At 32.2% G+C, this 72,089-nt stretch overlaps 4 protein-coding genes across 8 annotated transcripts; 2 read left to right on the forward strand and 2 right to left on the reverse strand.

The window, feature by feature from the left end:
* Positions 1-23,443: 23,443 nt before the first annotated feature.
* On the forward strand, positions 23,444-27,794 carry LOC107411464 (SNF1-related protein kinase regulatory subunit beta-3). Its single transcript, XM_048468912.2, has 4 exons — positions 23,444-23,738; positions 23,970-24,105; positions 27,095-27,183; positions 27,257-27,794. The coding sequence occupies exons 3-4, from the start codon at positions 27,157-27,159 to the stop codon at positions 27,581-27,583; spliced, it is 354 nt and encodes a 117-aa protein (XP_048324869.2). The 5' UTR covers positions 23,444-23,738; positions 23,970-24,105; positions 27,095-27,156; the 3' UTR covers positions 27,584-27,794.
* Positions 27,795-32,751: 4,957 nt separating this feature from the next.
* On the forward strand, positions 32,752-35,226 carry LOC107411468 (high affinity nitrate transporter 2.4). The gene is made up of 3 exons (XM_016019056.4): positions 32,752-33,596; positions 34,125-34,240; positions 34,354-35,226. The coding sequence occupies exons 1-3, from the start codon at positions 32,787-32,789 to the stop codon at positions 35,018-35,020; spliced, it is 1,593 nt and encodes a 530-aa protein (XP_015874542.1). The 5' UTR covers positions 32,752-32,786; the 3' UTR covers positions 35,021-35,226.
* Positions 35,227-41,156: 5,930 nt separating this feature from the next.
* LOC112490774 (uncharacterized) lies at positions 41,157-45,555 on the reverse strand. Of its 5 annotated transcripts, XR_007239352.2 has the most exons (7): positions 45,398-45,537; positions 45,128-45,202; positions 44,421-44,475; positions 42,808-42,959; positions 41,861-42,009; positions 41,568-41,760; positions 41,157-41,301 (listed from the first exon to the last, which is right to left on the reverse strand). XR_007239352.2 is itself a non-coding variant. In XM_048469217.2 (6 exons), exons 2-6 carry the CDS (start codon positions 45,173-45,175, stop codon positions 41,770-41,772), a joined length of 411 nt encoding a protein of 136 aa, XP_048325174.1. In that variant the 5' UTR covers positions 45,176-45,202; positions 45,398-45,542; the 3' UTR covers positions 41,417-41,769. The 5 variants fall into 5 exon arrangements, 4 of the variants coding, with proteins under 4 accessions (XP_048325174.1, XP_048325171.1, XP_048325172.2 ...); XM_048469217.2 differs by lacking the exon at positions 41,157-41,301 and having other exon boundaries at positions 41,417-41,776; positions 45,398-45,542; XM_048469214.2 differs by lacking the exon at positions 41,157-41,301 and having other exon boundaries at positions 41,417-41,760; positions 45,398-45,536.
* Positions 45,556-50,678: 5,123 nt separating this feature from the next.
* LOC107411456 (cell division cycle protein 48 homolog) lies at positions 50,679-56,471 on the reverse strand. Its single transcript, XM_048468260.2, has 9 exons — positions 56,212-56,471; positions 55,925-56,090; positions 54,666-54,894; positions 53,737-54,503; positions 53,099-53,320; positions 52,922-52,993; positions 52,545-52,826; positions 52,071-52,430; positions 50,679-51,187 (listed from the first exon to the last, which is right to left on the reverse strand). Exons 1-9 carry the CDS (start codon positions 56,238-56,240, stop codon positions 50,894-50,896), a joined length of 2,421 nt encoding a protein of 806 aa, XP_048324217.1. The 5' UTR covers positions 56,241-56,471; the 3' UTR covers positions 50,679-50,893.
* Between the last annotated feature and the right edge of the window lie 15,618 nt (positions 56,472-72,089).

Below are 72,089 nucleotides of genomic sequence, written 5' to 3' on the forward strand. Positions count from 1 at the left end.
ATAGCCACCCCGTAACATGATTTTTGAAGAATAGCACAAATTTTTTTTTTTAAAAGTAGCCACCTTGGGACAAAAATACCCTCGATAAAATTGAAAATTACACAAAATGTTTTTTTTACCCTTTCCTTCTTCCTCTACACAGCCGTTCATGTAAGGGTTTCTCTAACAGGCCACTCTTTGCATCTCATCTCCTCTCACTCTCATTTTTTTGTATTTTCTTATATCTGAAACTAAACTCAGGTAAAAATTTTATCTTTTTTCTTATCAGATGAGAGTAAGGAAATATGTGTTTTTTTTTTTTTCTCTTTCTCTTTTTTCTTGTATTTTTTGTTAGTTTTGGAATTTTTAAGCTTTTTATTTAATATGGGTATGCAAGAAATTAATTTATGAGCTGTTACATGTGATTTTAAAGATACTTAGGTGGCATATGGTTTGAAAATGGGAAAAAATTTATGTAAAATTGAAAAATTACGAAAAACAGTAAAAACGAAGAAAATTTGGCGAAAAAGATGAACTACTATTTTCCTCCAGTTTGTCAGTTTTCGCAAGTTTCCGCTAATTTTTTGCCAATTTTCCGCCAATTTTCCGCTAGTTTTCCAACAGTAGGAAAAAGCTATATTTGGCCAAAAAAAAAAAAAAAAAAAAACAGAACCAACTTTTTTAATACAGTTAATATGTTTGTCTAGTATTATTCAAAATTTTATATATTTATTGATTTAGTTTAATGTTATTCATTTAATTTTGTAGTAAAATGGAAGATGATGATATTGTAATTGTGGTTTTATACAATGGAACATTAGTACAAAATGATGATGGTAATTGGGAACATCGAAATGGTAAAAATATAATGGTTCGGCAAGAGATGCACAAAATCAGACTTAGAGGATGAGATTTTAAATTCTATTGAGATAGATCGAAATGAATATTTGCTAAAGCTAAAATGGATATATGGACGATGTGCAGAAAAGATGGATCCTACAGAAATATGCTGTGATAGAGATGTGAAATGCTTTCTTCAAGAAGTGAGGAATGGAGGGATGACAATGACGCGGCCTCTATTGTATGTTGAGGTGATTTCGAAAGTTGAACATGTATGTAGAAATGTTCATCAAACAGCCTTTGCTTCGGATAGTGGGAGTAATCTTCTGATGTGATTCCGCCCGAGCCCGCTCCACCGATAACCCGTTGGGGTGCTGACTCGACACGGATGAAGACTAGGCCAATCACAAGAGCTCAAATTAAGAAATTTAAGGGCAACCTGGGAGTATTTATATAGAGGGTAATCAATCTCAACAGAGCATGTCCATACTTGAAGATACAAAGCCCATTCTAAGCATCCAAGTGGTGGAAGCCGATACGGACCCGGGTGACTGTTTTGGTACATTTTTGGAGTCCGAGAAGCATGAAATGGTTCCAATGCTTTATGGGTTCAATACATATGCCTAAGAGGTCATGGAATCAAGTTAAAGCAGCCTCAAATGCAATCAAAAAGGGCTTGTACGGACAGCCTCAACAATTTGGCTGAATTTGCTGTATTGCTTGCTGGCTGTACTGTATTTTACTGTATTAGCCTTTTCTTATTTTTCCAAGCATGGGCAACGTGTGGGACTTCATATTCAGCTTATTTTGTATCCCACAAATCATCTAGAAGCTGATTTGAAGCTCAAAGAGGTCAAAGATTGATCAAAGTCAACTTGATCAAAAAGGCTAGCATTTTTAGTTTCCTAATTTGTTTTTACTTTTTGTTTTGGGAAACTACCATTACTTTTTGGCTTTTATTTATTTATTTTCTGGAAAAATAACTTTAGGAAGGTTTTTATTTTATTCTTTCCATTGTAAATTAATTAATTCCTAATTTAATATAAAGGAATTACTTAATCAAACTTAGATTAGGAAAGGAAGTATAGTTTCGGCCAACTAGGTTTCTTTATGTGTGGTGGCTGGTTTTCTTTATGTTCTAGGATTTTATTTCGTGGCTTTGTAGCCTATTTAAAGGCTTATTTTTCAAGATGAATACAACATTGATTTGATTAAAAAAATACTTGTGAGATTAATTATCTCTTTGTTCTTTATGAACACCTAAAACACCATTAGAGAATTGGTTGTTTTAGCTTGACTTATCAATAGGTTTTCCATCCCCTATTGTGGCGTCTACATTATACCAAGGTTTCTAACCACAGGTTGGTTAGGGGTTAAGGTCCATTCCATTAGAACTTGAACTTAATTAAGATCCGGGCTAATATAATACGGATTTAGGAGCAGGTCGTCCTAGGTTCATATTATAATACTGCTCCTAAACTCGTATTATATTAGCCCGGATCTTAATTAAGTTCAAGTTCTAATGGAATGGACCTCAACCCCTAACCAACCTGTGGTTAGAAAGCTTGGTATAATGTAGACGCCACAATAGGGGATGGAAAACCTATTGATAAGTCAAGCTAAAACAACCAATTCTCTAATGGTGTTTTAGGTGTTCACAAAGAACAAAGAGATAATTAATCTCACAAGTATTTTTTTAATCAAATCAATGTTGTATTCATCTTGAAAAATAAGCCTTTAAATAGGCTACAAAGCCACGAAATAAAATCATAGAACATAAAGAAAACCAGCCACCACACATAAAGAAACCTAGTTGGCCGAAACTATACTTCCTTTCCTAATCTAAGTTTGATTAATTAATTCCTTTATATTAAATTAGGAATTAATTAATTTACAATGGAAAGAATAAAATAAAAACCTTCCTAAAGTTATTTTTCCAGAAAATAAATAAATAAAAGCCAAAAAGTAATGGTAGTTTCCCAAAACAAAAAGTAAAAACAAATTAGGAAACTAAAAATGCTAGCCTTTTTGATCAAGTTGACTTTGATCAATCTTTGACCTCTTTGAGCTTCAAATCAGCTTCTAGATGATTTTTGGGATACAAAATAAGCTGAATATGAAGTCCCACACGTTGCCCATGCTTGGAAAAATAAGAAAAGGCTAATACAGTAAAATACAGTAAAGCCAGCAAGTAATACAGCAAATTCGGCCAAATTGTTGAGGCTGTCCGTACAAGCCCTTTTTGATTGCATTTGAGGCTGCTTTAACTTGATTCCATGACCTCTTAGGCATATGTATTGCACCCATAAAGCATTGGAACCATTTCATGCTTTCCGGACTCCAAAAATGTACCAAAACAGTCACCCGGGTCCGTATCGGCTTCCACCACTTGGATGCTTAGAATGGGCTTTGTATCTTCAAGTATGGACATGCTCTGTTGAGATTGATTACCCTCTGTATAAATACTCCCAGGTTGCCCTTAAATTTCTTAATTTGAGCTCTTGTGATCGGCCTAGTCTTCATCCGTGTCGAGTCAGCACCCCAACGGGTTATCGGTGGAGCGGGCTCGGGCGGAATCACATCATCTTCATTCTTTTTCTTGTCCTCCAATTGGCGTTCGTCTACCACAAGTTTCCGGTACTGAACCTATTCAGGCTATATCTCAGGAAATTATGGTTCAAGAAACTCAGTTTAGAGATCAAGTTGATGTTCGTGGGGCCTAGACATCATTTAACATCCACGAAGGAGTTGATGTTGGAGGTGACTATGCTGAACGATTTCCTAACGATGAGGAGTATGAGCAGTTGCATAATATTGATCATGATGAGAATTACAATGCAGCAGGGGATGATGTTGATCATAATGATGTAGATTTTGATCATGAGTTGCCAGACAATGATACTGATATGCATCCTGAAATGAACAATGAAGGAGTTAATGATGTTAGGGTTCATCATGCTACAAGTGACTACATATCATCGAGCAACCAAAGTGGTTCTATGGCCATATTTTCATCAAAGTTCACTGGCTGTGAGAGCATAGTAGTTGGACAATTATTTTGCAACAAACGTGACTTACAGAATAAACTGAGTATCTATTGCATGCGAGAAAATAAGGAGTTTAAGGTGACATGGTCAACTACACAATGGTATGAGGTTGTATGCTTGGAAAATACTTATAAATGGCGACTACATGCAATCACATTTAAAAATGGAGAAATATTTGTTGTGAGAATTTTTGATAATGTACACAGTTGCTCGTTAGATATCGTGCATCGAGAACATAAGCAGGCCAATAACCGGGTTATCGGGCAATGTATCAAATCTAAATATGAAGGTATTGCACATGTTTACAAACCCAAAGAAATTCAACATGATTTCTTGCAGAAATATGGGGTGAATATAAGCTATAACAAAGCATGGAGAGGTAAAGAGTATGCACTTAACAGTGTTAGGGGATTTCCAGAGGAGAATTTTGCTAAGTTACCTGCCTACTGTTATAAGTTAGTGTCGAAGAACCCTGGCACTGTTACACGTATCAAAACAGACGATAATAACAATTTTGTATATTTCTTTATGGCGATTAGAGCAAACATTAGGGGATTTAAATCCCACATAAGACCCATGTTGGCTGTTGATGCAAGTACATTGAAAGGGAAATACAAAGGGTACATGTATATTACATCGGGCATGGATGGCAATAAGCAAATATATCCTTTGGCTTTCGGCATTGGTGATGGAGAGAACGAATAAGTATATACATGGTTTTTCCAAAACCTTAAGGATGCCTTTGAAGATTTTTCGGATTTGGTGTTTGTGAGTGATAGACACCCCGCTATTGAAAGGGCATTACGCAAAGTTTTTCTCAATGCATACCATGCGTTGTGCATGTACCATATAAGCAGAAATATTAAAGCAAATGGATGTGCGAAAGATGAATCAATAATATAATGTTTCATACTTGTAGCTAGTGCATCTTTGGTTGAAGATTTTGAGTTTTATATGGGGCAAATTGAGACAAAAAACAATAGGGCTGCCCAGTATATTCGATCATGTGACCCTACAAGGTGGGCACATTCTCTTTGTCTATGTAGAAGGTACACTATCATGACCACCAATATTGCAGAAACCTTGAATGGCATTTTGCTAGATGCTAGAGAGATGCCAATAGTAGCATTAATAAAGCACATATGGGATTTACTGCAAAGGTGGTTATATGAGCGACGTACTACAGGTGCAAAATTGACAAAGCCTGTGACTGATCATATGGAAGAGCAACTCAAACTACAAAATTTGGAGTCCATCGGACTATGCGTGAAAGCCATTAATATGCATGAATTTCTTGTGGAAGGTGGAAGTTTGAGGGGTACAGTTAATCTCCAATAAAAAACATGCTCATGTAAAGTCTTCGATCTTGATCAATATCCTTGTGATCATTGTATTGCCGCTTGCAGAGACTGCAAAATTGCTCCTTATGCATGTGTTCTCATTACTACACTGCGGATGCATATCGTACAGCTTATGCTGAGTCCATTTACCCTTTGTTAGATGAAAAACAGTGGCATGTCCCGGATGATGTGGCAAGTCGTATTGTTCTTCCACCAAGATGGACACCAGGTGAGCCGGTAGGCCTAGGATGCAATGCATACCATCCGAAGGTGAAGATGTTATTAGACGTAGATGTAACCGATGCGGTGGTGTTGGACATTATAGGTAGAGATGTACAAATCCATTATCTTATGCTTCGAATTAGAAAGTTTTAATTTAGTGTTGTGGTTTAATATGTTTTGATAATTATTTCATATATTGGATATAATATTTTCTACTCCACGGTTGAAGATTTATTAGCAATCTTTTTTCTTTTTTTTTGAATTTAATCCCAAATGAAAATAGGCTTTCTGGAGTTGATTTTAAATCTTTAGTATACATCTCATTTTATGAAATATCCAAATGATTTTGAAAAGAAAATCAAATATATATCATTTTTTCGTTTCTTTAAAATGGTTATTGATTTTAAATGTCAATACATTTTTTGTTAATTCCATCTTTATCTTATATAATATTTGTCTCCACTCTCAATTTTTTTACCCCACTATTAACTTAAATAATCTATTAGAAATTGATTTCCAAGTGGAGAAAATTAGTTTCTGATAGAAGTAAAAATTATTCAATGATTTCGCTTGGAGGAAATTTTTTCCAACAGGAGGAAAACGATTTCCGCTTGGAGGAAAAATTTTCCGCTTGGCGGAAAATTATCCAGAGGCTTCAATTGATCTCCATATGGGATTTCCAACTGGAGGAAAAGTTTTCCACCTAGAGGAAATATTTTCCGACAAGCGGAAAAGTTTTTAGAATTTGTAATTGAGCTCGTAAGTCGTTTGTGCATAATGGAATTCTAATAAATAAACATGGCACATTTTTTATAAGATCAATTAATTATCCTTACATCAATAACACATCGTTATCTTTGTTAAATGAACATTATAAGCCACCATTATCTTTACATTTAAAAGTCTAATATAATAAAGAATATGCATCTATAAACATGACAAAAGGAAAGAAAAATGCATCACCACCCAGCTCATATGCTTAGTTATTTGTTGTAAGCCTCATATGTATACTTCCTCCTAAAGAACTCTATGTTATCTTATGTGAATATCACTGGTAATCTAGCATGTAAAAACTCGATGGTCTTGAGTGTAAACATGCCATAGTCACCACTACAAAAAAACAATTATTATAACATATATTAGTATTATTAGAACCATATTCAATAATTAATATTTATTCAACAAACATGTACGTATTAAGGGGCTTTACCCGTTACTTTGCTGAGGGGAATTTTGTGCCAATTCATATGTAAACTCATCAATGGAGTCTACAAGATCCGTCCGCTGCTCATAAAAGGATTTCAGTTATTTAGTTGCGCTTATTTAGTAGAATCAACAACTGTCAATACATTACAGGATTTCAGTTAGCACAACAAATAAAGGAAGGCACATGAATAAATGAATAGTTAACATTACACAATTTGGACATGTATATTGTACATGATTTACGCATTTCCATGGCTTCAAGTCCTTCATTCAAATCCCTAATACATATTCTTGCATTACATATGAGAATTGGAACTTAGATGGATTGGCGAGGAACTTTCCATAACACTGCTCAATGTATACCTAGAACAAAGTAAATTATTAGTTACCCAAAATCACAATAGCCACATATAGGACACCTGGCCTTTAAAACTTCTTTACTTGGAGAAAAATGTTTTCCGACAGGAGAAAAATGCTTTCCACTTGGAGGAAAAATTTTTCGACAAGCAGAAAATTATCCAGAAGCTTGAATTGAGCTACATATAAGGGGTTTGTGAAAAATGGAATTATAATAAATATGCCACATTTTGTAGACGGTTAATTAGATATCTTTACACCAAAATCCATCATTATCTTTGATAAATGAACATCAAAATAATCCACACTATCTTTACATGTAAAATGCTAATATAAGAAAAACAATGCATCTATAAACATAATGAAAATAACAACAACAAAGAAGTAAAAATGATATTATGCTGTTCATGAATCATCAATCTAAACTCATATGCTTAGTTCTTTGTTGTAACCCTCATAAACATACTTCCTCCTAAAGAACAATTTATTATCTTGTGTGAAACTCAATGGTAATTTAGCATATAAAAACTCCATGGACTTGAGCACAAAAATGAACAATAATATAATTACAACCATATTCAATAGTTAAAATTTATGCAATAAACATGTAAGTGTTAAGGGGCTTTACCTATTGGTTTGCTGAGGGCAACTTTTTGCCAATGCACAAATAAACTCATCAACGGACTCTACAAAATCCGTCTGCTCTTTGTAGAAGTATGCAACCCGCAATAAATAAGGCAACATAACATAGGCATGTGGCATTGCTTCCTAAGGATAATATATGGTTGTAACACATATTAAACATTATGGTTTCACATTCAAACCTCCCATTAAAATTCAACAAAAATGCAGCTTTTTATTATAGATAATTTCACATTCTAATCATGCAAGATAAACATTGTCGTCACACTGACAAAGGTTCAAACAAAAAGTTTTACAATGTTAACAACCTAGAAAAGTATAAACTACATATTCATCTTCAGTATCAATTTTTAAGATAGTCGCACGATATTTCTTTTTATATCTATATGTTTAGCAAAATTTTCAGAATGCTTTCAACAAAATTTGAGAAAAGAAAAATGTTGATGGTAAAATAATATAGTTATTGCAGTACAAAGTTGTACTTAACTCTCTCATGAAACATTGATGAAAAAAAAAAACATAAAATATGACCCAAAAAAAAAACTAAATATAGGCTTTGCAGCATATTGTTTGAATTTATTTAGCATAATAAATAAGGCATTAATTATAATTAACAATGACTTCTTCCTCTTACTTGACCAATCTATCAGTTTGAATGTTGATCATTTTCCATTTTAATCAGCAAATATATACCACCTCTAGTATCATCTGGGATTCTTTTTGGGCTCATAGCTACAGTCACCAAATTAAATAAGAAAATAGAAATTATATCTTATCAGTGCAAAGTGAGGCCAAACAATAAATCTTTTTTTTTTTTTAAATATATCTCATGTCAACTAAATCCAACAGAAATGCAATTTTTGGATATACTAAAAGCAGAAGGCTTGTCATCCAGTGAATTATAACATAAAATACTCACTGAATTTTTGCAATTATATTTTTTTTAAAAAAATTAGAGGTTTTACTTTAAAAATTAAAATTAAAATGTTTCCAAATGATAAGATTGGAATTTTACAAATTGAAATTGAAAATTTGATAAATATTCAATTGTTTTTTCTGTTTTCATAAGCTAGGGAATATTTGCACTCCGATTTCTCTCGTGTACTATAGGCCATGTATGCTAAATCTGAAGACGAAATTCACTTCTATTGTTAACGACAAAAGCATGATCTGGTCAAAATTAACAAAGACCAATAGGAGATAAAAAAATCAAAACATATATAACAAGCAATTTAGATTTAAAATAATGGTTAATTAATCTTATTTTTTATACATCCCCTGATCGATTACAATCACAAATTGCATTAAACATTACTTAATTGGGTTCTCTGTCTGCTGTAAATAATCATTCCATTGAACTTTACTCAAAAAATTATTGCAGAACTTTTGTCTTTGATCAGAACCAAAGTAAAAAATGTAAGCTTCATATTCATCCCCAATTAACACTTAAAAAATCTAAAAAATGAAAAGAATAGAAGAAGGTATTAAAAAAAATAGAAAAGAAAAATACTATCCTACTGCAGGAAGAGTACACAATGCAGACAAATCGGCCCCAATTAGCCCTTTTCAATACACATACTCAGTCGAAAGAAAATAAAATAAAATCTTTTAGCACTTTGACAATATTATTCTCAAAATCAAATAAACTATTAAAAAAGCAAAATAATGAATTTGCAATAAAAAAAATTTAAAATCTATTAAAAAACGAAATGAAAGAGTTAGAAATTACAAAATTCAATAGGCAAAAAAGAAAGACAAGCAAATCATAATTTACCATTTCAATCTCCATTTTTTTTTTCTTGAGGCTCTGTCTCTCCCTCTATCAGTAATATTTTCTGCATCTGATTAAGGCCCAGCAGATCAGCAACTATGGTGAAAGAAAATGAATAAAAGAAACATGGTGAATGAAGACCGACCACCTTTTAATCGCTATCCTGTGTTTACTCCTTGGTAGTTTTCTATGGTTTTTGATTTTTTGAAGCTGCTTTTCCTTTTCCTCCATTGTCTTTATGGTCTTTTAGGGATGAAAGGGGCTGGTGGCTGAAGAAGAATGGGGAGGTTTCAGAAAAACCTTTTTGCAAATATAAAAAAAAAAAAAAAAAAAAACAAAAAGCCTTTTAATTTTATTGTTTATCAATTTGGTCAGTAAAGGCATTTTGGTATGAAAATGTAAAATGATGGTTATTATTCAATAAAATTAAAGTTTTTATTATTTATCAATTTTAGAATTTTAGGGTGGTTATTTTTCAAAAAAAACCCATCTAATTAAGCTTTTTTTAACTTTGCGATTCAACCAAATTGGGCCATTCCGCCATCAGATTTTGTAATGGATTTTTTCGATAAATAGCCACTTTACAATTCCATTTTAGAAAAATAGCAAATTTTTTTATTTTTTTAAAAACTAACCAATATTTTACTCGTTTGGACTAAAGTAGCTAGGGCATTTCAAAAATTACCATCCCGGCCACCATTTTCACCGACATTCGTCTCCCATTCGCCGGCATCGTCCTCGTCCATTGTTGTGTCGGCAAGAGCCGTTCGATTGAGAGCTACCAGAGACAGAAGAATGCTCCTCTGTCCATAGAATGTTTTTTTTACTTTCCCTTTGAAAATGTTTGAAAACGCAGCTAGGGCATTTCAAAAATTACCATCCCGGCCACCATTTTCACCGACATTCGTCTCCCATTCGCCGGCATCGTCCTCACCCATTGTTGTGTCGGCAGGAGCCGTTCGATTGAGAGCTACCAGAGACAGAAGAATGCTCCTCTGTCCATAGAATGTTTGCATATGGTAAAAGTCCAATAAACTATTTAGTGGTTTTGTGGACACTTCGGTTTGAAAATTTTGGATAAGATGAAGATGAACTGTTAATGATTTTCTATGTATGCTTTAAACATGCCAATAGTGTATTGGAGCATTTTGGTGAAATGAAACTTGAAAAATTTGCTTGTCTTGCTGATTTATTCTATGGTCAGCTTATTTGCAAATTTTATGTGGGTTTGGATGAGACATGCTATCTTACTTCTGTGTAGGGTTTAAAAAAACCTTTTTATTTTGAGATTCAAATTGGGACTGCATAATTAGAATTTTGTATGGCTTTGTTCCAATGCCTTGGGCTGACAAAGTTAAATGGGTTGCAGTGATGTGGAAAATTGACCCCTAATTTATCGCTACAAGTTATCTTCTTGATGATAGAAGTTGTGTACTTTGTCTTCTTGTTATCAATTCCTTTTCAGTTGTAAATTTCTCTTACTACGTAATTTTAGGTATCTAAATGCATGCAGCCATATGATTGTTAATGTCCTTTGGAAATCTTTCCACATTGGCTATCATTATTTGGTATGTAAACTTTATGCCAGTTAATGCTTGCGGTGTTATGTCTGTTGTATCTTTTCTTTCCTCTGCATTTCCTGGGTGTTTTTGGGGTAAAAGGGAATCATCTTCCTCCTTGTTCTGAGTATTATATATCACCTCCTTTCTTTTCTTTACTTAAATAAAATGATTGGTATTTGTTTGTTCAAACTTATGAATGGACTCCTGTTTGGTATTCTTTCAGAACAATCTTGATGAACTTTTCATGCTCATGCACTTCCTTGATGCTGGGAAGGTTAGTATCTTAAACATCTAATGCAATGGCAGATATTTTAAGTTACCTTAAAATGGGTATCAAAGTTGATGTTTATAAATTCCCACATTTAGTAATTGATATTTATGCCTTGCAGTTTGGAAGTCTGGAGGAGTTTCAGGAAGAATTTAAGGATATCAATCAAGAGGAGCAGATATCTAGACTTCATAAAATGTTGGCGCCCCATCTTCTCAGAAGTATCAATCTTAGACCTTTTTCAAATGCAAATTTTTTTCTTCAGTTAATTTTTAGGTTTTATTTAATTACTGTTTGGTATTTTAGTTGTCTTGATTAGTTTATTCTTTGTGTTGGCTTTGTTTCTTGAATTCCATTGTTGTTTATAACTTCTTTTATTATTCTTATGATGTCTGAAGTCTGAACTTGTTTCCAAATTTTGGAAGAAATGGTTTTGAAAATTTTCCCTGTACAGTCTTTGAATTTTGTGATCTCTTTTAAGTTGGTAAAAGAATAATAGATCCCTTATATAAATTTTTTCGTGTCTTGGCATAAAACTTGGTACTCAAATTTACTTAACCAATCTATGCCTGCGTGATTTTTTAGCACTGACATTTTTTGTTGAAGGGTTATTTTATTTTACTTGGACACAGCTATTCTCAGTTCTTCAATTCTTGTTTTGTTTTTCCCTGGTTCCTTTGTCTCTGCATTTATTCAGTGGACTAAATCTGCATTGTATGTGCATACAGGTCCCATTTGGGACCCATTCATGCATTCTGGAGGGTTTCAATGCCAATTGCTGGAAATGTAGTTTGGGGTCTATGATTTGACTGGAAAACTATCTTGATTGTTGTTACCATCGATTTATGTGAAATTGAGATTTTTCCTTTTTTGAAATCCTATGTGAAAGTGAGGTTGATGATTATGAATTTAATGACAGTGCTTATCTTATAAATATTCGTTCTTTTTATTAGCATGGATCACTGTATGTGCTGACCAGATTACATCTTTCCACTTTATTAGCTTATTAACTACCATTATTTGAGCATGCAACACAAATAAATGTTCCTATTACTTGAACAATTTTGGTTGATTTGTGTTGAGAATTTGAACTTCAATCAAATTAGTTATGATCATTGTTGCAGTCAAGTTTTGATGGAGTCTCTCATTTCTAAGTTCATTGTACATGTCATGGTTTTTAAAGGTGTAGAAGCTAGATGATATTTTGAAAATCAATCTCCTTTCACTTTCAAGTTTGAGAGAAGAAAAAAAATTATTGCTTCCATTTTGTTGGTACATTGAAATCGCATACCACATCTCATGCAATGATGGGCTAATATCTTTGCTGATATGGAGTGTTTTGACTTGAGTGAATTGATTAGGCAACTAGAACATAGATTTTAACTGGAGTGTTAGTTGTTTTTCTTGGTTTTCATGTTGAGATCTGGCTTATGACTGGTTAGACATACCTAATTGTATGGATTATATTTGTTTAAAAGGGTTTATGCTTCTTGTGGTTTTTTTCTGTTGGTGGAAAATTTCCAAATTTCTCATATGCTCTTGTTCATATGCACATCTTACACATATAATATGCTAAATTTGATTGCTGCATGGTTACTAATATTGATTTTCTATTTCTTTCAGCATTGGAGGAGCAACTAATGGACTGAGCAGAAATTTGAAGCACAAAATTTGCGATCGTGGAGTTACAAGTGCAAGCTGATAAAATTACACATACACTCACAGAGATAGATAAAGAGAGAGAGAGATATATATAAATAGATAGAGAAGCATTGGAGGTGGTTTGTCCCCCATTAATGTAAGTTGCTTCTCTGTACAACATAGAAAATATTTTGCAAACTAATTTCGCTTTAATGTAACGAACTTATCTGAAAACCTTTAGTTGTGCTGTATTGAATGGGTTTTACAATTTTGAACCTTGTCATTATGCGCTATGCTTATAATATTGTGTTATTTGGTGTGATAGAAATGTTTGTGTTGCATGGTTAGAATGTGAAATGTGAAATTAAAACTATTATGAAGTTGTGTTTTTGTTTGAATTTAATGGGAGGTTTGAATGTGAAACCATAATATATCTATGGGTTATCCTTAGGAAGCAATATATAATGTACACTACTAATGTATAATGTATTATGCGCTGGTTTGAAAATATTATTTAGCCATTTTCATTATATTGTTGCACAAATCCCATTAGGTGTATGTTATTTTGGTTCTGGAAAATTTTCCAACCCGAGGAAAATATTTCCTCTTTTTTTTCTTCTGGCGGGAATTTTTTTACTCCTAAAGGAAAAAATTTCCTCCAGGCGGAAAATGTTTTCCTCCTGGAGGAAATGTTTTCCTCCAGGCGGAAAACCTTTTCCTCCAGGCGGAAAAATTGTCCTTCAGGCTTTTCTCGTGTCGGAAAAAATGTTTCCTCCATCTGTTATGTTTTGTTGTATTTGATTTGCAGATAAATGGATTCAGATTACCAATGAAGGTTTTGGGACTCGGAGATATCGAGGGCAAAGGTTAATTGTAGATCGAACTTCTGGAAAGCCGTGTCGGATATTAAGTTCAAGCTGACTCCAGCCCAAATAAAGCAGTTTGAGGATAGCTGTTTTGGCCACTTTTTGAAGGCCAACGAGATACAATTTAGTGGCCACATCGTCAACAGCATGCTATATAGGCAATGTGTTTGCGACGACAAGGACTCTATGGTATTCAATTTTGGAGGGTGTGGTGCTAGATTTACACAGAGAGACTTCACCATAATTACAGGTCTACGGTTTGGTTACGAACCCAATAGGCAGGTTAACATCTCTACTCGTATTAGTGACACGTATTTTGGCGGAAAGCGAAAGGTCACTAATTCGGAGATAACCGAAGCTTTCATGACTGCACAGTGTCAAGACAATGATGAAGCCGACGATGATAGATTGAAGTTGGCTTTATTATATTTCCTAGAGACGGTTCTTCTAGGCAAAGAAAGCATGGCCACCGCACCTCATAATCACTTGGAGATGGTGGACGATTTAGAGTACTTCAATAACTATCCATGGGGTACTTTATCGTATACTACCACCATTAGATCTTTGAAGAGTGCTTTTGAGCATAGAGAGTCCATGGCTTTAAACAAGTCAAAAAGTTATAGTCTTTGTGGGTTTCCTTTGGCTTTCATGGTAAGTTTGTTACACTTGTATTTATGGTGTGTATTTCGTTACTTATTCATTACTAATTAATTGTTTGACAGATTTGGGGTTTTGAGACAATTCCTTCGTTGGGTCAAGCATTCGGAAAGAAGTTACCGGACATGGCATTCCCTCGAATTCTTAATTGGCATTTTTCACAAGTGCCAAGATTTGAGAAGGCCACTGAACTCTTCGATCATCGTGATGTAAGTCTATGAGTTCTTCCACTTATATGTATATATATATATATAAATATACATTCCAACATAATAATATTATTTATACACTTTTGCAGTATTTGTATGAATATTAGTATTACTTGCTAATCACTTGATTATAATCCTTTTTGTCTTTTGCAGTATCCCGTTCATAGCTTAATGAATGTGACTGAAGTTGAGCATGCATATATCGGCAACTTGGCATTGGATGTACATCATGACAGTACTCCATACAATGTTGCACCTGCTGTTCGAGACAAGCCACGACATGCAAGTCATGATGAAAAAGATGAAGGTATTCCACTTACAAGAAGTGGAATAAGTAAGAAACGGAAAGAGGCGTCTGTGGAAATTATGGGAAAAGGAGGGAGGCGGCGAATGGATCATAAGCCGCCAGACCAGCCTTCTTCATCGACTGCAGAAGTTGCTGCTCATGTTCATGTTGAACCATCGACTCCATCCCAACCTCCAATGACTCCATCCCAACCTCCAACGACTCCATCCCATGATGAGGTTTGAATAAATTGTATGAATGTTTATCCTTTTTTCATTATTGCAAGTATTAATAATTATTATTTCTTTTAGGTACCTTTGAGAGAGAGATTAACAATCCTTGAAGGCGAAGTGGCTAGTGTACGGCAAGACGTTAAGGATTTACGAATCGCCATGCTTAGAGAGTTTGCAAGTTTGGACACCAAGCTTGATAAGTTAATGAAGCACCAAGGAGTGGGAGTTAGTGCTGACGGGTTGGGAGATGGGATGGACGTTGAAGGGGATGAAAATAAAGAAGAGTATGGTCCCGATGCGACCCCCGTTGATAGACAGTCACAGCTATATGTTGACGACGATGCAGGACCAAGTGTTACGATTATTGAGAAAGTGTCTCCATCAAAGTTTTCTGCTGGGAGACGTGCAAGAAAGGTAGCAGCTGCTAAGCAAAACATAGATATTGGGAGGAGGGATAGGAAGGCGGCAGCAGCTATTACAACTCCTTATAGTGTCGGAGGCTTGCGGAAAAAACTACAGCGCACTTTACCTGGTGCATCTTCTACTTTGAAGTTCGACCCATACAAACCAGTACCCACGCGACTTGTAAAAAATTTTGACAAATTTATGAAGTCTGGTTGGGCAGTAAAGGTTGATATGGACATTTTGACTGCGGGTAAAGACTTTTTCCAGTTGCTTATAAACAGTGAGAAGTGGCTGAATCACGATGTAAGTATTTTTCGATCAAGATTTTTATTTTATAATTTGATAAATTCCATAGATAGTTGTTCAACTGCATGGATGTAATTTAAAATTAACTCGTCTTTCAATGCAGCATATGGAAGTCCTGCCTTACCTATTTCATGTACGTGCCAATCAATTTCCTGATATTTTTTATCCTAGTTTTGAGGTGCTAGATGGAGGATTTTGGGTAAGTAATGGCCAGGTGTCCTATATGTGGCTATTGTGATTTTAGATAACTAATAAATTATTTTGTTGTAGGTATACATTGAGCAATGTCATGGAAAGTTCATCGACAATCCATCTAAGTTCCAATTCTCATATGCAATGCAAGAATATGTGCTGGGGATTCGAATGAAGGAGTCCAAGCCATGGAAATACGTAAATCATGTAATATATACATGTCCAAATTGTGTAATGTTAACTATTCATTTATTCATGTGCCTTCCTTTATTTATTGTGCTAACTGAAATTCTGTAATGTATTGACAGTTGTTGATTCCACTAAACAAGCGCAACATACATTGGGTGGTAGGGCACGTGAACTTAAAAGAGCGTCGCATGACTGTATATGATTCAGATAAGGCTGGTAACCGATACAAGGGACAAATTTATTTCCAGAAATTAGGCATAATGTTACCATATTTACTGCGGTCTGCATCCTTTTATGAGCAGCGGCCGGATCTTGTAGACTCCGTTGATGAGTTTACATGTGAATTGGCACAAAATACCCCTCAGCAAAGTAACGGGTAAAACCCCTTAATACTTACATGTTTGTTGAATAAATATTAACTATTGAATATGGTTCTAATAATACTAATATATGTTATAATAATTGTTTGTTTTTGTAGTGGTGACTGTGGCATATTTACACTCAAGACCATCGAATTCTTACATGCTAGATTACCATTGACATTCACACAAGATAACATAGAGTTCTTTAAGAAGAAGTATGCATATGAGGTTTACAACAAAGAACTTAGCATATGAGCTGCGTGGTGATGCTTTTTTCTTTCCTTTTGTCATGTTTATAGATGCATATTATTTATTATATTTGACTTTTAATTGTAAATATAATGGTGGCTTATAATGTTCATTTAACAAAGATAACAATGTGGTATTGATGTAAGGATAAATAATTGACCTTATAGGAAATGTGCCATGTTTATTTATTAGAATTCCGTTATGCACAAACGCCTTAAAAGCTCAATTGCAAATTTTAAAAAATTTTCCTCTTGTCGGAAATATTTCCTATAGGCGGAAAAATTTTCCTACTGGAGGAAAAATGGAGGAAAAACGTTCCTCCAGTCGGAAATCCCATATGAAGAAAAATTGAAGCCTCTTGATAAATTTCCGCCAGGTGGAAAAATTTTCCTCCAAGCGGAAATAGTTTTCCTCCTGTTGGAAAACATTTCCTCCAAGCGGAAAGCGTTGAATAATTTTTACTCCTATTAGAAACTAATTTCCTCCACTTGGAAAATCAATTTCTAATAGATTATATAAGTTAATAGTAGGGTAAAAAAAATTGGGAGTGGAGACAAATATTATATAAGATGAAGATGGAATTAACAAAAAATGTAGTGACATTTAAAATCAATAACCATTTTAAATAAAAATAAAATTGATATATGTTTGTTTTTATTTTCAAAATCATTTGGACATGATATGTAAACTAAAGATTGAAAATCAATTCTAGAAAGCATCTTTTCATTTAGGATTAAATTCAAAAAAAAAAAAGATATGAAATAATTATCAAAACATATTAAACCATAACACTAAATTAAAACTTTCTAATTCGAAGCATAAGACAATGGATTCGTACATCTCTGCCTATAATGTCCAACACCACCGCATCGGCTACATCTACGTCCAATAACATCTTCACCTTCGGATGGTATGCGTTGCATCCTCGGTCTACCGGCTCGCCTACGTGTCCATCTTGGTGGAAGAACAATGCGACTTGCCACGTCATCCGGGACATGCCACTGTTTTTCATCTAACAAAGGATAAATGGACTCAGCATAAGCTGCACGATATGCATCCGCGGTGTAGTAATGAGAACACATGCCATAAGGAGCAATTTTTCGGTCTCTGCAAGCGGCAATACAATGATCATAAGGATATTGATCAAGATCGAAGACTTTGTATGAGCATGTTTTTGATTGGAGATTAACTGTACCCCTCAAACTCCCACCTTCCACAAGAAATTCATGCATATTAATGGCTTTCACACGTAGTCCGATGGACTCCAAATTTCGTAGTTTGAGTTGCTCTTCCATATGGTCAGTCACAGGCTTTGTCAATTTTGCACCTGCAGTACGTCGCTCATAAAACCACCTTTGCAGTAAATCCCGTATGTGCTCTATTAATGCTACTATTGGCATCTCTCTAGCATCTAGCAAAATGCCATTCAAGCTTTCTGCAATATTGGTGGTCATGATAGTGTACATTCTACATGGACAAAGAGAACGTGCCCACCTTGTAGGGTCACATGATCGAATGTACTGGACAGCCCTACTGCTTTTTGCCTCAATTTGCCCCATATAAAACTCAAAATCTTCAACCAAATATGCACTAGCTGCGAGCATGAAACATTGTATTATTGATTCATCTTTCGCATGTCCATTTGCTTTAATATTTCTGCTTATATGGTACGTGCACAACGCATGGTATGCATTGGGAAAAACTTTGCGTAATGCCCTTTCAATAGCGGGGTGTCTATCACTCACAAACACCAAATCTAGAAAATCTCCGATGGCATCCTTCAGGTTTTGGAAAAACCATATATATGCTTGCTCGTTCTCTCCATCTCCAATGCCGAAAGCCAAATGATATATTTGCTTATTGCCATCCATGCCCGATGCAATATACATGTACCCTTTGTATTTCCCTTTCAATGTAGTTGCATCAACAGCCAATACGGGTCTTATGTGGGATTTAAATCCCCTAATGCTTGCTCCAATCGCCATAAAGAAATATACAAAATTGTTATTATCGTTTGTTTTGATACGTGTAACAGTCCTAGGGTTCTTCGACACTAACTCATAACAGTAGGCAGGTAACTTAGCAAAATTCTCCTCTGGAGATCCCCTAACACTGTTAAGTGCATACTCTTTACCTCTCCATGCTTTGTTGTAGCTTATATTCACCCCATATTTCTGCAAAAAATCATATTGAATTTCTTTGGGTTTGTAAACACGTGCAATACCTTCATATTTAGATTTGATACATTGCCCGATAACTGGGCTTGCTTGTGTTCTCGATGCACGATATCTAACGAGCAACTGTGTACATTATCAAAAATTCTCACAACAAATATTTCTCCATGTTTAAATGTGGTTGCACGTAGTCGCCATTTACAAGTATTTTCCAAGCATACAACCTCATACCGTTGTGTAGTTGACCGTGTCACCTTGAACTCCTTATTTTCTCGCATGCAATAGATACTCAGTTTATTCTGTAGGTCACGTTTGTTGCGAAATAATTGTCCAACTACTATGCTCTCACAGCCAGTGAACTTTGACGAAAATATGGCCATAGAACCACTTCTGTTGCTCGATGATATGTGGTCACTTGTAGCACGATGAACCCTAACATCATCAACTCCTTCATTGTTCATTTCAGGATGCATATCATTATTATTGTCCGGCAACTCATGATCAAAATCTACATCATTATGACCAACATCATCCCCTGCTGCATTGTAATTCTCATCATGATCAATATGATGCAACTGCTCATACTCCTCGTCGTTAGGAAACCGTTCAGCATAGTCACCTCCAACATCAACTCCTTCGTGAATGTTAAATGATGTCCAGGCCCCACGAACATCAACTTGATCTCTAAACTGAGTTTCTTGAACCATAATTTCCTAAGATGTAGCCTGAATTGGTTCAGTACCGGAAGCTTGTGGTAGATGACCGCCAATTGGAGGACAAGAAAAAGAATGAAGATTACTCCCACTATCCGAAGCAAATACTGTTTGATGAACATTTCTACATACATGTTCAACTTTTGAAATCACCTCAACATACAATGGATGCCGCATTATTGTCATCCCTCCATTCCTCACTTCTTGAAGAAAGCATTTCACATCCCTATCACATCGTATTTCTGTAGGATCCAACTTTTCTGCACATCGTCCATATATCCATTTTAGCTTTAGCAAATATTCATTTCGATCTATCTCAATAGAATTGAAAATCTCATCCTCTAACTCTGATTTTGTGCATCTCTTGCCGACGGAAACCATTACATTTTTACCATTTCGATATTCCCAATCACCACTATCATTTTGTACCAATGTTCCATTGTATAAAACCGCAATTACAATGTCATCATCTTCCATTTTACTACAAAATTAAATGAATAACGTTAAACTAAATCAATAAATATATAAAATTTTGAATAATATTAAACAAACATATTAACTATATTAAAAAAGTTGATTCTGTTTTTTTTTTTGGGCCAAATATAGCTTTTTCCTACTGGCGGAAAACTGGCGGAAAAATGGCGGAAAACTGGCGGAAAATTGGCGGAAATTTGCGAAAACTGACAAACTGGAGGAAATTGGCGGAAATTCATCTTTTTCGCCAAATTTCCTCCATTTTTACTGTTTTTCGCGATTTTTCAGTTTTACACAAAATTTCTCCCATTTTCAAACCATATGCCACCTAAGTATCTTTAAAATCACATATAACATCTCATAAATCAATTTCTTGCATACCCATATCAAATAAAAAGCTTAAAAAACCCTAAACTAATAAAACTTACAAGAAAAAAGAGAAAGAGAAAAAACAAAAAAAACACATATTTCCTTACTTTCATCTAATAAGAAAAAAGATAAAATTTTTACCTGATTTTAGTTTGAGATATGAGAAAATACAAAAAAATGAGAGTGAGAGGCGATGAGATGCAAAGAGTTTAGAGAAACCCCACGAACAGTTTTGTAGAAACCCCACCCCCACGAACGAACAACTGTGTAGAGGAAGAAAGGAAAGGGTGTAAAAAAAACTTTTTGCGTAATTTTCAATTTTATCAAGGGTATTTTTGTCCCAAGATGGCTAGTTTTTTAAAAAAAAAAATATTTTGCTATTTTTCTAAAATGGAGTTGTAAGGTGGCTATTTATGGGAAAAACCCTTTTGTAATCGTTTCCCACTGTTCACTCCATATATATATATATATATATATATATTTTTTTTGTATTTTTTTTTGGTCAATTATGGGATATGACATTTTACTCCTTTTCAAATTTGGCCGTTGGACCAATAGTGATTGAGCTTTAATTTTTTTTTTCCTTTGAAAATATATTGTTATATAAAATGGCTATATTTATGGAGTATATTCTGTTAAAAAAATGTTGGAAATTGTAAAAGAAAATGTCAAATAAATTATCTCAATTTTCTATGGCTATAAAGTAGTATTAGAAGAATTAATACCCTTCTTTTTTTCTTTTCTTTTTTTTCTTCTTCTTCTTCTTGTTTTTATGAAACGATCAGTTTCAAACAAATAAAAAATTGTAAATAAATATAATAAAGAAATAAAAATGACTATATTCTTAACGCGACAACCATTAATTACGTTAATTACGTGGACTATCACAAATTTTACATTCACCCATTATAATATATGTTGTTATGGGACCTCTCACAAAGATTAATCAAAATTTAAATTTCTCATTTACAAAAGTAGTTCATGATCTAAGATATTTGATAAATAACATTGGTCATTGAATGGGCATCCTTAAAGGTACACAAACAATTATAAGCTTACGAGTAGACATGGCCTTATTTATACACTGTTAGAAATACAAATTTAATAGCCAAGATTCACATGGCATGGAAACTATATATTATGTAAAAGATATATGTGAACTAATAGCTAATGTGATTCCTTTTCTATTTGTCATGTTTTGATGCGGTTTTGAAGATGAAATGAAGAAAAAGAATAAGAATATCTTAGAAGCTTTGGAATCAATTAAATTTCTATTAATTATTTAAAGGAAACTTAATAAAGAAAATATATACAATAAAATTCTACAACTATATATGTATAATAATTATTAATTTAAAATATTTTAATTTTATAAAATTAAGATACAATGCCCAAAAAAAAGAAAGTTAAAATGAAAATGACCAGCACTAATTGATTTGTACTATATCATAATTTTATAAAATTAGTACATCTTATCTGCATCAAAATTCTATATATATGTTCATAGAGTCTTTTTACGATGTGGACAATCCACATAATGACGCACCCAAAATTGATATTTTTTGAATGAAAACTTGGACTTTGCTATACATATACATTAAAGTCAACGTTTTCATCCAAAAATCATCGGTTTTGGATGCGATCCGCATGTAAACCGTCCTTATCGTAAAATTCATATATATATATATATATATATTTTTTTGTTAAATATACTTTGCATCCCTAAAAGTATAGAACATTTTTTATTTTATCCCAACCTTTAAAAACTTTCAAATGCACCATAAATTAACATTTTGCTTTTATTTTGGTACAATTATTAAAACCATGCATAAGTTGGAAGAAAAAAACTATATGTGCACGTCACATGTAAATACATTTTAGGAAAAGAAAAAAAAAAAGAAAGTAAAATTCTAATTATTAAAATTCATTACATTCATTGCTTCACTTTAATAAAAAGACTCTTATGATTTTACCATACATGATTTTTCTTATCAAAATTTTAAATTTTATCCTTTTTTTATGTTTTTGTATAAGGTGCCCTTCATTTTTTTTGGGGACAGAAATACCTTTCATTAAAAGACAACTGACTTTTTCATCTAAGTTTTAGATGCTGTTAACAATTGGTGTTAACAATGGTACCAAAGTAAAAGTATAATGTTAGCTTATATGCAAATAAAAAGCTTTTTGAAGTTATGATGTAAAATGAAAACGAGTGCACCTCAAGATGAGAGTTAATAAAGCGAACTGAAAGTTTTTCAAATTTAGTGCAAAGTGAAAAACACCACATCGTGTAACGATGCAAAATGTATTCACCCCACTTAAACTATTTTTCTTTCTTTTTTCCTTTTAATGAAATCCAAATAAAATGGTAAAAGAATTATAGATGTAAATTTTTAAAAAATTTTGAGGGCAAGAAAGAAAAACATTGTCCCCTAAAATAATATATGACAAATAGTGGCATCTAGATGCAATGATTGTTATTTTTATTATCATTTTGTATATGAACGAATCAACTCTGTCAATTTATAACAATCATGCATTTACGTGCAATCTTCCTAATTTTCAAACAACATAAATAAATAAATAAATCAAACAAAAACTGGAATCTGGAAGCACAAATTTTTTAATCCCAAAAACAAAAAGTAAAAATAAGAATAAGCAAGAAAGGAAAGGTTAGAATTGTCAAATGGGAAAACTTAAAAGGCCCAAAAAGGAAGGCACATGGAAGTGTTGAAATTGAAAGATCCAGTTTGATGATTGTTTTGTGTCTGCTTTTATTTCCTTAACACCAGCCTGCAATTTGTAGCTCCCAACATTCTCTCTCACCAATTCTCTGTTTTAATTTATATATATATATATATATATATATATATATATATATATATATATATTTTTTTTTAGCTTTTTAGATGGAAATGGTTCCACATTTTCTTTAAAGTAATCATATATTATAAATATATGCATATGTATATACATAGTTTTTCATTGTCTACTGAAAATTTTGTTACTGCGTGGTAAACCAGCTTGATGTCGGGTTCTCTTGGCGGATTCCTCTAGAGGACTCTCTCTCTCTCTCTCTCTCCCTACTGCTGGTTTCCACAATCATCGCTATTTTTTTAAAAAAAAAAAATTATTTTCCTCTCTAAGTTTCGATTTTCTTTTCCCTTAACGTTTGTCGGGTAGAGAATTTTTCTCTTTCTCATTTTTCTTTTTGTTCCTTCAAATCCCATTGTGGGTCTTCTTATCTGGGGCTAGGTCTTTTTGTTACTGCTTCTACAGGGGAAAAAAAAAAAAAAGTATAGAATTTGGCTTGCAATTGTTAGGGTTTTTGGAATTTTGGGTGCCTTTGTTTTTGCTGAATACTTTATGGCTAGCTTTTAATTTCTTCTGGGTTTGCGTAATTTTTGCAGATAAGACTTGGGTCTGCGAATTTCTATTGTTTATTTGTTTAATCTGTTTATCATAATATATATTTGGTTCAAAAGGAGGTTTGGCACTGAAAAGCGTTTAATTGGTAATTGAAGGTTGGAGCTTCAATCCAGTCAGGTTAGTCATTTCTTCACAGTGTATTTTTTTTTTTAAGCTAATTTCGGTTATCAGTAGATCTTTAGCATATACAGATGTTAGTGTATTGTACAATTTAAGTACATTAATCTTTTTGATATCTTCATGTCTACTTGTGCGGTACCTCTCTGCTTGCGGTACATTCTATGATATATATATATATATGATCTGATGTTTTTAAGAAAGCTTAACTTTTGAGTTTGGTCTCTTCAGATTTCTTTAGTTGGGTGCAACTTTGTGTTCACTTCTGAATTATTTTGGTTTTAGACACATCCTCATATTCAAATTTCTATGCAAGAATGGCGTCTACAAATTTCAGAATTAGGAAATCGAATTTAATCTTCACCTGAAATTGTAGAATGTAATAGATAGATATTTTAAGCTTCCTGTGTTTCTATATGTATGACTTTTTAGGATACCCAAGAATTGTGGAGTTTGATATTTGGTGGAATGGTCGTGGTTTGAACCTCTTATATTCTGTTTTTGTACTATGTGTTGCAGAAATTACATTGTTGCAGTTCAATAGCCAAAAGTATCAGATATGAAAATTTTATCCATATATATTGTATTGTTTATTATTCGGAATTGCATTTTTTCTTAGAAAGGAATCTATATCTCATCCAACCATGCGAATTGGTTTGCATTTTTCTCAGAGGAAATTGTGACCACCGTGGGGATATATTTATTACACTTGTTACTTTATTAGAAAATTTGATAGCTTTAAACTTATCAGAAAAGTAAAAATTTGAATGACTTAAGCACAAATGTATTTGATATGCATACCTATTAGCATAGAACAGATGAATAGGAGTGCGTGAAATATTTTTCTTTTGGTACCACAGCTAGCTTTTACTTCTTGGAAACTACATTCATAACTAAGGTTATCTCATTACCAAGCCATGTAATTTTTTTCATTAGGTTTTATGACGACCTAGCAGGATTTAGCTCTTGTTTATTTATTATACCCAGAATTCTTTATAACCTTAATGTAGAACACCATATCGCTGCCATTACCTTGCATATACTAGAGGGTTGCATTACATATTGGCAAATGTACTTGTTATCAGTAAGATGGATGCTGCCATCTGACACTACTAATCCTTAGGCATAGCCTATGCATGGGATTTATATTAACTGAAGCTTTCCAAGTTTCCACTTTGCAGATAACCTTTAATTGATTTTGAATGAGTCTTTGGTGTTTGACGATTGACATCCAAGATTTTTCCAGCAGGCGTGATGCACTTTAGTTGTTAATGACATAAAAAAGTGCTTAAAAAGTGCTTACTGCAATCCAGAAATATGAATTATAATCTATAAACACTTTTTGTTAACTGAGAGAGCTGAATTATTTTATTATCTCCCTTTTTATTTAGTTATTTATGGGAATTGAATCAGATCCATGTTTTTGCACCCTTAATGAGTCGCTATGGTACTGTGCTATATGCAGATTTGGATAACCTACATTGATTGAAAGTGATATAGAGCTTTAATATTAATCAACTGAGATTTGACAAGCTCCTTGTCTATGTGTGATTCACTATGTCAATGTCATACATGTGCATCGTAAAACGTATGGTGACCATTTATAAAGGGATCTTGGTGGTATCTTCATGTTGTTGGTGATGGTTCTCCGATATACATATATATATATATATATATATAATTTATATTCAGCTTCTTGTCCTGTGGCCATGTGATTGGCTAATTCCTCTAATAAGATTTTTCACTTGATCATAGAACATCAAAGCTAATTCCCATTTTTATATAAGGTGCCTCTGTTGCGATATGCACCGGCATCATGCAGTTTGTTAGCATTTGTTTGATGGAACCACTAACATAGGAATTATATTTTTTCAGTTGTTTAAGCATAAAAGCACCAATGAAGTGTTCGTAGAAGTAATTGTCATGGAATACTTTTTGATTCAGGATTGCTTCAATTTAAGAAATGTTCATATCAATCTAACTATCTGTTATATTAGTGTTAGAAAGGGAAAAGTGGAAATACTACAATTCATTGACATTTTATGGTCCGTTATGAGGTTGCAGAGGAATGTGATTTATGGAATGATAAGGATCTAACTATCATAGGCAGTATATATATATATATATATATGCGTGTGTGTATGTGTTTCACATTCATACAAACCCCTTCCCCTTATGAGATAATAATCTGTAATACATTTAGTCACTTCCTTTGAAAAATAATTTGAAGAGAAAATCAAGGAAATGGGAAAAAGAAAAAGAATTTAGATTGTTTTTCTAGCTGATATCTTTAAGATGGGAACACCAAGGTGTTAGATCTAGTGACAAGCCATGCTTGGATAACTGCACAGGCTGAGAGTTTGAAAGCTATACCTGCTGAATGGCCTCCTTTTCACCTTGAAAATCCCATATAGCTTTTTGGTTGCCTTGTGCATCCAGGACACTGCATATGCTTGGGAAATTAATTAGTAGTTAGTTGCCAATATGCACCAAATTTTCTAAGTATGTGTATTGAAGGTGAGATGGTCAAGATAACGCAACCATAAGATGGCAAGGAGGGAAAGAATATATGATATGACTATTGCATCTTAAAAACAATACTGATAATCTCGGTCAACTTTTGCAAACTGCAGCAAATAATAGGAAGACTGACTTATTTCAAGGACAGCTGTTGTGGAATCTAGCTCATGAAATTCAACTTCATTTACATGTGTCTGCATGCATATTTTTTACCAGTCTTTAGACCTAAACAATTGAGACGGTTATGTTTGGCGAACGCACAGCATTTACTTTCAACCTTTACCTTCATGATTTAAAAAGCTGCAAATTACTGGTTTGTATGGCTGATTAGTAGTTTATAGGATTTATTGAATTTGATATAATTATAACCGTGGGTAGTATTGTGCAATTGCTAAATATATGTCTATACTACACATGCACTGCTACTATCATACAAATGCTCATGGAAGAAAGACTGCTGTCTTTTCAGGCTCATCAAAAATCCTCTGTTGATGATTCTGTGCTGCTAGTCCACCGTTTCATTATTTCAACATGAATAATCCATTCGGTGAACATAATGTAAGCCCATAACCTAAATGAATATGCTGAATTCTGAAATCAAATGGGTCTGAAACAGATAATTTTTGTGCAGGATGAAGCTACTGTGGTTGGATTTGAAGTCCCAAGATCACCTGATTCAAGTTACAACAATGTGTACCCTGGAAATGAAGATGAGGCACGGGATCCTCCTAGTGTTCCTTCGCATCTGCAGCACACTTTGCTGAGCTGCCCTGCAAGCAGTGATTTATCTGCAACCCTTCCATTGCCACAGAATGTGATCCTCAACCATCTTTACATTGAGAACAGGGAGACCCCCAGGTCAGTTGTGGCATTGGGTTTAACTCATCGCTTCCGCTCAAAATTTGTTACAGTTGTTCTTTACAAACCAGTTCAAAGAAGGGGGAGTACTAGCACCTAGTAGTGCATATGTAACATGCGCCCTGATTAGGCTTTGGTTTCTTAGTCCTTGTTACAGTGAAAGTTAGCGGTGATAGACCCGAAATCCAAAATCAGTGGTGAAGGATATTTTTATTGTCACAGAAGCAGATTTTTAGTTTTGGTGCCTTTTATTGAATTTCTTTGTCGACTTGTTAAATACTTGATGTCTATATATTCTTTTAACAGGTAAATGATGTTGGTTCAGCCAGTAATTCATCAAAGTATTTTTCAAATGCATGCAGGTGAATTTTGCATTTGTGCATTGAATGACTTGTGTATGTCGATGAGCATGTCCTCAATTTTTATTTTTATTTTTATTTTATTTATTTTTTTTTTTTTTCGGGTGTGGGTGTTGAGTTTGAAATTTTGCTGCCTAACATTATAAACGACGTGCTCTTTTGCAATCTGGGTTCTTTTGATTGTCTTAGCATCTCTAGCCTCCCGCAAAGAAGTGTTTTCTCAATCCATTCTTATAAAGAGTGAGTTTGGGAGTAATTCCTATAGCCTTAAAAGAGTTTTTATGACTATAAAAGCACTTCCTAAAGTGTTTGACAAATAGAATAATAGTGTTTTTTTTTAATGATTTTATTTGAAGAAACTACCTATTTGGTGATTTTGAATGTCATTTCTTATAGGAAAACTGATTCTTTCGGAAATCAATTCCCAAACGGGCTCTAGTTATCTTCCTTTTATGTTCTAATCCTCCACTCTTTTTTTTTTTTTTTTTTTTTTTGTTGGCGCCTTCCAGAAGATCAATTATTATACCCAATACTTCGACCTAATAAAAAGGAAAGAAGAATGCAAAAACTAATCATTATAACAAAATTGCAATTTATTGGAAGACCCACAAGCTTCTCTCTAGAAATACGTAGTTTATTTGAAGGATTGCACTTTTTTTTTTCTTTTTTTTCTTTTTTTTTTTTTTCTGTTTTTGCTAGTAGAAGGATTACATGTAGACGTTGTTGGCACCACATGATATATATATATATATATATATATATATATATGTATACATATACACATATATGAATTTGATCTTGTGAGGCAATTCAGTGTTATATGACTTTGACATTGTTATTATAATGCTATAATGTTCAGTAGTCAACTCGCACGGTGTATACTTATTCTCAAATAATTGTCGCGGAAAAAGATTTTGTCTATTGCATTATTGATAAGATGTATGAGTCGATGGTGTACCTGAAGAGACAAGATCGGACTCTTATCATTGGATGGTTATATTAAGTGATTTGACGAAAACATTTGTGATATTTAAAGTTATCATCTCAAATTCTCAAGAGGATTATTGCTAAAAACTATGTTAGGCTTAGTTTTCTTGCATATATTCTTGACCTTCTGAGTTGGATATGACACAGACAAAAGTTCGGATGGGGATGAGTTTGTGAGTTGGAATGGGCAAAATATGTTGCTTGACCAAATTCATGAGTAATTGTTTATCTTTTTATTTTTTTAATGGAAGATATATAAACTCTAATGAATTGTGTTAAAACAAATTATAAAGATTTAAACTTTCATTTCATAAAATAAAAAATAATAATAATAAAAAAAATTAAAAAACAAAAAACAAAAAACAAAAATATAATAAAGAGCACTTTGCTCTCTCAAAGGCAAATGGATTTGGCATTACCAAAAAGTTTCTGAAAAAATTAGCTCAAATTTCATATAAATTCCCTACACTCGACAATATTAGTAGTACAGGACTTAAGGGAATTATGAAGGTTGTTCCTTGCTTTTATGCCACTTTATTATAGGAGACACCGAAAAAGATGAAAAAGTGCTGTGGGCTCCTCTCTTTCAGGGTAGAAACTAACATTATAAGACGTATGGATGAATATTGTTGCACCAAACTTGAGTTTTTGTCCTCTTAAAGACAATTCATATAACAATGATTTTTGGATTTTAATCTCCAAATTGCAGGGTTGTTAACATCATCTATCCGATTGGGAAATCACGGTTGAGATTGAAAAGCAGGTATAGACAAAGATTGAAAAATAAAAAATAATAAAATAATAAAAAAGAGATAGAAGATCCTAATTCTTAGATTTAATATCCTCCATTGAAAAGATTTATTGTTCTAGCACTTCATTAACTAGTCCATTCTATTTTTTTTTTTCTTTACCTTTCCCCTTTTATTATTTTTCTTCTTCCTACACATATACTATGAATCTATCAAAAAACTTTAGAATTTAAAATTTAATTCAAAGTTAAATATGAATTTATTGGCATATTAAAAATTCTGTTTAAGAAAAATAAACTTAATTGAAATCCAACAAATAGTAAATTTATTTTTAAAACTCTATCTTTGATGGTTGAAAAAGTAAATCTTAATAATAAAATCATTAGAACCACCTGACATGAATTTGGTCCATATATATATATATATATATATCCATAAATTAATGATCGGTTGGAAGTATGTTTCTAATATAAAATGGTAATATATTGATGTGTCTACTAATTTATAAAGTATTTGAAATGTTACGTCAATTAATAATTCAAAATTAAAATTTAATTGGACAAATAATAACTCTTAACAATTATAAGTGTTGAAGATTGAAATTATACTCCTAACTATGAAAACTATGAAAACTTTATATTTATAAGTTGTATACATGATCCAGAATTAATTATTGCACACGCATGCAGGTAGACACATTAAGGACACCCACATCCATCAACATTCTTAACCATCCATCCTTTTCCCTTTTATAAGCAAATTGATCAACAACTATCTTATATACAAGTTCTTTTAGTAAATACATATAGAAAAGGTCTCATAATAGAAAATGTGAGCAAAGCCTACACTTCTTTTTCAGTTAAACAAATTCCAAACACACCCTCCAAGTTCGACTTCTTTCTCTTCATAATTTTCCAACAAATCACAACCACAAAAACCAAGTCAGTCAGGTTGTCAGAAGCCTTCCTTTTGAAAGATATAAAACTCAAAAGAACTCTAAGAGCCTGTGAAAGGGTAAGACGAGGGTTTGTATTACTATATGTATACATGTCTCCATCAACCCGGCAAAGCAACTATATATATATATATATACACATATACACTAATCGGCTGCTGCAGCTTGTGATTAATCAGGGAAAATAACGTACCATTTGACCTAGAGAGTTCCGTAGCAGTTTGGTGGGCCATTCAGGATGAAACAATGGCATTTTAAAATTGGCATAAAAATTTTATATAAATATTAGGGATTTCAAATGGAGTTGGAGAAAATATAAAAATAGAGTACCGATTATATGATGATTGGCCTTTTCATCGACTTATTGCAAATTCCAGGACTTTAGGATTTTGACAAAATATCTCAAAGTTTTACGCAATTAATCTAAATGTCTACATATATATATATATATATATATACATACACACACACACACACAGACATAAGACTGGTAAGAAATTTGATCAGAGTGTGTATATATAATTAAGCATTATTAATATTAGAGAAATGCATGGATGTAATTCAAAAGAACATATAACAATATTTACAGCCGACATGGTATATATATTTATATATATATGGATTATGAGGTCATAGGTGCACTTGATCTCGTAATTTTCTTGATGAAACAGCTAATTAATGGTCAAATGGTGGTTAATTAAGAACTGTCAAGTATCACATATCCAACTTGGTTCACTGCAATATGTCAACTTGTGGCTATTTAAACTGGAAAAAGAATTTATTTAATTATTTTTTCAAAGGGAAATTAGTAAAAGAAAATGTTTAAGGCTTAATTTATACTTGGTGAATAAAATAGTAGTTTGGTGATTCAAAAAAACGAAAAAAAAAAAATGAAAGAAAACTACTAGTCTTTGATTGCATGGAGATCTGGTGCCAGCCATATCCAACTGGAGACCTTAACGAGTGTGCCTGCTAACTCATACACAAAGAGAAGCATGTTCAATGTCACCCTCCCCAGTAGAAAATATTTTCTTTCTTATAAGAAGCTCTGTCAATTAATGTTTCTTTTTGTAATCAATGAAATTAATCGGATATAAGTTGAACAGAATGACTATAAACTTGGACTATATATTATATACGAGTGATGATCTTTTGATAAGGTTGAAACACATTGATGAGTTTAGTACTAGGCTGCCACATTAAAGAATAATTTAAAACTCAAACCCGCTAGTTGAATAAGTAATAATCTTGAACAATTATCATATTAATATGCATTCAATAGAAGGTGAGCCTATATTTTCAACAAATCAAAACTACCTATGTCATATATATATAAAATTTTTCTAATAAAGGATTCTAATTTTATTAAATAATAAATTGTTATACGATTAAACGTGGGCCATATAAACATCTTAAGTGAACTAAAATCCAGGTTTTATAAGAAATTGGTTTTCTCTCTGTATACACACACACACACACACACACACACACACAATAACAATCAGTGTGCATGTTTATTTCAGCATTGTAAACTAGTCGTATATATAAACAAGACAAAGTCTAGGAATTCATATAATTGCATATTAATGAATATACACTATCAAAAGTACATCCACATTGATTAAAAAGTTAGATTATTAAGATTATTATTATTATTATTATTTTTGCTACGAGTTAATGTGACGCTTAAATTTGGATGTTGCTATTAACATAATATATTCATGAATCTATTTATATATATATGATATAATACTGAAATCACCAGTTTAAAGTATTTATTTGATAATCAAAATTTGGTAATCTGGGTATTTTATTTTTGAAAGACAAAATTTGGTAATCAAGTAAATTTATTATATTTGGATGTGGAAATGCGTGTCAAAGATGTATTAAGGTCATGATTTATTATACATAAACATGGTTAAACAAAGGTAATTAAATTAAAAAAAGAAAACCTAGTTGGCCCCATTTGGAAAAAAAGGGTTATTGATCCTTTGGGATATACGATGAGACTTTTCCCTGTTCATATTAGATGCGGCGAAATGGATTCTATGTAATATTTAATTTTCCCTCTTCATTTCCTGTTTACAATGTCAACGCTTATTTCCAATATAAATACCACACTCCAGTAAGCCTTTTTTCCCAAGACATAAAACAAGGAAACCATTTACTTCATTTCATCAAAACACTATCAAGTTTTCTTTCCCTTTTATATATTTCCTCTCTCCCATTGGGGGGGCAAAAAAAAAAAAAAAAATGACTGACATTGAAGGAGAACCAGGAAGCTCCATGCATGGAGTCACAGGCAGAGAACAAACCTTCGCTCTCTCAGTTGCTTCCCCGATGGTCCCGACAGACACGACCGTAAAGTTTGCTTTACCGGTCGATTCCGAGCACAAAGCTAAGGTCTTCAAGCTTTTCTCCTTTGCTAATCCCCACATGAGGACCTTCCACCTCTCTTGGATTTCCTTCTTCACCTGTTTCATCTCCACCTTCGCGGCGGCGCCGCTTGTCCCCATAATCCGGGACAACCTCAACCTCACCAAAGGCGACATCGGAAACGCTGGCGTAGCTTCGGTTTCCGGAAGCATTTTCTCTAGGCTTGTGATGGGTGCAGTTTGCGACCTGCTGGGTCCCAGATATGGATGTGCTTTCCTAATCATGCTTTCTGCTCCGACGGTGTTTTGCATGTCGTTCGTCTCTAACGCCGGCGGATACATCGCCGTCCGGTTCATGATTGGATTCTCGCTTGCTACTTTCGTTTCTTGCCAATATTGGATGAGCACCATGTTCAATAGCAAGATTGTTGGTTTGGCAAATGGAACTGCGGCTGGCTGGGGGAACATGGGAGGAGGAGCTACTCAGCTTCTGATGCCTGTGGTCTATGAAATCATCAAACGTGCTGGTGCTACTCCTTTCACTGCTTGGAGGATTGCCTTCTTCATCCCTGGCTGGTTTCATGTGATTATGGGAATTCTTGTTCTTACTCTTGGCCAAGACTTGCCTGATGGCAACCTTGGTGCACTACAAAAGAAGGGTGATGTTGCCAAAGACAAGTTTTCCAAAGTTGGTACTCTAATTTTTTATTATTCCTAACCATCATGTCAATATAAAACATCACACACACACACACACACACGAAAATGTCATTAAGAGGCAAATTGCTCACCATTTGGTTGTCAATGGTCATCCATAACCATTAAATCATACAGATGGTGCAGATTTAATAGTTGTGAATGGCTCTTGCCCACCATATGGTGTCTGACTTTGTCCATATATATTAACGGTATTATACACACACGTATATATGTTACAAGATATTTGCATAATAGATAGATTATATATATATATATATATATGTGTGTGTGTGTGTGTGTCTGTGTCTGTGTATAAGAAGTCTTTCATAAAGAATTGAACAAGTTATTACTAGTAATAGGACGGCTATTATTTCTAATTATCAGCAATAGAATTGTGGATAAGATAATTTCATATCTAAGCACTTTCTTACCTGGATATTCAGATATAAATTATGTTGATGTGATAATTTCTATTGTATATAATAAATCTCAAACTAATTCTTGTCCTATTATTCAGGTGTTTTGGTATGCAGTCACAAACTACAGGACATGGATCTTTGTCCTTCTCTATGGATATTCCATGGGTGTCGAATTGTCCACCGATAATGTCATTGCGGAGTATTTCTATGATAGGTTTGTCTTCTTCTCCATACAAGTTTCTCAAAAAGAGTTTTCTAGTAGATGAAAAACTTAATAAAGAAAACTATGACCTAACCGGTATGCCTTATATGATCTGTTTTGAACAGGTTTGATCTTAAGCTTCACACTGCCGGCATAATTGCGGCTTCATTCGGTATGGCTAACATCGCTGCTCGTCCTTTCGGCGGCTACGCTTCCGATAGAGCGGGAAAATACTTTGGCATGAGAGGAAGACTCTGGACACTCTGGATCCTCCAAACCCTAGGAGGAGTTTTCTGCATCTGGCTCGGCCGTGCCAATACGCTTCCCATTGCCGTCTTAGCCATGATTCTTTTCTCCATCGGAGCTCAAGCTGCCTGCGGAGCCACGTTCGGTATCATCCCCTTCATCTCCCGGAGATCGTTGGGGATCATATCGGGCCTCACTGGCGCCGGAGGGAACTTCGGGTCGGGTTTGACTCAGTTGGTATTCTTCTCGAGCTCGAAATTCTCGACGGCGACGGGGTTGTCTTGGATGGGGGTGATGATTGTTTGTTGCACTCTTCCTGTTTCTTTGGTTCATTTCCCACAGTGGGGGAGTATGTTCCTTCCGCCGTCGAAAGACGTCGAAAAATCTACGGAAGAATTCTATTATGGATCTGAATGGACCGAGGAAGAGAGACAAAAGGGTCTTCACCAGCAGAGTCTTAAGTTTGCTGAGAATAGTAAGTCTGAGCGTGGACGACGTGTTGCTTCAGCTCCAACACCTCCAAATACCACACCTTCACATGTTTGATTTCATTAGTCCTTTTTCAATGGAAGCTCAAATATATAACAAGCTGCAAAGTAGAAACCAATAACATTGAAAGGGGATGCCAATATACCAACCCTCATATATATATATATATATATATAAACAGTCCTGATCATATCAAAGTATTAAAAAGTCAGGATGCGATATATATGCAGTAGTGTGTGCTGACATGTCTGCTTCAAATGTTCATGTATTTCCATGAACTTTTTTTTTTAATTTTTTTCCTTTTCTTCCAAGTATAGAGAAGAATCAGAAGTTGCGTATATCCTTATAGAGGATTCTGGGTGTTAGTAGTCAATGAAGAAAGATTCCAATGGAGTTTGTTTAATGGTATCTATATTTGTAATGATATACCTTTTTAAATGCAGATATCTCAATATACACTTGCTTGTGGTACACATCATGATTCATCACCAGGAGTTTGAAAAATTATATATTAATTCCACTTAATTATGGGGCACTCAATGATTGGACAGAATTTGGGATTCTGATTTTATAATTTAGAAGATTCTCTATTAATTATTTTCTGAAAAAGTTGACTTGTCTCTTTTTAGAAACGGAGAGAGAAAATTTATCAAAATTAAAATGTATAGGATGTTGGGTTCATAGCGTCAGCATGAGATCGATGGGATTTTTATTATTATTTTTCTTTTCTCAATAAGATTGATGGCATAATTAATATCAATTAGAGTATTGTTATTTGTTACAATATGTATGATGAACAGTAACATTACCTTTATTAATATAGCAATTATTTGTTGCGGATATTTATTTTCTTTATTTTCTTTTTTTTTATGTCAACCTGTTCCTATCGAATTCCAATTTCATCAACTCCGAAATTGGATAGTTGGAAGACATATTTTTACACCGAGTACGAAACGTATAAATATATATATATATATATATATATATATGTCATCTATGGGAAATTGAATTTATCTGTTTTCTTACGTAGGAACAAGAGACAAAGCCATAGAAATATTTACTGCCTTTAGGACTGATTGATGGTTGATGAAAGGGAGACTTCAACCACTCGAAAGTAGAATCATCAATATTTCAGTAAAAAAAAAAAAAAAATGCAGAACCATCAATAGGTCAAAAAGACTTTAAAATATTAAAAACTAAAAACTATTAATGAGCATATATAGAGTTCAATTTTAATTAGATGTTCTTGCCTGATGAGTCACTCTCTGCTGTGTTTATGTGAAAAGATTGATAACCACTATTTGTTTTTTTTATGTATAATTCATTCGATCAATTCCAATTTCTTTGGACGGCAAAAACTATCAATTTGAGAATGTTGAAAGAGAGCGAGATTGATAGAGAAGACAAGTGCACATACTCAAAGTTGACTTTGGACACCTTGTTTGTGTACTCGGATAACTATTATTATTACTATTATTATTATGAATATACTCGGACAACTTTTATGTATAATGTTTTGGATATTATGTATAATATGTGTATACAAAGTTGGTTTAGTCTGAGTATGACCTATATCCGCAACTTATTAACCTACGGATATCGGCCTCTGATTGGAATTTTAAATTTGTTATATGGTGAATATCGATGTCATTTATTCGCATGTAGACAGTAGAAACCCTGTTGCAATTAAGAATCAAGTTGAATTTTGAATTAAATAAATTAGGTAACAATTTCGTCTTCTCTAACATTATTGTTAAATGTTTATTCGTAGAAGTGGATTAAAAATAAGATATAAGACACTTTTTCACACCCTTAATTTTTCTATAAATTAAGTTTATATAAATTTTTATATAAAGTTCAATTGGGGAAGATAAAAGTCCTTCACTTGACAATGAATAACTTTATTTCAGCAACATGTATATATATATATATATATGTATATTATAAAAACAAAAACTTTATCTGTATTTGATTATTTATAAGAATAATTGCAGTTCAATACAATCCTTACGTTTTCAGGTATTGTTATCTAGATTTTTAATCTAACATTTGTTGCAATTTGGTCAAATTTATATTTTTTTTCTTTCTTTTTCCTTTTTTTTTTTGGGGGGGGTTTTTTTTTTTGGGGGGGGGGGGGGGGGGGGCGCTAAAAGTGCTAAACAACTCTCCTATGCCACGGGTATTAAATTTATTATTTTTATATTAAAAATTGTTATTTTCCATCGAAGTTTGGATTAATTGTGAACCTCTTTGTACGCATTCAAAATTTTGGAAGTTTACATTTTGAACTAGTTCCTCCAATGGGGCATGGGGATATAATTTGGACTCAAACTTGTGGATAGTCCATAAAAAATAAAAAAAAAATAAAAAAATAAAATGTATAGATTGTAGAACTAGAATCACCACACTTGTCGAATTCAGTTAATATATAGGACTTGCTCTTAAATCTTAATGAATGAAAATATTCGAAAAACTGGATTTTGTTGCATAGACAGTATGATACCAATTATTTCTTATTAAATAATTCTCAGATTAATTCCAACAAGGAAAAATAAAAAAGGAGAACATACTCAGATAAATAATGGGGGGACTTACCTGATCAGTATTCAGCACCAATGCCTTGTAGAGAATTTCATCATCAGTGTTTAGTGCACAAGTCAACGTGGTCAATCTAGAGATTTAGATTACGTAAGGCTTTTACATATATAGTTTTTTTTTTCTTTTCGTTGAAATCAAAATAATTTTAACTTCTCAAATATGTTTAGAGCTTTTTGGCTTAATTTTCTTTTTTGTATTTCCATACTATCATCTTTACAATTATATTTAAAAATCAAATTAAACTGTTTACATATATTTTTCATAGTAAAGAAAAGTATAACTTGATTAATTGAGGATTACATAGGATGTGTTAGATAATAAAATTTTTAACTACACTTCTTTTAAGTTTTAATTTCCTTATAAAACTAGTTTGGACCCAATAGTATGGCTATAGAGAGGTTTTATATAGTTTTTTCCTTTTTGTTGAAATCAAAATATTTTTAGCTTCTCAACCATGTTTAAAGCTTTTCTTTTTTGTTGAAGCCAAAATATAAGCACATTTGGAGCTTCTTACCTCGAAACTTTTTGTATAAATACCAAATTATAATTTGCATATTTTTTTCTAATAAAAAAATGTATAATTTGATTAATTAAGGATTGCATAGGATAAGTTAGATAATAGAATTTTTAACAACATTTCCTCTAAGTTATAATCTCTCATAGGAATAAAACTAATTTGATCCCAATAGTATGACTAGAAAGATATTTTGTTGTAATTAATAGGATAATTCTAGACTCACCAAAATTGTTATCCAAAATTTTAATTGCCCATGGGTTGATATTGTTTTGTTGTAATTAATAGGATAATTCTACACTCACCAAATTTGTTAACCAAAATTTTAATTGCCCATGAGCTGATATTGTTTCATTGATTTTTACCTCCTATGATTATAGACACTATTAATTTACATCTTGTAATGAATAACCATGTCAAATGCTATATCATGTGGTTTAAAATTGTGGTGAAGTTCGTTTATTCCTTTAGCATTACTATAATTAATACTCTACCTTGCTGGATCTCTTTCTTGTCACTTTTTAAGTGTTTTTCTTTTGCTTAGTTTTTTTTCTATCTCTATTATCTGAATTTTATCATTTTAATTTCCAAGGAATTAATAATAGCAACTATTTTTAAAATGATGACCTTTTAATCACTCATCTAAATAATCTTTTTTCTTTAAGATAACTTATTATATACATAACTAAAAGAAAAAATAAACTAATTAAGCATATAAAGAATAACTATTTTTTAGATGATGTGAGATTCTATTACTATTTGGATAAGGAAAATCCATTTATATATGTATATATATATATAATGAGGTTTAAGTGAGGATATCCTCAATATTTGAAATTGAGAATGAAATTGTTTTATTACAATCTTTTTAGCCGAGTTACATCTAACCCACATGAATGACACCTAATCTAACGATCTTAAATGATCAAGCTCTGAGGATATCCACATGAGCTGTACTTAATATACATATATAACATCTTTTTTATGAACGATATATATATATATATATATATATATATAAGAATTTTCTATATATATATCAAGACATCTTGATGGTTTTTCAATTTAGACCTTATTTTTTAACCTTTAGATTATTTCAAGGATTGAGATATAAAATGATGTTTGAAGCTTAAATAAACCTAAACATGGACTACCCCCCCCCCCCCCCCCCCAAAAGGTTTTAATACATTACCTAACTTATTTAAACAACCAAAACATTTTTAAATCTTAACTCTTAATCAATTCAAAGGTTAATGATAAAGAATCCAGATATTTTCTTCATCAAAACGTTTTAATGAAAAACTGACTATATATATATATATATAACATGTTAACTTAATAGGTTTCATACGATAATATTATACCAAGTTGATAGTCCCATCATAAAAGACTAGTACATTTACACAGATAAATGTTCCTCTTAAAACTACTTTCTTGCTTGTACTTAGAATATAGATGGCATCTTAATTAATGAATATAAAACTAAAAAACTTAAATAGGAATACTGTAATCTTATGCATTCTTATTATAAATAAAAATTATATACTGACCAATAGTGGCTTTACTTTAACTAAAAATATAAACAATTAGTTAGTACATCATTTTGCACAGAGTTCATAAAGTCAGATAATTAACCATGACTTACTTGTTTAGGAAACCAATAGTTGCTTGCCGCATTCATATTAAAGTAGTAATGTGTAAATCATGTGTTTTTTTATTTTTTATTTTTTAATAATACGGTGGGAATGGGATAGACAAATGATTTATTTGGTGGAGTTATCTTCTGCTTTCTCAACAAATACCAACTCAAAAACAACTTTGACCCATCAAGGAACATGCGCTGTACTTTTATGACATATCTCGTTTTCAATAAAAGCCAAGAAGATTCAAAGTATTTTCATCATAAAAAAATAAAAATAAATAAAAACAATGAATATTCAAAGTATCTCTTCAACTTAAAATAAATAAAATAAAAGAAAGAAAAGATTCAAAATAATTCCCTTCCACCTGTATCCCTATAATATTCTTTCCATCACTAGCTATGGACTTAACAAAATTCAAGACGAACACGTTGCAACAGTATCTGTTTATTGAAAGGTCTAGATATGGGCTGCCTTCAAATAGTTTGGAAACATGTAGCAGTGTATCCAAAATGGACAGGCAAGAGTCAATGGCAGACGTTGTACAGCATAATTGAAACATGAGGAACTCCAACTCCATTCAAGGACTCGAATTGCAGATCATGAATTGCTTTCACTTTTCTAAAGAATATCTAAGCCACCCTTCATGTCTTCCTCCTATAGATTATCTGGTAAACCGTACAAGTCTTTTGCGTTTTGAATAAACTTGGGATTTGTTTTGGTAAACCATACCCTTAAAGTCTTTTGCTCCTTGGTTTTGATTAAACTTAGGATTTGTTTTGGATGCTGGGCTGCACTAGATGAGATAAGACTGTTTCAAATTTGATACAATTTAAATAGGCCAATTCAATACAATATAGTTCAACATCCCAAGCTGGTTATAGTTCGAATATGCTAAACTTGGATGATCGTCTTGCATTTCATAATGTGATAGATCAAAAACAAAATTATAGTGGATATACAATAATGCTAACACAAAACGCTAACATATCATGTTGAATCGAGTTCGTGTCGTGTATATGTAAAATTTAATTAACCCAAACACAATCCGTTATAATTTTGTGTGAAAATAAATAAACCTGAACTCATTTAATAAATTATCATGTAACTCGATATCCGATCCGTTAACCCATTAACAATAAATAAAAATTTAAAATTTAAATTTGATTTATCTTTCAAATAATAAAATAATATTTTTTAAAAAAATTACAAAATTTCTCGTTTGTTTTTAAATTTTTTAAAAATTAACTAAAAAAGAACAAGTTGATGCATATCTAACAATATATTAAGTAATTTTAATATTATAAAATTTATGTGATTACAAAAATATCATTTTTTAATAAGTTTAATAGGTTTATCGTATATTATCGTATTTTACTTGTTAAAATACATTAATTTATTATGTCTTATTGGATGACACTGATACGGAACCAATACAATATCACCAACCCAAACCCATAAATTATCGTATAAATTCATCTCGTATTATCATATCGTATGAGATTTTAACAGGCCTAGTAGAACGACCACCAAAAGCAATGGTTTATGGTAACACGCTGCATCCATGATAATGCTGTTTCTTTGACCTGGCCATTTAACAAGTATGACATTTAGCTTTGGTGGAAATAATAAAATAAAAAAAATTTAAAATTTAAAATTTTTATTTTAAAAAAAAAAAAAAAAAAAGGTAGACTCAGAAAATGCAAATATATGACCTCCCAAGCCAATAACACTAGTTGTACCGGATTAATGATTATTTGTTTGATACTGCAGATGAAAGAAGTACAATCTTACAGATGGATATATACATCTTACTTATCAATTGATGTACACTGTGGAACAGTCAACTCACTTGTAATCTTCTCAACCTCCAGCAGACCATATTCTTTTGCAAATTGCAATGCATCAGAGCTTCGGTTTCCACTAGAGAAGCATAAAGATGATCATTACAGCACAACTAGTAGCTTATCTTTCCACGCCCACCACAAGTGCTGCAGGATCGGGAAGAAGAGCACTTTGTACAATAGCTCCATTTCTTGGGAAGCCTGGAAAAATTAACCACTAAGTGGAGTTTGTTTCAGCTAGTAAGGGAATGGAAACTTGGAAGGGGTGAGGGACAAGAGATTGAACTCAAAGGAAATGTACCCTGCTGTGAATCGAGTTGCCATATTCTTTGCTTTTGTTCTTGCCCTCTGAGAACTTTCATCTGACCGTTTCTTAAGTACAAATCCTTCGCCATTGCATTCTGAACATATACCAGAACCTCCACAATCTTCACAAGTTTTTAAAGCAACCTGGATTTTAAAAAAGAATTTCTGTTGGAATTTGGAACTTGCACAGAAAGTTCAGGCATGAGGGACAAACTAGAGATGAACAAACAGATACATCAAGTTGGAATAGCAATTCTATAGACCATGTAAAAATTCCTTGAAACAAGGTTCCTATAAAAGAATAAAGGTTCCATTGCAAATGAGGATACTGAAATAACAACATTGAGAACTTCTAGCAAAAGCTGTTCAGGGTGAGAATTGGAAGGAGATAACGGATAAAAATCATAGATCAAAAAACTGAATTCCCAAGTTATCTACAATATGGTACATCTTTTTCACAGTGAATCACAACATATTTTGGCAAAAGAGCATGCTGAAAGTCTAAACTAGAGCTTCAGAGTCTGGATTCATCGTTCAGCATCTTATCTCTAAGTAATCATATTAGAAATTATTCTCTGTCTTGGAACACATCTTTCATTTTTCTGGCCACCAGTGCTCTTTAAGATTCTAAAAACAACAGTCTTGGATATTGATATTTCTGGAGGAAAAGAGTTATTTGAAAATGAAAGCTTGTAAAAGAATACATAAAAGAATAATAAGAGCACATACCATAAGATTATAAATGACATTCTAGAATGTCAATGAAATAGTACATAAAAAAGATCTTATGTAATGTCTGATAATCTGTTAATAATGTTACACTATTTCACATTGCACATATCTTAATAAGTACTAGTTTTGAAAATTTAACCCCAAAATCAGTGTGTTGAAACTAAAAAAGCATGGTTCAGAATATATTGTATTTATAAATTTAGTGCGAACCTCGGGTTCCTTGGGAGCTTTGCTTCTCCTCACAAGAAAGGTTGCAGCTGCACCCACAACTGTGGAAGCAATTACCACAGAAGCTGCTGCTTCAGGTAGAGCAGAAGTTATCGTGACCGATCTTTTTCCTAGCTCTTCAGACATTACATCAACTAAAGAACAAAAATTAGGATGACCACCATGTTCAATTTGGCAGCAACTTAAATATCAGCTGCAAGTACTCATTAATTGAATATAACTCATAAAAAGAGGGGAAAAAGGAAATATAAATCTATATATATATATATATATATATGCGGTTTTGTTTTATGGTGAGGGACTTATGGAGAGGGACTGTGAGGGACAGCCATCTATAGCTGTCAGATCTGCATGATTTTTGTGATCTGATAGCTATTGATGTTGTCCCTCACAGTCTCTCTCCATAAGTCTCTTACCATATCATTTATGCATATATATGTATGATCTAAGAAAGATCTCTCCTTCCAATGGAGATTTCTCACAGGGTTGACTTGACTAACCAATGTACTTTAAAATTTGTTTTGTGCCAGTATTGTACATTAGTTTCCCAAGATATTACATCCATAAATCATTTTTAGTTTCCCCACCACAATAAAAGCTTGGAAAAGTGGGAAAAAAAAAATGAAACTTGAAATGAGCTAAATCAGGTGTCTCAATAGTTGATTGTGATAACCAAAATACATCGGAAATCGGACAATTTAAAGTTGGGGAACAGAAACATGTAAAAACAATGGAAGCACAGGAAAGAAAGTGAAATGGAATCCAACTTCCTTCATTGAGTTAATAAGGAAACAAATGTTAAATGCAACTTAATAAAGGTATTGTCAATAAAACCAAGAGACCAACATTTAAAATGCAGAAGCCAACATTTTAACAATTTAACTCATAGGCCAAGACATTTATCATCATATTCTAATTCTTTTCTTAAAAAAGATGCCTTCAACTGGTTAAGAAGCAACAGCATCAAAACTAAACAGCACGGGGGTAAAATACTTAAAGTGCACAACTTATATAAGGTTGAACAAGATATATTGGAGATGTATGCTCAACATCAAATTCCAGAACAAACTGGAAAAGTATTTCCTGATGAAGGCTGGACAATCTGACTGGAAACAAAAGCCTAGAATCTCTATATAGGAGATATTATCTCCAAAATTGAAACGTGTTTAATTAAGGCACCATTTATCCACCAATAATGAACGAATAGCCTTGGCTCAATCTTTAGAATTAGTTCCATAAGTAATATTCTGATCAATATTAACAACATGGCTAAGCCAGCACCTTTATTTTTTATTTTTTTATTTTTTTATTTTTTTATTTTTTTATTTTTTCAAGGACAATGTTGGTCCTTTCATTATGCCAAAACAGCATAAATGTAAAAATAACATTTTTATAAGCAATTTTTGGCTTCAAGTTGATCGAACTTTTGAACATTCCTTATATGCAAGAAAAAACCAACTTAATCCAATTGAGCCCAAAATTAAGTAAATAAAAGTTTGAAACCACGTATAATCAGCCCACAGCTAGTGAGATTAGGCATATGAGGTGTAGGCAAATAGGTCGACCACACCAGTCGAGAATTCCACACTACACACCTTCAGGAACCAAGACAGAGGGAATCCCTTTTCTCCACAAGTTCCATTGTACCTCCTGGATCCCAACATGAAACATGTGAAGGCTTCAATTTAAGATTACAAGTCAACCCAGCATCCAAACCAGAAAATCTGTCTTCTCAACCAGAAAAATCTAGTTATGCTTCTACATAGACTACAAATATCAATCCTTAACATGTATTGATTCCGCATTTTATTTCATATCTGATACACATTAAATGCAAGTTCCACTCAAACTCACATTGGCCTAGAACCTTTTTCTTGTTACTATTCTCCTCGTCCTTAAGGATACCATCTCTCAAAAAAGACTTGACCCACAATCAGGTCCTAACTGTTAAGCAGGAAATCACTTTTCCCTCAGCTACACAAACCAAAAAGCACCATAAAGTTAAGATTAATGAATACACAAATACTTCAACTAGCACTGATTCTAGTGTCCCAATTTCTATTGCCTTTCCCTTTTACACCTACAACAACTCATAACCGGTTTAGAAAATCAGAAAACAAGGAAAACCATCTTTGTATTAAATACTAATTACGAAAACCCATTAAAACAGCAACCTTCCTCCATAAAAGATTACAATGAATAAGGAAGGTGGAAACACCCTATCACAGGAACCCACTTTTAAATGACCTTAAAATGCACGTATTAATGCCTCAATTAACTGAAAGCTGCAATGGACGTTTACCATTAATAGGGCGTTCTCATTTGTCTCATAATTGTAACGCATGCCCATCAACCACCTTCAATACCCACTACCCATCTATCAAATAAGCATATAAAAGAACAATTACTGTGATAAACCTTTTTTAACTTTCCATGGAAGAATTGGATCTAGCAAAATAGAGGAAATAATGAGATGGGCTTAAATACAAAGAGTTTCAGGTTCACATAAAATTTAATATATATTTTTTAATAGTTTTAGAAACAAAGAGAAAAAGTGGATATGTTTTCTTACTCTTAGGAAATGGAGCAAATGCTGAATTGCGCAGCGCGAGCTTCATTATTAAGTGTTTGTGTGTGTATTCACCGAGTAACACAGACAGACACTTCGGCCGTGGGGTAGTTTTGTTACTTCCCTGTTTCCTCGTTTCCTTATCTTGCCTGCCAAGCACGGTTATCAACTTACCCTTTATTATTCATATAATTTCAGAGCTACCATCCACTTTTTCTTTTTTCTTTTTTCTTTTTTTTTTCTTTTTTTTTTTTTTTTTTTTTTACCTCTTCTATTTTTGGAAAATTGGATTAAAATTGGTCATGTTATAAACAAAGAATTGAACTAGGCCCAAAAACTATTAAAGATGTATAATTAAGGAATAATTATTTATCAAGATAGAAACACCCTTATAAAAAGATATTTATAAAAATTTGAAATTTAAAATGAATTTATTTAATTAAATAATTATTTACGGTCTTTCTTTAGGAGGTGAATAAACTATTACATGTTGTCTTCATTTGCACTTGATAAAGATTCGTATGGAAGGATGATAGGCGATTGCAGATAGCTTGAGATTAGGGTTTCGGGACCAAAAGCTTAGCCTTTTCATTAATTTTATGTTTGATTGTTTTAAATATTGACAACTTATTTTTCTTTTGTAAATATAGTCTTTAAGAATTCCTTTATTGTGGTTTAAGAAGATGATCCTTTGATGAAGCTGGCTTTGAAAAGGCTTTATTTTGTCCAAGGAGACAGCAAATGCTTGCAGGATTTAGATGGTCTAGGTTAAATTATTTCCAACAAGGGCATTGTGGTTAGACTGAAGAATGACTAAAATGATTATTATTATTATTATTATTATTAATATATAATTGTTTTAAAGCCGTAATCCCTTGGTTCTAATCGTATTTTGAGGTTATTTGTTAATCTGATAGTTGAAGGATGCTATTTGTGACTTACAAATGAAGGGGGGGTTGTTGTATAATCTACCCATAAGTATACTTTTTTTGATAAATTACCTATAAATTTACTCTCTCTTTTTTTTAATAATATTATAACCATTGGATTTACTTGGTTTGTTTGAATGAGTGTCTATTTTTTAAATTAAATATATAAAATTTTGTTATTTGTCATCGATAACATGATCACCAATCAATGGAATCACTGTTAATATAATAATAGTTAATTATCGTATGTAATTTCGTAGAGATATTTTATTTTAAAAATCTAATTTAAAAAAATAATTAATTTTAACAGCTATTTATATTATCAAATGACATATAAATCTCACTAGTAGTGATCACCAATAATGACCAATAGTATTTTATGATAGCATAATTATAATTATAAATTATTTTTCTATCAAGACAAGACATCCTAATGGCAAAATTTTTATTAGTAGTTTATATATTGCTTTAAAGACTCAAATTTATAAATGTTTTTGAAATTTATGCAAGTTTAATAAAATTTTAAAATTTATGAAGGCTCAATGAATATATAGACTTATATAAATTCTAAATACATTTTTAAATTTCAATTCTTAAAATAATTCAAAAGTTTATAACAAAGTCTAAATAGTTTTTTAACGTAACAATTAACTTAAAATTTTTTAATAAATTGCTTCATATATATATATATATATCAAGATTTTTTTTTTTTTTTGGGTGCAATATATGTGTATCAAGTTGAACAAATGTTGATGAAATGAAATAACAAGTTAGGTGACATTTAGAGTTGTATCACCAAATTTTAAGGCATTAATGGATAGCATTGTTTACACGCATTGCCTTGTATTTTTCTCATTTTGCATTTACTTAGGAGAGTTGTAGCAATCCATTCCTCAATGATCTTTGGCCAAGCCTTCAATTAGTTGTTAGGAGTATCTATTTGTAGGGGTGTGCCACGCGGCACATGCCCCACATAAAATGTTTGTTGGCCCATGATATTGGCAATGAAGTGTCCCTTCCTTTGAAGTATGTACGGACCCTTGTGCTAAGTGACCCAATAGAAACACCCCCACTTGACAAGCAAGAGCGATTCTAGAGAGTGAACATTAAAAACAATTATTGTGATCTGAACTCTCTAAACTAATGTGACTTATAATACTGAAAATTTATTCTCTTTCAATAAATGTACGTTAGTTATAGGATATTATGCATGAAATTGGGGTCTTAGCTTTTAGGTGAAAATTATTGTGGGACAAATTTACATATCACTATTGAGAGGTAGATTAGATGTAATGGAAAGTAGAAGTAGTTTAGTCCCTCCCACACCAATCTTATTTATCATAAAGAAAATTTTTGTTACAGATATATATACTAGATATATAGAAATTGGGTTATAAATATACACCAATATAGTTCTTTGGAAAATTACTCTACAAAGCGGTTATAGCCTTGAAACCCCGCCCAAAACACATATGGGCGATGAAGCAGCAGACCAAACCCACCCAACTCCTCATGGCTAGTGGCATTTTATCATATGAAGCTGCATTAAATACCAATGTAATAAATTCATGTGGCATAAATAATGTAAGTTTCAAAAATGCTAGGAGAAACGGGACCAATTTCTTTTGTACGAAGGTAAATGCTATCACCAGTTTTACGTTTATCTGTCTTTTTTGGGGATTGAAAATCTTTGTACCTGTGCTTTATTGTATTTTCTTGTTCGATTTAGGCAGTACAATATGCTTTGTGTTGTATGAAGAGGTTATTAGTAGATGGTAGGAGATATTAAAAAATGTATAAATTCACACCATTTTCGTATCCTATTTAATTACTAGGAGATTTATTATGGGTAGAAGGCCATTTAATGAAAATTATTAATTTATACAATTTCAAAAGTTATTAGTCCTACCACCCCTGAAATAACATCATGAGCATTGAAAATTTGAAAGCATAGAGGCCCCAATAAACACATATCTTTTTCTTATGTATGTAAGTATATTTATTCAAAAATTGAAATTTTTTAATAACCTTTAATAGTTTCTTAATTGCTCTGAAATGTTTCAAAGTTTAGGACCCAATTAGATGAAAAGGTCGCCAAGCGGGAAAATAATATTGTCTTGCCCATGCACTCTTTTTCATATATTTATAATGATTTTATTTAGTTTAAGCTTGAAATTAAAGGACCACTTGGAGATGCCTAGCTAAAAAGTACACATATATTCAAAATTAATTGAATTATAAATCATTGTCATTATTCCATGAGGTTTCCATTATCAAATTTCTGCAACTTCCATATTGAAGAGCTTCATAATTAATCACATAAATTTTGAAATACAAAGCTACAGTAGGAGTAAATGCTTAAATTGGCAGTCTTATAGACCTTCCACTCTTAACTCTCTCACTGAAAAATTGAAATTTGAAAGCAGAGGAAACAAAAAATAAATATTTAAAAAAAAGATGTATTTTCATTTTCAAAAAGCATACACAATATAGATATAGATATAGAAGATTAATTAATTGCAGGATGAAAGAAGGGTGCAATTACACAAACTCACGGGCATTCTCACTTCTTCCACACTGTAAAAGAAAACCCACCTCACCAACTCCACCCCCCACCACCACACCACCACATCAACCATGAAATACATTGCAAAGCAATATGAGCTGTGCTTTCTTTCATCAGCAAACTCACGAGCCTATTTAAGACCCCATTTTCACCTCCATTTTCACAAACACCTCTCTCCCTATAAACCCTCTTCGTCTGCAAAACTTTTTTCCTCCAAAAAAACCAAAAACAAATCCTGCCTCTCAAAGTTTTTCTTCATGTCTACTACTACTAATAATAATTCTGTTTACCCTGCACTTATTCTTCTTTATTTTCTATTGTTTATTTCTTGTTTTGATAATTCTATGGCGAGAAGACCGATACCCTCTAGCGCTCCTAGCACCATGGTTAGGCCCTTATTAGCACAAGATAGAGATTATTCGACCTTGAATCCTCAGAGGAATCAGAAGAAGAAGGTGTACCATGCAAAGGAATTGAAAGGTTGCTTGCCAAAAGGGTTTAGACCTGCATCGGCTCCTAGTCGATTCGTCAATTCGCATACACTTGGCTTAGCAGGCTGTTCTTCTCGCTTGCACTCCAAGAAAAGACCTTGAATTGGTTGTACTAGCGACTTGAGGAGATTGCACAAGCGATATTACTCAAATATTGTATATGGTTTTTGGCCTTCATGGATGGATTTCATAAATCCACGAAATTATTATGAACTTCTCCTATATACGTTCTGATTCGTGATTATATATATATATATATATATATATATTATTACTAAGTGCTTGTTACATTTTTTTTTTTTTTTTAGTGCTAATTAAGTTTTGACCCTATATAAATATATGTTCATGTTTTACAAACATGGAGACGTTTACGTTTTTGGATCCCCCACTTCGATAAAATAAAATATATTTATATGGGAAGCGCAGTCAATGAAAATTGAAACTTGCTTATAAATATAGTACTCTGTTTTTATCTTCTTTTTTTTTTTTTTTTTTAACCATTTTAAATTTATTCTTTTTTAATTATTTTTGGCCAACATTTTTTGTATTACTATCTTCCATAACCGACTTAATTTTACAAAGTTAAATGAAAAATAGTAAAAATTACACATAAAAACCATCATTCAAAGATGGTGAATATCAGATGAAATTAATATATATTGTATTTATTCTAATATTAAAAAACATTAACTCTTCACCAGCAACTCCCTCTTACTTTTAGCTTTTATAATAGTTCACCTTTTTTTTTTTTTTAATTACTTTTGAAAATACAATATTTTGCTTAGACATATAAAAGAAATACCGCTGAAGCACGTAACAGCTGGAGCCCTTTATAAACCTCTTACAATTAACAAGTGATTTAGCATGGCATGCCCTATTAGTTAAGGAAAAGAAAAAACAAAGCATTATTCTTTGTTGTAGCATGCCACATTAGTTAAGGAAAAGAAAAACAAGGTATTATTTTTTGTTGTAGCAAACAGGAGTGTTAATTTTGAAGTAGCAGTCATGTACGCCTCAACAGAAGCTGTACCAACCGTCAAGCTACATCACAGAATATGGTACCATCAATAATAACTAGAAAAGTTCTGTTAGCAAAAACAGAAAAACTAAAAAATTTCGACTTTTGACAATAGTAGCTTACGTCCTCTACCAAATGGTGGACGACACGCCAGACTACATCTCGTGGGACGTGGGACGTGGGACAAAGATGGGGTGGGAGTGTATCACCCAATCCACCATTTAACGGAGGACTTCGCCAACTGTAGCATTTTTTCATTACTAATATATCATACCAGCCATCAAAGATAACAAGCTCCTTTAAATTACTTTTTCTTTTTCCAAACTCATCCATCCTAAACCAAAATAACTTGTGTTGGAAATTAGATCATTTACTCCGTAAATCCAAGAGATCCTAAATAATTATAATCACAACATCAAAACCATTCCCTCCTAGAAAGCATGCATTTTGTAGGAAACAAGAACGTCACAGGATATAAACGCAAGACTAAAGAACCTAACTATACAGATCATCATCATCAGCCCCACCAGCAGAAGTGGCGAATGGATCAGATCCAGAAGCCCCAGTAGTTCTGGCATCAGAAAACCTAAATTCAGATCCAAAACCCCTAGATTGCTGCAAGGTTTGAGCAAAGGCCTGATATTTGCGGATGTCAGCATCACTAACACTCCTGCGTGCATACTTCATGGACTCCTCAAAATGAGCAGCTTTGATCTCCGCCACTTCGTCCTCAATGTCCTCATCCATTGCCTCTGGATTCTCCGCTTTCCTTCTCTCCTTCTCGATATCCTGCAATGTGAACAGTTTTACTTGAAATATCAATCCATGTAAAGTGAATAAAACTCCATAAAAATAAAAATAAAAAAATCCATAGTTCCAAACTTGCAAATTAAAAGACAATGATGTTTCAACAAATGGATTATCATTCCAACATGCACAAAGAATTTGTAGTTGACCAGTTGGTTGTGTATATTTGCAAGGGTTCAGCACACAAACAGCTTTAACACATGAACCAAAGATAAAATAAAATGAAATGAAATAAAAAATTTTTAAAAAAAAAAATGTATTTGCTAAAGCCTTTTGCACATTAAAACCACGGTTAACTACTTTGTCATCTAAATTTGCAAGGTTTCTAGTTTCACCAATAGACAGCAAACTGCTAGACGTACAATGCAAAAGCATAGGGCCTCTTCATCTTCAAACCCAATAAAGGCTCTCAACAGCCTTATGCTCTAAGGTGGATAGTAGACAGAATAAGTTACCAGATAAAGCCCTACTTTTCCCCATCAGAAACTTCTGTTAACTTAAAACAAGTAAACAACAAAACGTCAATGAAATGATTTTTCCTTCCTCCTCGAAACTATAAGAAGGATGGGATTGATAAAGCAATTCCTTGGCTCTCGTAATTACTACTTGTCTAATGGATTGAGAAACTAAATACTATTTTTAAGGTACTTATTCCCTACACCAAAAACAAGTTCTCAAAATTATTTTTATAACGCTCTCCAAAGGCATACTTGATGTAAGAGTGACTAGATGAATATCAATAAAAAAAAATGTGCAGCAGAAATAGATGATAAACAAAAATTCTGTCAAGCAAGCATGCATAACCTCTTAAAAACAAAGATGGCACGTTGGCAATATCCAGCAAGCAATAAGGAGCAGCACATACCTTCTCTATATTCTCTCTGATAGCATACTTGCATGCTCGCTGGCATATCTCTGTTATATCAGCCCCACTGAAGCCTTGAGTGTACCTAGAGAGAGCTCTCAAATCAACATCTTTTGAGATAGGTGATTTTCTCAAACATGCTTTAAAGATTTGATGCCGTGAATCTTCATCTGGAAGAGGAATATAGATCAGTTGGTCAAGACGGCCTGGACGTAGAAGTGCTGGGTCAATTATATCTGGTCGATTTGTGGCCCCAATGATGAAAACAGTTTTCTTGGCTGACATGCCATCCATTTCAGTCAGGAGTTGGTTCAGAACTCTATCTGCAGCACCACCTGCATCTCCAGTGCTGCTTCCTCTCTACAATAAAACACACCCAACATGCATAAAAGCCCAGCAAGTACATGCATATTTCCAGAACAATACATGTAATTATAATTAATAAAATAAAATATATTAGCACTTTGTAAATACCTGAGTAGCAATGGAATCAAGTTCATCAAAGAAAAGGACACATGGTGCAGATTGTCGGGCCTTGTCAAAAATTTCTCTAACATTGGCTTCACTCTCACCAAACCACATGGTGAGCAGTTCAGGGCCTTTGACGCTGATGAAGTTTGCCTGACACTCATTTGCAATTGCCTTAGCCAGTAGAGTTTTCCCACAACCAGGGGGCCCATAGAATAGAACCCCTTTTGAAGGTGACATTCCAAATTTCTCAAACTTCTCCGGGTGCTCAACGGGATACTGAACGGTCTGCAAAAATAACAAGAAAGAATAACAATGTTATAGGTCTAAGAAGAAAGAGAGAAAAATATATACGCTAAAAATCAATCTAATCAAATGATTACCTCCTGAAGCTCCCGCTTAACATTTTCAAGGCCTCCAATATCTTCCCAGCTGACATTGGGCACTTCAACCACCTGCAACAGAACTCAAAGCATTAAGAAAAGATTGACAAAGAGTTTTATATACCCCTAAAAAGTTTCTATGCCACCTTAGGATGGATGTAACAGAAAGACACTTACTGTTTCACGCAATGCCGATGGATTGCTTGTGCCAAGAGCAGTCTGGAAGTGCTCATTAGTAACTGCCATGGAATTAAGTATCTCTGCATCAATAGTATCATCCTCCAAATCAATCACATCCATCTTCTCTCTGATGCATTGCAGTGCCGCTTCCGTGCAGAGAGCAGCAAGGTCAGCCCCAACATACCCATGAGTATCTTTTGCAATTCTTTCTAAATCAACCTATGGGAAACCATTTTTGTCAATCAGCTAGATACTAACAACTAAAACACATAAAGCAGGAAAGACACTTTAACCAAAATGTCAGGCTAAATCGTAAGTCTATTTTTATAGCTCTCCTACATACCATGTGTTCCATATCAAATACTTATGATACCCAGATCAAAAATGTAACCAACATTTAATTTACCATATATGTTCCGATTATAGAGTATATGGTTCCACTGGTGCAAGTCAAAATTCAAGTTCATAATATAAATAAAAAATTAAAAAAAAAAGGAACAACTGGAAACAGCTCCTCTCATACCAGTCACACCAAAACCCTCATCTGCTCACTGGGTACACCCGCATATGCAAACATGCAATACACAAAATTAAATAAACAAAGACCATAAGAAAACAAGAAGTTCGCAACTTACCTCATCAGACAGCTTCATGTTCTTCGTGTGTATGCGAAGAACTTCAAGTCGCCCAATCTCATCAGGAACACCAATATCTATCTCTCTATCAAACCTACCAAACCTTCTTAAAGCTGGATCAATAGTGTTTGGACGATTGGTAGCCCCAATAACAACAACATGGGAACGTGATTTTAGTCCATCCATCAGAGTCAAAAGTTGTGAAACAATGCGCCTTTCAACTTCACCATGAGTCTTCTCTCGCTTGGGAGCAATTGAATCAATCTCATCAATAAAAATGATAGACGGGGCATTCTTCTCAGCTTCTTCAAATGCCTTTCTAAGATTGCTTTCACTTTCACCAGCCAATTTAGACATAATCTCTGGCCCGTTAATACAAAAGAAAAAAGCACCGGTTTCATTGGCAACAGCTCTAGCAATTAATGTCTTTCCAGAACCAGGAGGGCCATAAAGCAGAATTCCTTTAGGGGGTTTTACACCAATTGATTTAAAGAGTTGAGGATGCCTCAGTGGCAGTTCCACTAACTCACGGATTTGAGCCATTTGCTTCCTTACACCGCCAACATCATCATAACCAACTTCGTCCAACCTTTCCTCATCTTCCCTTTTCACAGGTTCCCCCTCACAAAAGATTTCAGTGTCTGGGGCAACCACACAATAGTTCTCAGGGTCAGTCTCAATGACTTTAAACTCTACACTTCTCATCCCTCCTCTGACAAGGAATAGATCTCCTTTTCTCACAGGACGATAAGCTTCCAAGAAATAAGCTGGACAAATTACATGGGCAACACATAAAATATGTAAGGAGAAGAAACAAGAAGACAGAAAACAAGGATTTGAGAGTCAAAACAGAAATATGGAAGAGTATCAATTAGAAATAAAAGCAGTCACTCAAGAGAAAAGAAAAATGAATCGGTTTAGAAACTCACGTTTTAGGAATGCATCAAACAGGTTTCCGGTAACACCTTCTATGGTATCATCCACTGGAAGTATATGTACACGTTTTCCATATTTAACATCAGGGCACTGATGAACAGACACTATATCTCCAAGTCGAACCCTCAAATTTGATCTAACAACTTTGTTCATCCTGATCTTCGGTTCCTCACAGGTGTCATCAGCAAGTGCAATGCAGACAGTGTCCCTCCGTTTCTTGCCCTACAAACCAGATCATGATAAACAAAAATATTAGACTAAAAGAAAGATGCAAATAATAAAAACTAAAATATAGAACATCAGGGAATTTGTAAATCAACCTTCGAGGTCACAATTCAAAAGTGTACATAATTCCGTAAATGTACAAGACATGCACCAAACAGAAATGTAAAACATAGTTTCTTTGCCAAAAAAAAAAAATAAAATTGAAAGAAAATAAAAATTAAAAAAAAAGGGTCTTACTAACAAGTAGCATATCAAGAGCCTACCCAAGATAAGCACGTAAAGCAAATAAAGGATGAATCTACCAGATGATTTATCTTAAATATTTCTTATGTACTATCACCTTGAAGCCGATTTGCTTCCCCAACAACGGTATCATGTGAAACCTACTTACCTTATTGAAACATACACAATGTGGCTCAAATATCTAAATCTAACAGCAAAGAGAACTCAGTTCCAGAATTCCAAAACTCAAACCCACAAAAAACCCATTAGTCTATGTACTCCACTAATCAAGTTCACCAAATTAATTTCAAATAGAAACAAGTGTTTAATATCAATAGCTTGCTCCTCGAATAAAAAAAATTAAATTAAATAAATAAATAAATTCGTTCAAACGCAAATTTTTGCATACGTGGCGGCCGCTAAACCCAAGCATTCCCAATTTTATCGAATTGAACCTTATTACTCTAATAACATGGTTCTATTTAGGCAGAAATTTTTTTTGTCTCCTTAAATTCAAAATTCCAAACACAATAAAAATTGGTAAATTCATGGTACAAACTCTTTCAGACTTTCAATCTTAATCCAAAGAAAATAAGAAAAAAATAAGTAGTATCAAACTTTTCAAATCATAAACAACAAACGCAATAGCATGGTCAAACCATAAACCCTAACTATATTCGCAAAATTAGAAACATCCACTACGTTAATTACATTCAAATACCCAAACAAATAAACAAATAAATATATATACACGCAATATCAGCGCGAGCACAACACAAAAAAAAAAAAAAAAAAAAAAAAAAACCTTGAGGAGGACAGTATCGCCACGGAAAAACTGCAATTTCTCCATGGTATCAGGGTGCATCGAAACGACGGAGTTGTCGTCGTTTACAGCCTCATCCACGATAAGGCGGTTCGGCGACTTCTTGCGCTCCAGAATTGCCGTCGAGAAATCCTTTTTATCCGACTTCCTGGAAAAATATTAATAATAATAACATAGAAACTGGTAAAATCGAACCAAAATAAAAAAATAAAAAAAATTCAATCTTGCAGAATTGCGAACGAAAAGAAAAAAGGGTAAGCGGGACTCACGAGCCGGACGATTCAGCTGGGTGTGACATTATGGGTTTTTTGATTTTCGGATCGGCAATTTTGCAATGAAAAGAGTGTGATCGGAGTGCTCCGACGGTTCTTTTTTTTTTTTTTTTTTTTTTGGTAAAAAGTAGAGCTCTCTATGCAAAGTAGCACAGTGTGACGGATAAATTATTTAGGGATTTTATAGAGGTCTCCGTCTCCACCGAGTTTGGCTTGAAATAGGAAATGTATTTTTTATTTTAAGGTTGTGTTAGGTTGCAAATGGCAGAAGTAAAAGAGGATTAGGAAAGGGAATCCAGATGTGCGGGCAGGAATTGAAATTTGACTTTGAGTAATTGTTTGTTTCTATGTTTATTGGGCCCTATCAGTTTTTCATTTATATTTGGGCCTATTCTGATCCAGTCTTGGGTAAAGCCCAATTTGTTTATTAAAAAATTGTTGCTATTTATTTTTTTTTTTAATTACAAATTACCTTAAACTTTGTTATTTCCATCATATTCTTATAGTATAGATAAAGATGTTTAACTACTAAAATTATCCTCTTCATCAAATATTACTATTTACCTGATAGATATTTCTTATCCCACCGCAACTTTATTTAAATTACTTAAAAAATCCTTTGATTTTTTTTTTCTCAATTTGAATTTTAGGATTGTTGGCTAGGCAAAATTCCAACAGTTCAATTAGGATTGAACAACCAAAGGCTTCTTTTATTTATATTGAACAATTCAAACCATATTGAAATTTTCAAAAGAGCAAAATAACTAAAATACTAAAACTTTCCTATCTTTTTCTTACAATACAAATGAAAATTAAAATTTCTAGCTACTCAACGAACTAATCTTTATCCAAGCAAAAAATTTGTCAACGGTTTCACACACACACACGGCGATGAAAATATCGATATCGAAGAAAATGTTATACGTATAATTTTATGCAAATATCAATGGAAATATCAATAAAATTAAGAAAACTATATATATTTAATTTAAAATACAAATTTTTTATATATAAGATAATTAATATAATAAAATAATATAAAATAATACAATGAAATAAAATAGTCCATATATATAGTATGTCACCATACTAACATTGTATGTGAGGTTGATTATTTGTTCATATTTTAATAATAAAAATCACTACTTCAAGCTGTAAAAGCAGAAAATAAACTTTTTTAATAATAAATATATAGAATTATCCTAAACTAGCTAATAGATTTTGTAAAGCAGATTAGGAGTTTTATATATTTTACCTCTTAATTAAAATGATTTGTGTATTAAGGATTGACGACAATAATTACTTTTTAAATTTAGGTTAATTTAGTCCTCTTAACTAGAGACAATCTAATTTCATTATTTAAAGAATTTGTATCTATTTCCAATATATTAAGGGAAAAAACAAATTTGTCAAAAAGTAAGTAAAGATCGCACATCAAACTCTATCAATTAAAACATTGAATTTATTGAGATATCTAACCCAGAACACAAGCCAAAAAAATAATAGAAAAATATAAAAAAAGAAAAAAAGGAAAAAAGAAACAGCACTCTTTTCTGGCTACTCTATGAATTAAAACATTTGAATTGATTGAATTACCTAACCCAAAACATAAGCCAAAAAAAGAAAAAATAAAATAAAAAAGAAAAAGCACTCTCTTCGGGCTAGGAGAAGCAGGCATGTGTGGACACATCAAAGTCTCTCAATAATTAATGAGTTGCCTGACACAAAATAACAAAACACAAGCCAAAATAATAAAAAAAAAAAACAAAAGAAAAAGTAAAATAACCCATCATATCTCTCTCTCTCTCTCTCTCTCTCTCTCTCTTTATGTGTAAACTATTCACCTATCTTGAAACTGCATTTTGTTTGTTCTTAGGAGTCCAACTTTTCCTTTGAACCTCTAAAGCTACCATACCGATTTCCTACTGTACAAACACCACTCCTGTGCAAACAGAAACAACATTAGCTTTTCTTTGATGGGTTTAAAATATTAACTCAGATTGACAACAATAGCAACTTAAATTTTCAGTTCTTGGTATCAATTCAAAATATCATTAATATCGGCGATTTTTCCATAGATATCCATTAGAAAACCGATATTTTCATCGATATCCATCGATAACGGTGACTTTTCCATGACACACCAGATAGAAATTTCTTCCCCCCCTCTATCAGTGTCGTTGCTCACCGAAATCCGATATTGTCGTCGACATTTCAGTAAATTTGACAACTTTTTCTTCACTGCACACACACACACACACACAAACACCAAAAAAAAAAAAAAAACAAAAAAGGGAAGTTTAAGGGCAACGTATAATGAAAACGAAGAAAAAGAGACAGAGAGAGATAGAAATGGGCATATATGTAGTGAAGGTTGAAGCTCATTCTTGAGAAGACATTTTCCCTTCCTTGAGCTTGAAGATCCACTACTTCAAATCCATTTTTGTTCTTTTTTCTGATCTTCTTCTACTTATAGTTACTGCCCCACCCCTTTTACTGCAATAGTAGGCTTTATGCCCATTCACTAAGAAAGTTGAAGAAGTTAGGAGTTTTATAAATACATAAATAAGTAAAAGGATATTTTGTAATTTTACACAAGAATGCAGTGTGAGTAGAAATTTCTAACGCGTAAATAGCAACACTCTAACTAAAAATGTTGGTTTTGCAATCATAAAGCAACTTTGTACTGTAACTTTATCCCACCCCAATAAAATTCAATTAATTAATGTCTGTCAATCATCTATTAACATGTCTTGTTTTTGTTTTTCTTATTAAAATCATGTGTAGTTTGTTTAGTTTAATTATTTCTAAGAGAGGAGAATATCTATAAATACCAAATGAAATAGAATTTAAAATTAGGTTAGCTTTTAGTTTTTTTCTTTCATATTTGTAATTAATTGATAGATCTAATAAATTCTAATAAATACTAATAAAAAATCAAAATAAGGAAATCACACACAGTTTAATAGAATAAACAAAAGCAAAAAACAAAAACTGAACACGTTTTGTTAACATTTTTTCTTGTATTTTTTTTTTTATTTTTAATAAATTATGCATAGTTTACTTGTTTCAATTGTTTGTTAATGGTAATTAGAGTTTATTAGATATATCAATTAACTAAAATTATAAACAAAGGAAGAAAAACAAAATCATAAACCTACACAATTTTAAATCATATCCATTTGATATTATATTTTTTTCTCTTTAAATTTGTTGCTAAATGACATGTCAAATAAACTTTAACTACCATAAATCAATAAAGATGTAAAACTAGGCCAGGCAACACAAATAAGGTACAAGTAAGACACTTTAAAATTGCATACAATACAGATACGACACGTTAAAATTGGGTATGAGCACGTACAGGGACGACATAAACCGTGTCATGCCAAGCACAAAACACGTAATGAGCCATATTTGAGCCTTAAAAATTAGCTCATGGGTTAGGTATGACATAAGCCTATGATAGACCTAAACATGATACGGGCGTGTAGTAGACACAATATAAGATAATTGTATTAAATTATGTAATTTTAAATAATCTTTATTTTTAAAATTTGTAATCGTTAACTATTATATTGTTAAAAATGAGTAGATAGTAACTATATTCAATAATTACGATTATAAATTAATAAGAGATGAATAAAAGAAAGATAAATGAGAGAAAAATGTATTAAAACTAATAAAAAATAGAAAAAAATAGAGAAAAAAAGAAGAAAAAATTAAAACTAAATTGAGGGTGTGGAAGCAAAATGAAGGGAACACTACACACATTTACAATTTGACTATTTAATAAAAATTAATTATGTTGAAAATTAAAGAAAAAAAAATCTTGATCCGCCTATACAATTTGTAAACATATAAAATTGCTTTCAGTTGTGTTATATGTACAATTTTTTATTTTTATTTGGTTTGCTATTTATGTTTATTTTCTCTTTAGCAATTATGATTTTCTAATTTAATTTTTATTCATTTATTGTGCTTATTATTTGACTTCTCATTTAATCTATTTAGCTAATATAATATATCATTTATTTTTATTTATTTATTTATTATTTATTGTATCAAAATTTATAACAATTATTATAAACATATAAGACATTATTTTTTTTCATTTATTATATATAAATTTTGAATAATTATTAATATTTTTTCATAGATACTTATTGCGTTATCTACCAATTAAATAATAAAACATATTATTTTTATATTTAATTTAATTTATTTTAGATGATTTTTATTCAATTATAGTTTATATTGTTAAAAATATGTAAAATATATATCTAGTATGAGCACGAGCACAAACCATGTTTGACATGAGCACGGCATGGGCATATATGTACTTGGGTCCATAGCACATCTAACACGACAGAAAATCTAAATGAGTCAACATAAGCACAATATAAAAAAATAAATGGGGTGGTACAGATATGACACAAATGCGAATGGGTCATCTTAAAAGGATCGAGTCAGTACGGCATGACTCATTTTACACCTCTATTAATTAACACTAAGAAACAATTGAAATAAATAAACTATATACAATTTAATAGGGAAAAAAACAAAAACAAAAATTAAATATGTTAGCAAAAGACACCAAATATTTCTAAAATCTTTTATTTTTGTTTTCAATTAGAGTTTACCCTTGTTTTCCGCTTTCCTCATTACATCCATTGCCATTAGCAACAAGATGAATCATTGGTATCTTGCGATTGGTAACCCACATTAATACTTTTTTTTTTCTTTCTTTTTTCAGTTTCTTGTTCTTCCATAACTTTAATCCATTTGAGAATTTATACTCGAGGAATCCAAGGAAAGTGATTTCTAAAAATCACCTAACTTTTTTTTTTTCCTAGAATTACCAAATAAATGATTTTTCTAGAATAAAATCACTAAAATTAGTTTTATTTTTACATTTATTTTTTGGCAAACATAATAGGAAGTAATTTTATCTTCTCTTCAATCTTTTATGGGTCATTTGGCATGCAAGTATAATAGTTTGTATTGTATTAGTTTGCACTACACATTTGGTACAAAATTGTACAACGAATTTATATTATATATGTATTTTTTATATTACAATATTAAATACATTATCAAAAATCAAATTATAGGAAAAAAAAACAATATTTAACTAAATACTATATTTCAAAATTTTAGTACTACAAAAAAATTAATAACAAATAATTTTTGTAAATGCAATATTTATAACATAAATTATTTTAGAACTTAGGTAAAATATTATAAAGAAGATGTCATCCATGACACAATGAAAATCGTTTGTGATTGATCACTTTTACAATAAGGATAAAATTTAGAAAAAAAAAATTAGAAAACAAATCTAATTTTGCAAATAAAATTAAGAAAAAAAATATAATAAATACTAAAAACAATGTGATAAGCAAACAAAGAAAAAAAAAAGAAATAAAACAAAAAAAAAGGAGGAAAAACATAAAAGAGAAAAAAAAGTGCTTGAATTTGTAAATACTTAATACCAACAAAAAAAAAAAGAGAGTCATTTTGGGCGTGAAATAGATGTAACCCCATTTGATATAGGGGATATTTTTTTGTATAGTTGTGGTATTATATTTAGATCCCACATTAATTTTTGAATAGCTTAAAAGTTGTCAAACATTCGTTTGCACTATTTAATACTATACATGATACTTCATGCCAAATGTATTTTTGAAGCTCCAAAAATACTCAAAAACACATTTTAAATTTTCTTCCACTTTAACCAGCAGCCATTAGATTGGAATGATAGATGGTCCTTTTATCATTGGTGGTTGTTGGTTCTTATAGGAAGAGACTTAAATCCCCAAAAAAAAAAAATTAGAAATATTTTTGGAAAAAATAGTTAAACCACCAATCATCTTTGGCAAAAGGACCATTGAACACCAATCAACCTTAGCAACAAGTCGCTAACTATTTCTTTTGCTGCTGATAGGTAGTGGTTGCTTTAGGGTAAAGACCAAATCCTAATTAGTTTGAAAGAAATAGAGAATGTCAAGGAAATAAAAGTCATTTTAGTAAATTAATAATCAAGGGATATTGTAAGTTTGAAATTCCAAGTACAATTTCACTGTTATCCATAGCCCATCCTGAAATTACAAGTACAGTTTCTGCATTGTCCATAGCCCATCATTCACTTGACTCCACCATCTCTAGCCTAACAGTCCTTTATCCCATAGATTAAGAATGCCTTTTTACCCACTTTATTATCTTTTTTTTAAAAAGGAAATTGAATTTTCTATACATAAAATATATAAAAGGATTTGTTACATTTACCAAAATTTTTGAAAAAATATCCTGGCAATTAAAATATTTTTTTTTTTTTTTTTTTGCTGAAGTGAAAATATTTTAATTATATCATATGTGAAAGATGAAAATTGATGAGAAGTTAAAAGTAGCATATTTTATCCAACATTGCATTATATCATTCTAATAATCTAATAATTGATTAAAATATTAGTAAAAAATTTTGGTATGATAAAATTCTTCCTGCGTAGTTATAGAATCAATGATCTAATGGTGAATGCAGGCTTTGCATTGTTTTGCCAAAAAAATTATAATAATCGTGACTTCATTTCATTAAGCATGAATGTCTGCAATTCATTTATGCACATAGTGTTTTAAACTTTGTAAATAATGATTAGAGGCAATTTTTTCTCTAGAAACTACAAATTCACCCAAATTTGAACGGCTAAACGCATTTTCTTATATTGTTTTGTTGATAAAGGTAAGGTAGAATTCTTTCCCCCATTGTAAAGTCTCACATTACACAACATATTAAACATATATAAATATATAGGCTTAGAACTAGAGATGTAAACGGGTCGGGTTGATAGGTTGGAAGGAAAAAAATAACCGACCTGATCAAGTCGGGGGGGTCGGTTTCTACCAGAACCAATCCGATAGTCTATAGTAACCTAACCCAACCCAACCTAATAATAATCGGGATGGATTGGGTTGGGATATCAGGTTGGCCTAAGTCCAAATGTTAAATATTAAGATTGGGCCTCATGAAAATAAAATAGGCCCCAAACTAAGCAAGCAAAAAACAGACTAAAACTTTTAGCCAAAAAATAAAAAATAAAAAAATAACTAACACTTAACAAATCAAAAATTTGTTGTTATATATATATATATATATATATATGCACCAAAGATACATAATTTATCAAAGAAAAGCAAAGTATATGCATAGATCTTATTCTTCCAAGCAAAAAAAACTGAAAATGGAAAATTATTAGGAATGAAGTAGTCAAAAATAGAGAGAGAGATAAGAAAAGGACCTCTAAAAGGAAGCGAGAAAGAGAGAGAGAGCCCTTCAATTGCCTCAAGAGGTTGATAAGTGAAATGTGTATTTAGTATCTGAAGCTCGAGAGAAGCTAGAGGTGCTGAGTCTGCTGACTACTAAAAGAGAAGCAAAACTAAGGGCAAAGCAAACCCTTCAACTTTGGAACATGAAAACGTGACTCATTCCTTTCTTTGTTTTTATGAGAATCAATTTTTTTTTTTAAATTCACCAGCCCATAATACAAAAACCCATCAAAATTGGAAGCCCAAAATCATAAAATTCTTTTTTTTTCCCCTTCATAAGTGAGTGTGTCAGTATTTCCCCCCGGTTTCATAAGTTGTGTGTCAGTACAAGAAGCAAAAGAGGAGTGCAGGTGAAGCTCGAGTTAGGTTGGGTGCATTCCGATTTTTTAATTTATAGCCCGAAACCCGATCCAAATTAATCGGGTTGAAAAAAAAAACTAACCCGCGACCTGTTCAAATTATATTGGTTATTTTAGTTAATGGATTAGATCGGGTTGGATTGGTCGAGTTGACGGGTTTTTTGAACAAGCCTACTTAGAATATCCAAAGTAGCTTAGTAATTTTTTTAAAAAGATTCGATGGGCTAATGAGTTGTTACAAATGGTATCGAAGCCATAATTAGATTAGAATAAGTTTGTGGATTAGGAACTATCAATACATCATCAAAGTCGAAATGAGCTTCCAAACTAAGAAACTATGAATGACCATGTGGCTCCTACAAAATCAACTATAAGTTGTAAGCGTACAACTCCTACAGTAATTTAACTAGCACTTTTTAAAAGAAATCTAGTACGCCAATAGGCTGTTAGATCTATCCCCCAAAAAATCTACCATACAACTCAATCCACTTAGCAGACTATCCATTGGTCTACATCTGAATAAGTGGAAATCGAACTCCATACTAAAGTGTTTTATTTCCCTTACAAACAAGGGCATCATATATCTTTTTTGTGTGGGTCTAATTCGATAAAATCTTGAATGGGGTTGAGCAATGGAGTTTCAAGATAAATGTTAAAGTTGAGTGTGAAATTAGTAATTTTACCTGTTTGAGAGAACCTTTAGAGAAGAATGTTCAAAAAGTAATTTATCATTTAATCATCATGATTCAATAATTTATTACTAAATCACCATGGTTCAACTCTAACCTTGATTCAACTAACATTTGTTAAGAGCGACTTTCTTAGATTATCTGAGAGAAAATTATAGTGATATTTGAGGATCATATGTCGGTTGAATATAAAATCGCATGAAACTCACTATATGAAATCATTTGAATCGATCAAATTAGGAAAGTCACTGCTTTTCTAATTTATGGCTCTATGGACCAACCCATTAGGGTTGGTGACTTTGTTTTTTTGAGGAATCAGGAAATACAATGTTAATATTTTATAAATATTTCACTACTCTTTGCCATATAAGCATGAATAATACATTCTTAGAATGATAGATTACATCTTTAGTATTCAAATATCATTATCTGTGATAAGATCCACTACAGAAACCTTACTAGGGAACCTAGGTAGCCTTGCCTAAAGAAGCCAACTAGGCAATCCTTAGAGAGAATCCAATATAAGCTTGCCCAAACCGTAAACAACCAAACACATGCGATATAAAGTAACACCCGAAGTTATTAAAAAAAAAAATAGAGCCACAATAGCATGCAAGTCCATAAATATAGTAAACTTCTATAGCCCATCATAATAAAGGTCATTACTACACAGATATACTAAGGGCACTGCCATATCTATAATTTAGTTCGAAGTATTCTAAGAATATTTATAAAATTAAGTAATACAAATAATTATAGAAAAATAAAGATAAATACTGCTGCTGTTATGGAAAACACGGAACAAGAAATGATGCATGAGGTAGACTGTCCGTTAACTGCTTCGACCTAGGGGAACGAGCTTAAAAATCAATAAAACATGATATAAAAACATCTCAATGAGTGGCATAGTATGATAAGAAAATAATTTTTTTTTATTTTTGTAAACATTTCTTTTTATTTTTATAAACATTTCTCTCAAAATTTTTTATTCCATTATTTTAAAAAGTTCCCTTTTAAAAATCATTTCATGAAACCCATATTTGCATTCCAAATCCATGTCATAAAGCAAAGACTTAAAATTATCGTTCAATAAACCATTTAACTATCATAAACCAGATAAATCATGATTTATATATTAGGCATAAAATAATATAAAATATTCATAAAAATAATTATGGGAATTAATGTAAAACCACAATAGATAAGAAAACTAGCAAGTGCTCAGAAAAATAAATAATATAACATACGATATATCTAATGCTGCCAAGTAATGCATGGTATTCTAGAACACCACCGAATAGTAAGAGAAAGAAAGAAACATGTAGGATGAAACTATCTCATGACCCTTAGCATCTTGAAGGCATCATAATAATATAAAACCTTAGGATGAACCTAACTCATGACCCTTAATATATGAAAAGTACATCAATAAAAAATAACAGTACAGTATTCATAAATAGTCTTTTTTAAATCATACTTTTTCATTTTTCCACAAACAAATATTATACCATAAATTGGAATTTAATATTCAAACTGACCATTTATTTAAATATTTCAAAAATTCTTGCATCATTTTATGCCAAAAGACAAATACGAATAGTGAAATATATATCACCATAAACTATTTTTTAAGCACTTTGAAATATAGAACACTTCAATATGCCTGAATATATACAATTTTCTATCCACTTTATCAAAAATCAATATTTTCCAAAATGACTAAACCATCAATTTAATTATCAAAATATTTAAATACCGGGATTCACAAGCTCACTATGAAATCATTTGAATTTAAAATCATTTAAAATCTGATCAAAAGTCATATAAAATGATAGTTCATATGTATAATATTTATGTATGCATATAATCACCATTTAAATCAAATCATGTATAAATCATATTCAAACTATATATATATATACTTTACTAGCATGCCTAAAATCATTTAAAAATATAATCATTCACAGACACCATTAGTGCTCACTCCTGCTCCTTTTCACAGCTGCTTTTAAATGCAATATAAGGGCTTGTAATATAATAACATATTCTTCAAGCTCCAACAAATAAACCAAAAACATTGGTGTGTATTAAATGTCTTAAAATAATTTATACAACTAAAAAATTACATAAATTGGATACCAAACGCTCCAATTATATTGCAAACTCTTAGGTTCTAGTACTTAAAATTGAAATTTTTATCCAAAGGTCAATTTTACAAAATTGAACCTTCTAATTAGTCCTATTAATTTCTAATTATACAAATCCAACTTCAATTTTGTCCAATTTATCCAATTTTGTTTGGTATTTAACTGATTGACCCAAAAACAAAATACTTATCAAACTGATGAAGACATGACTAGGCCTATCCAATGGAATAAAGATCCGTTAAATATTATTTAAGGATCTATTACAAGATTCTAAGCCAATAGGTTCAAGGAGACACTCAATGGGTTGGTACAAGAAGTGTTCTCAATGGTAAGAAATCCTAACATCACTACTGGAGGTGGTTAAACCATGATCAACTTACTTAGAGCATGTGGCACATACACGGATGACATCTAAGATGTAGTGATGAGATAAGAGAGAAGCTTTGACACAGACATGAATGACATCTAAGATGTTGTGATGACATAAGAGGGAAAAAGACACCTATCATTTTAGAGAAAAAGTTGATGAAATGTATTTAATGTCAAATAAAGCTAAATTCATCAGAAAAAATTTGGTGAAATGTATTTAACATCAAATAGTACTAGATTTATTAGAAAAAGTTAGTGAAATATGGTTAACGTCAGATAACTCTAGATTCATTACTCTAGGTCAAATTTAACCATACATAGTTTTGTTTCCATTTTTATTGTTTCCTTGTATTTTCTAAGCCTATATATATGGCTTTATACATAAATAAGATTCATACATTGATTTTGAGAAAAATTATTATTGTGAGAAAATTATTCTCTTTGTTCTTTGTGAACTTTTGGGAACTTATCAAGCTTTACTTATGGCATTCTTAGACTTATCAATTGGGGAGAGCAAATGACCTAAAAGAGAAAAAATAGAGTGCATATATACAAAATAAAAAGATGTAAAAAGAGCTTTCATATGTAGAAGGCCAATAGTTGTACTTATGTATAAAGAGGCTTATTATTTGGCTAACCCTAATGATCCTTTTTAACATAATGTTGTTATATCTTTACTGCAGGAGTTGAAGGATGTTTTTCCCAATGAGATGCCACCTGAATTGCCGCCATTTAGGGAATAGAACACCAAATTGATTTCAAACCCAGAGCTTCAATTATAAACCGACCTACCCATAAAAGTAATCCCGAGAAGACAAAGAAGCTTCAAAGGCACGCAAATAAACTTCTAAAGAAAGGGTATGTTAGGGAGAGTATAAGTTCATGTATTGTTCTTGTGTTGTTGGTGCCTAAAAAAGACGAAACTTGGAGAATGTATGTAGACTATCGCACCGTCAACAATATAATGATAAAATATCATCATCCTATTCCTAGGTTAGATGATATATCAGATGAATCACATGGTTCTTGCATTTTCTCTAAAATTGATTTGAAAAGTGGTTATCGCTAAATTAGGATGAAAGAAGATGATGAGTGGAAAACTGCGTTCAAAACAAAGCATGGCCTTTATGAATGGATGGCTATGCCGTTTGGCTTAACTAACGCACATAATACCTTTATGAGATTGATAAACTATGTATTGTGTGCTTTTCTTGGTAAATTTATTGTAGTTTATTTTGATGACATTTAATTTATAGTAAGAATTTATATGAGAATATTTGCACCTTAAATCAATTTTAGAAGTACTTAGGAAGAAAAGATTGTTTTCTAACTTGAAAGAATGCACATTTTGCATCGATAAGTTGATTTTATTGATGAAGAGAAAGTAAAAGTAATTAGAAATTGGCTGACACTTATAAGTGTTAGTCAAGTAAGAAGTTTTTATGGTTCAGTAAGCTTTTATTGGAGGTTTGTTAAGAATTTTAACATCATTGCTACCCCTATTACTTAAGTGATCAAGAAAAATCAAACGGTTAAATAGAGAGCTGAACAAGAAAGAGCATTCCAATTGCGCAAGGATAAGTTGTCAAATGCACATTTACTTGTTTTTCTTAATTTTGTTTAAACTATTGAAATTGAATGTGATGCCTCGGGAATAGGTATTGGAGCCATCATGGTGCAAGAAGGAAGACCAATTGCATATTTCAATGAGAAGTCGAGTGGAGCTATGTTGGGCTACCGAACCTATAATAAGGAGTTATATGTATTGGTTAGGCCACTAAAGACATAGCATCCTTACCTATGGCCTAAAGAATTTGTGATCACTCCGATCATAAATCGTTGAAGCACATCAAGGGCCAAAACAAGTTAAGTCGAAGACATGCTGCTTGGGTAGAATACATTAAAACCTTTCCGTATGTTATTCGCTACAAGCAAGGTAAGGAAAATGTTGTAGCTGATGCTTTGTCTAAAAGGTATGCTTTAATTTGTACTCTTAACTGTAAAATGTTAGGTTTTGAATAAATAAAAGAATTGTATGCTTTAGATAGTGATTTTGGAGAGATTTTCATATTATGTAAAAAATGGATTCTTATTTAGAGAAAATAGGCTTTGAATTCCTAATTGTTCTATGCGATATCTATTAGTTAGAGAGTCACATGGTGGAGGTGTGGCTCAGACTTTAAATTTATTAAAAGAGTATTTTTATTAGCCACACAGGAAAAGGGATGTAGAGAGAGATTGTGAGAGGTGTATCAAGTATAGGCAAGCCAAATAAAAAATGCATCCCCATGAGTTGTACATGCCATTGCTGATTCCTGAAACACCTTGGGTAGACATTTTTATGGATTTTGTTTTGGGATTACCAAGGAGTAAAAAATGTAAAGATTCTATCTTTATTGTTATAGATAGATTTTCTAAAATGGTATATTTTATTTTATGCAATAAAACAAATGATGCATCTCATATTTCTGATTTATTGTTTAGAGAAATTACTAGATTGCATGGAATGCCTACAATTATTGTTTCTGATGGAGATGCCAAGTTTTTAAGTTATTTTTGAAAGACTTTACGGCCAAATTCGAAACTAAATTGTTATTTTTTACTATTTTTCATCCTCAAACGGATGGACAAACTAAGATAGTTAATAGGAATTTGTCAACATTATTAAGGGCATTAATTAGTAGAAATATAATAACTTGGAAAGAATATTTGCCACATGTAAAATTTGTGTATAATATGATTGTGCATTCTGCCACTAAATACTCAACATTTGAAATTGTTTATGGTCTTAATCTTTTAATTCCTTTAGATTTAACTCCTTTACCTCTAAGCGAACATGTGAATCTAAATAGGAAAATGAAAGTAGAATTTATGAAGCAGCTACATGAAAAAGTTAGTGCAAACATTGACATGAGGATTGCACAATATGCAAAGCAAGCTAATAAAAGCCGTAAGCATGTGGTGTTTGAATCTGGTGAATGGGTATCGTTGCATATGCGCAAAAGAGATTTTCCATCGAAAAAATATCCAAATTACTTCCAAGAGGAGATGAAGTATTTCAAGTATTGGAGAGGCTCAATGACAATTCATACCATTTGGATCTTCAATGTGAGTATGTAAGTGTCACATTCAATGTTACTGATTTATCTCCTTTTAATGCAAATTTGAAGACAAATCATTTTCAAGAGGAAAGGAATGATAAGAACATGACTAGCACTATCCAATGGAATAAAGATCCGTTAAAGGCTATTTAAGGACCTATCACAAGATCTTGAGCCAAGAGGTTTAAGGAGGTACTCAATGGATTGGTATAAGAAATATTTTCAATGGCAAGAAATCCTAACATCACTACTGAAGGTAGTCAAATCATGGTCAACTTACTTAAAGCATGTGACACACACATTAGGGACATCTAACATGTTGTGATGATATGAGAGAGAAAGAGACTACCATTTTGGTGAAAAAGTTATTGTAATGTAGTTAACGTCAGATAGAACTATATTCATTAGAAAAATACATTTAACATCAAATAGTACTAGATTCATTACAAAAAGTTGGTGGAATATATTTAAAGTCAAATAAGACTAGATTCATTACCCTATGTCAAATTTAACCATACATAGTTTTGTTTTCATTTTTATTATTTCTTTGTATTTTCTAAGTCTGTATATATGGCTTTATACATGAATAGGATTCACACCTTAATTTTGAGAAACATTGTTATTGTGAGAAAATTATTTTCTTCATTCTTTGTGAACTTATGAGAACTTATCAAGCTTTGCTTGTGGCATTCTTAGACTTATCAATTGGTTATTCCATAATAAACTGTAATGTCTTCACATATCAAAGTTCATATCTCTTTATAGATAGTGGATCGAGGTTTTCTGCCTATAATCTGATTTTTCAATGGTCCGAGTCATTCTCTTACATATTTAATTCTTTTAAGGTTAAGTGTGTATCAATATGGTATTAGAGCTTGTTCCAAAATCAAGTTGGTTATCTATATTTTTGTTTCTTTGATCTTTTCGTTCCATCTAATCTCTTGTAGTTTTATCTTTCTTTTATTTTCCTAGTTATTTTTATGTTTCCGCACCTTACATAAAATTTAAAAATATATATATATATATTCTTTCTTATGTGTGTTGAAAAAAACAAAAAAAAAAACTAAAGTTTGTTTTCTCTTGTTTACTTGTCTTCCTATTAATGTCTTTTCTTTTTGATTTCCTTTATTTATTATCTCCACAGTTTAGACAAAAAAAAAATACAAAAAAAAAGAAAAAAAAGAGAATTAAAAAAAAAAGTTTAGTTCTTGTGGTTTGATTTGATTTATTGTGGTTTCAATTTTGGGAAGCAAATATTTTAGAAGTTGATTATTAGTACTTGCGGAATTCCTTATTATCAATTTTGAAAATTCTCAATATTATTTTTTTATTATTCTTTCTTTACTCTCTTTGATGAGTTTCTTTGTTTTTTTTCTTGCCTATTTTGTTGTTCTATATTTCTTTCTGTTCATGCCTATCTTGTTGTTCTATATTTATTTCTATTCTTGCCTATCTTGTTATTCTATATTTCTTTCTACTTTTAAATTAATTGTTAAGTTCTTTGAATTGTTGTTTGCAAGTTTGGTTTGTTTATAACTAGTTCTATAAAAACTTAATGAATGATTAAAGTGGCAATGGATAAGAGAGTTTATTATAAAAAAAAAACCATATATTTGAGCGAAACATGCGTGGTTTGAAACTCAATTTTTTTGAGTGAAACACATGAGGGAATGAGTGAGGACATTTCTTGTCATTAACCAAGTTTTGCAGAAATATATCTAAAGACCGTGGTACAGAAACTAGTTAAGACGAAGCAATTTTTAGTCCAAAATTTATGATGCAAGCCATGATGGGGGAGCTTAAAGAATAATAAAGAATGAATTGGAGCTAGTGCATGATAGATTGGATCGAATGGAAATTTCCTTCCAAAAACTGCCTCAAAGAATG

This window comes from Ziziphus jujuba, chromosome 10 (assembly GCF_031755915.1).
Source record: "Ziziphus jujuba cultivar Dongzao chromosome 10, ASM3175591v1".
Lineage (NCBI taxonomy): Eukaryota > Viridiplantae > Streptophyta > Magnoliopsida > Rosales > Rhamnaceae > Ziziphus > Ziziphus jujuba.

Excerpts from the sequence above, each read along its gene's own strand:
- LOC107411468 (XM_016019056.4), top strand. The coding sequence starts at position 32,787 with ATGACTGACATTGAAGGAGAACCAGGAAGCTCCATGCATGGAGTCACA. Across the intron at positions 33,597-34,124 it reads CCAAAGACAAGTTTTCCAAA|GTGTTTTGGTATGCAGTCAC; the intron begins GTTGGTACTCTA and ends CCTATTATTCAG. Across the intron at positions 34,241-34,353 it reads GCGGAGTATTTCTATGATAG|GTTTGATCTTAAGCTTCACA; the intron begins GTTTGTCTTCTT and ends TGTTTTGAACAG.
- LOC107411464 (XM_048468912.2), top strand. The coding sequence starts at position 27,157 with ATGAATAATCCATTCGGTGAACATAAT. Across the intron at positions 27,184-27,256 it reads ATCCATTCGGTGAACATAAT|GATGAAGCTACTGTGGTTGG; the intron begins GTAAGCCCATAA and ends ATTTTTGTGCAG.
- LOC107411456 (XM_048468260.2), bottom strand. The coding sequence starts at position 56,240 with ATGTCACACCCAGCTGAATCGTCCGGCTC. Across the intron at positions 54,504-54,665 it reads GTTTGATGCATTCCTAAAAC|CTTATTTCTTGGAAGCTTAT; the intron begins GTGAGTTTCTAA and ends TAATTTGTCCAG. Across the intron at positions 53,321-53,736 it reads ACATGAAGCTGTCTGATGAG|GTTGATTTAGAAAGAATTGC; the intron begins GTAAGTTGCGAA and ends GGTTTCCCATAG.
- LOC112490774 (XM_048469214.2), bottom strand. The coding sequence starts at position 45,175 with ATGGGCATGCGTTACAATTATGAGACAAATGAGAACGCCCTATTAATG. Across the intron at positions 44,476-45,127 it reads ATGAGAACGCCCTATTAATG|GAGGTACAATGGAACTTGTG; the intron begins GTAAACGTCCAT and ends GTTGGGATCCAG. Across the intron at positions 42,960-44,420 it reads CTCTGTCTTGGTTCCTGAAG|TTGATGTAATGTCTGAAGAG; the intron begins GTGTGTAGTGTG and ends TTTGTTCTTTAG.